At 38.1% G+C, this 72,089-nt stretch overlaps 2 protein-coding genes and 2 long non-coding RNA genes across 21 annotated transcripts; 1 reads left to right on the forward strand and 3 right to left on the reverse strand.

The window, feature by feature from the left end:
* Positions 1-19,248: 19,248 nt before the first annotated feature.
* LOC149067405 (uncharacterized) lies at positions 19,249-27,610 on the reverse strand. 3 transcript variants are annotated; one of them, XR_016195351.1, is made up of 4 exons: positions 27,542-27,610; positions 26,907-27,292; positions 23,479-23,586; positions 19,249-19,943 (listed from the first exon to the last, which is right to left on the reverse strand). It is a non-coding gene; the product is annotated as an uncharacterized LOC149067405 (long non-coding RNA). The 3 variants fall into 3 exon arrangements; XR_016195352.1 differs by lacking the exons at positions 26,907-27,292; positions 27,542-27,610 and adding an exon at positions 23,800-24,035; XR_016195350.1 differs by lacking the exons at positions 19,249-19,943; positions 23,479-23,586 and adding an exon at positions 26,056-26,676 and having other exon boundaries at positions 26,907-26,973; positions 27,542-27,582.
* A 1,345-nt stretch (positions 27,611-28,955) lies between these two features.
* Positions 28,956-31,529, reverse strand: LOC149067406 (uncharacterized). 4 transcript variants are annotated; one of them, XM_089252771.1, is made up of 6 exons: positions 31,489-31,523; positions 30,753-30,815; positions 30,067-30,185; positions 29,699-29,761; positions 29,331-29,449; positions 28,956-29,025 (listed from the first exon to the last, which is right to left on the reverse strand). In XM_089252771.1, exons 1-5 carry the CDS (start codon positions 31,517-31,519, stop codon positions 29,342-29,344), a joined length of 384 nt encoding a protein of 127 aa, XP_089108897.1. In that variant the 5' UTR covers positions 31,520-31,523; the 3' UTR covers positions 28,956-29,025; positions 29,331-29,341. The 4 variants fall into 4 exon arrangements, with proteins under 4 accessions (XP_089108897.1, XP_089108896.1, XP_089108898.1 ...); XM_089252770.1 differs by having other exon boundaries at positions 28,969-29,081; XM_089252772.1 differs by lacking the exons at positions 30,753-30,815; positions 31,489-31,523 and adding an exon at positions 30,436-30,498 and having other exon boundaries at positions 28,969-29,081.
* On the forward strand, positions 31,458-32,605 carry LOC149067407 (uncharacterized). Its single transcript, XR_016195360.1, has 2 exons — positions 31,458-31,528; positions 32,266-32,605. It is a non-coding gene; the product is annotated as an uncharacterized LOC149067407 (long non-coding RNA).
* Positions 32,211-54,801, reverse strand: LOC149067408 (uncharacterized). 13 transcript variants are annotated; one of them, XR_016195358.1, is made up of 10 exons: positions 54,473-54,801; positions 44,807-45,002; positions 36,491-36,554; positions 36,120-36,186; positions 35,804-35,871; positions 35,435-35,497; positions 34,754-34,817; positions 34,383-34,449; positions 32,542-32,660; positions 32,211-32,292 (listed from the first exon to the last, which is right to left on the reverse strand). XR_016195358.1 is itself a non-coding variant. In XM_089252777.1 (9 exons), exons 3-8 carry the CDS (start codon positions 36,516-36,518, stop codon positions 34,419-34,421), a joined length of 321 nt encoding a protein of 106 aa, XP_089108903.1. In that variant the 5' UTR covers positions 36,519-36,554; positions 44,807-45,002; positions 54,473-54,801; the 3' UTR covers positions 33,361-33,396; positions 34,383-34,418. The 13 variants fall into 13 exon arrangements, 10 of the variants coding, with proteins under 10 accessions (XP_089108903.1, XP_089108901.1, XP_089108900.1 ...); XR_016195359.1 differs by lacking the exon at positions 35,435-35,497; XR_016195357.1 differs by lacking the exon at positions 34,754-34,817.
* Between the last annotated feature and the right edge of the window lie 17,288 nt (positions 54,802-72,089).

Genomic DNA, 72,089 nt, shown 5'->3' on the forward strand with positions numbered 1-72,089 from the left:
ATTTCCCGCTAAATTTTTGGTATTTTCCAAGAATCCTTCGTTTCAGACAGCGCATGCGCGATAGCCCGATCTACCGTGGCAACGACAGTTGTCTCGGACAGCTCAAAGTCCCGCTAGAGGGCGATGGTATAGAGAAAACGGCTTCAGGACGCCCTTTAATCGATGGTAAATCGATTCCGACCGATGCATCGGTAGTAGTTCGCGATCCCGCCGATAGGTGGCGCTGCGAACGCTAACGGGACACCTCCTAGTCCCGGCAGAGGGCGCTGGTAGTACGGGGAAATGGCTTGGAGACGACGTTAGGCGATGGGGAATGCGTTCGTTACGGGTATGTGGTGGTTTCTGTTTGCTTTCTGACGCCATAGAACAAGACCAGTTGCTCCATTGTCCAGAGGAACTAAGGTCTAGTCTTTATGGGATGTTTTCTCGTTGGAGACCAAGGTCAGTTGCTCCATATGATCCGCCATTAGTGCGCAGAGCAACTAAGACCCAGTCTTTATAGGGTTGGCGAGAGCAGCTCCCCTCAGCCTGGGTTAAGCCTCCTATCATCAGGAGGTGCTTACAAACCCGAATGACGGTCGAGGACGCTCCTATTTATACCTTCCGGAGACCCGATTCCAAAAATTTCCTGGAAAATATTGGAATTTCCCGCTAAATTTTTGGTATTTTCCAAGAATCCTTCGTTTCAGACAGCGCATGCGCGATAGCCCGATCTACCGTGGCAACGACAGTTGTCTCGGACAGCTCAAAGTCCCGCTAGAGGGCGATGGTATAGAGAAAACGGCTTCAGGACGCCCTTTAATCGATGGTAAATCGATTCCGACCGATGCATCTAGTAGTTCGCGATCCCGCCGATAGGTGGCGCTGCGAACGCTAACGGGACACCTCCTAGTCCCGGCAGAGGGCGCTGGTAGTACGGGGAAATGGCTTGGAGACGACGTTAGGCGATGGGGAATGCGTTCGTTACGGGTATGTGGTGGTTTCTGTTTGCTTTCTGACGCCATAGAACAAGACCAGTTGCTCCATTGTCCAGAGGAACTAAGGTCTAGTCTTTATGGGATGTTTTCTCGTTGGAGACCAAGGTCAGTTGCTCCATATGATCCGCCATTAGTGCGCAGAGCAACTAAGACCCAGTCTTTATAGGGTTGGCGAGAGCAGCTCCCCTCAGCCTGGGTTAAGCCTCCTATCATCAGGAGGTGCTTACAAACCCGAATGACGGTCGAGGACGCTCCTATTTATACCTTCCGGAGACCCGATTCCAAAAATTTCCTGGAAAATATTGGAATTTCCCGCTAAATTTTTGGTATTTTCCAAGAATCCTTCGTTTCAGACAGCGCATGCGCGATAGCCCGATCTACCGTGGCAACGACAGTTGTCTCGGACAGCTCAAAGTCCCGCTAGAGGGCGATGGTATAGAGAAAACGGCTTCAGGACGCCCTTTAATCGATGGTAAATCGATTCCGACCGATGCATCGGTAGTAGTTCGCGATCCCGCCGATAGGTGGCGCTGCGAACGCTAACGGGACACCTCCTAGTCCCGGCAGAGGGCGCTGGTAGTACGGGGAAATGGCTTGGAGACGACGTTAGGCGATGGGGAATGCGTTCGTTACGGGTATGTGGTGGTTTCTGTTTGCTTTCTGACGCCATAGAACAAGACCAGTTGCTCCATTGTCCAGAGGAACTAAGGTCTAGTCTTTATGGGATGTTTTCTCGTTGGAGACCAAGGTCAGTTGCTCCATATGATCCGCCATTAGTGCGCAGAGCAACTAAGACCCAGTCTTTATAGGGTTGGCGAGAGCAGCTCCCCTCAGCCTGGGTTAAGCCTCCTATCATCAGGAGGTGCTTACAAACCCGAATGACGGTCGAGGACGCTCCTATTTATACCTTCCGGAGACCCGATTCCAAAAATTTCCTGGAAAATATTGGAATTTCCCGCTAAATTTTTGGTATTTTCCAAGAATCCTTCGTTTCAGACAGCGCATGCGCGATAGCCCGATCTACCGTGGCAACGACAGTTGTCTCGGACAGCTCAAAGTCCCGCTAGAGGGCGATGGTATAGAGAAAACGGCTTCAGGACGCCCTTTAATCGATGGTAAATCGATTCCGACCGATGCATCGGTAGTAGTTCGCGATCCCGCCGATAGGTGGCGCTGCGAACGCTAACGGGACACCTCCTAGTCCCGGCAGAGGGCGCTGGTAGTACGGGGAAATGGCTTGGAGACGACGTTAGGCGATGGGGAATGCGTTCGTTACGGGTATGTGGTGGTTTCTGTTTGCTTTCTGACGCCATAGAACAAGACCAGTTGCTCCATTGTCCAGAGGAACTAAGGTCTAGTCTTTATGGGATGTTTTCTCGTTGGAGACCAAGGTCAGTTGCTCCATATGATCCGCCATTAGTGCGCAGAGCAACTAAGACCCAGTCTTTATAGGGTTGGCGAGAGCAGCTCCCCTCAGCCTGGGTTAAGCCTCCTATCATCAGGAGGTGCTTACAAACCCGAATGACGGTCGAGGACGCTCCTATTTATACCTTCCGGAGACCCGATTCCAAAAATTTCCTGGAAAATATTGGAATTTCCCGCTAAATTTTTGGTATTTTCCAAGAATCCTTCGTTTCAGACAGCGCATGCGCGATAGCCCGATCTACCGTGGCAACGACAGTTGTCTCGGACAGCTCAAAGTCCCGCTAGAGGGCGATGGTATAGAGAAAACGGCTTCAGGACGCCCTTTAATCGATGGTAAATCGATTCCGACCGATGCATCGGTAGTAGTTCGCGATCCCGCCGATAGGTGGCGCTGCGAACGCTAACGGGACACCTCCTAGTCCCGGCAGAGGGCGCTGGTAGTACGGGGAAATGGCTTGGAGACGACGTTAGGCGATGGGGAATGCGTTCGTTACGGGTATGTGGTGGTTTCTGTTTGCTTTCTGACGCCATAGAACAAGACCAGTTGCTCCATTGTCCAGAGGAACTAAGGTCTAGTCTTTATGGGATGTTTTCTCGTTGGAGACCAAGGTCAGTTGCTCCATATGATCCGCCATTAGTGCGCAGAGCAACTAAGACCCAGTCTTTATAGGGTTGGCGAGAGCAGCTCCCCTCAGCCTGGGTTAAGCCTCCTATCATCAGGAGGTGCTTACAAACCCGAATGACGGTCGAGGACGCTCCTATTTATACCTTCCGGAGACCCGATTCCAAAAATTTCCTGGAAAATATTGGAATTTCCCGCTAAATTTTTGGTATTTTCCAAGAATCCTTCGTTTCAGACAGCGCATGCGCGATAGCCCGATCTACCGTGGCAACGACAGTTGTCTCGGACAGCTCAAAGTCCCGCTAGAGGGCGATGGTATAGAGAAAACGGCTTCAGGACGCCCTTTAATCGATGGTAAATCGATTCCGACCGATGCATCGGTAGTAGTTCGCGATCCCGCCGATAGGTGGCGCTGCGAACGCTAACGGGACACCTCCTAGTCCCGGCAGAGGGCGCTGGTAGTACGGGGAAATGGCTTGGAGACGACGTTAGGCGATGGGGAATGCGTTCGTTACGGGTATGTGGTGGTTTCTGTTTGCTTTCTGACGCCATAGAACAAGACCAGTTGCTCCATTGTCCAGAGGAACTAAGGTCTAGTCTTTATGGGATGTTTTCTCGTTGGAGACCAAGGTCAGTTGCTCCATATGATCCGCCATTAGTGCGCAGAGCAACTAAGACCCAGTCTTTATAGGGTTGGCGAGAGCAGCTCCCCTCAGCCTGGGTTAAGCCTCCTATCATCAGGAGGTGCTTACAAACCCGAATGACGGTCGAGGACGCTCCTATTTATACCTTCCGGAGACCCGATTCCAAAAATTTCCTGGAAAATATTGGAATTTCCCGCTAAATTTTTGGTATTTTCCAAGAATCCTTCGTTTCAGACAGCGCATGCGCGATAGCCCGATCTACCGTGGCAACGACAGTTGTCTCGGACAGCTCAAAGTCCCGCTAGAGGGCGATGGTATAGAGAAAACGGCTTCAGGACGCCCTTTAATCGATGGTAAATCGATTCCGACCGATGCATCGGTAGTAGTTCGCGATCCCGCCGATAGGTGGCGCTGCGAACGCTAACGGGACACCTCCTAGTCCCGGCAGAGGGCGCTGGTAGTACGGGGAAATGGCTTGGAGACGACGTTAGGCGATGGGGAATGCGTTCGTTACGGGTATGTGGTGGTTTCTGTTTGCTTTCTGACGCCATAGAACAAGACCAGTTGCTCCATTGTCCAGAGGAACTAAGGTCTAGTCTTTATGGGATGTTTTCTCGTTGGAGACCAAGGTCAGTTGCTCCATATGATCCGCCATTAGTGCGCAGAGCAACTAAGACCCAGTCTTTATAGGGTTGGCGAGAGCAGCTCCCCTCAGCCTGGGTTAAGCCTCCTATCATCAGGAGGTGCTTACAAACCCGAATGACGGTCGAGGACGCTCCTATTTATACCTTCCGGAGACCCGATTCCAAAAATTTCCTGGAAAATATTGGAATTTCCCGCTAAATTTTTGGTATTTTCCAAGAATCCTTCGTTTCAGACAGCGCATGCGCGATAGCCCGATCTACCGTGGCAACGACAGTTGTCTCGGACAGCTCAAAGTCCCGCTAGAGGGCGATGGTATAGAGAAAACGGCTTCAGGACGCCCTTTAATCGATGGTAAATCGATTCCGACCGATGCATCGGTAGTAGTTCGCGATCCCGCCGATAGGTGGCGCTGCGAACGCTAACGGGACACCTCCTAGTCCCGGCAGAGGGCGCTGGTAGTACGGGGAAATGGCTTGGAGACGACGTTAGGCGATGGGGAATGCGTTCGTTACGGGTATGTGGTGGTTTCTGTTTGCTTTCTGACGCCATAGAACAAGACCAGTTGCTCCATTGTCCAGAGGAACTAAGGTCTAGTCTTTATGGGATGTTTTCTCGTTGGAGACCAAGGTCAGTTGCTCCATATGATCCGCCATTAGTGCGCAGAGCAACTAAGACCCAGTCTTTATAGGGTTGGCGAGAGCAGCTCCCCTCAGCCTGGGTTAAGCCTCCTATCATCAGGAGGTGCTTACAAACCCGAATGACGGTCGAGGACGCTCCTATTTATACCTTCCGGAGACCCGATTCCAAAAATTTCCTGGAAAATATTGGAATTTCCCGCTAAATTTTTGGTATTTTCCAAGAATCCTTCGTTTCAGACAGCGCATGCGCGATAGCCCGATCTACCGTGGCAACGACAGTTGTCTCGGACAGCTCAAAGTCCCGCTAGAGGGCGATGGTATAGAGAAAACGGCTTCAGGACGCCCTTTAATCGATGGTAAATCGATTCCGACCGATGCATCGGTAGTAGTTCGCGATCCCGCCGATAGGTGGCGCTGCGAACGCTAACGGGACACCTCCTAGTCCCGGCAGAGGGCGCTGGTAGTACGGGGAAATGGCTTGGAGACGACGTTAGGCGATGGGGAATGCGTTCGTTACGGGTATGTGGTGGTTTCTGTTTGCTTTCTGACGCCATAGAACAAGACCAGTTGCTCCATTGTCCAGAGGAACTAAGGTCTAGTCTTTATGGGATGTTTTCTCGTTGGAGACCAAGGTCAGTTGCTCCATATGATCCGCCATTAGTGCGCAGAGCAACTAAGACCCAGTCTTTATAGGGTTGGCGAGAGCAGCTCCCCTCAGCCTGGGTTAAGCCTCCTATCATCAGGAGGTGCTTACAAACCCGAATGACGGTCGAGGACGCTCCTATTTATACCTTCCGGAGACCCGATTCCAAAAATTTCCTGGAAAATATTGGAATTTCCCGCTAAATTTTTGGTATTTTCCAAGAATCCTTCGTTTCAGACAGCGCATGCGCGATAGCCCGATCTACCGTGGCAACGACAGTTGTCTCGGACAGCTCAAAGTCCCGCTAGAGGGCGATGGTATAGAGAAAACGGCTTCAGGACGCCCTTTAATCGATGGTAAATCGATTCCGACCGATGCATCGGTAGTAGTTCGCGATCCCGCCGATAGGTGGCGCTGCGAACGCTAACGGGACACCTCCTAGTCCCGGCAGAGGGCGCTGGTAGTACGGGGAAATGGCTTGGAGACGACGTTAGGCGATGGGGAATGCGTTCGTTACGGGTATGTGGTGGTTTCTGTTTGCTTTCTGACGCCATAGAACAAGACCAGTTGCTCCATTGTCCAGAGGAACTAAGGTCTAGTCTTTATGGGATGTTTTCTCGTTGGAGACCAAGGTCAGTTGCTCCATATGATCCGCCATTAGTGCGCAGAGCAACTAAGACCCAGTCTTTATAGGGTTGGCGAGAGCAGCTCCCCTCAGCCTGGGTTAAGCCTCCTATCATCAGGAGGTGCTTACAAACCCGAATGACGGTCGAGGACGCTCCTATTTATACCTTCCGGAGACCCGATTCCAAAAATTTCCTGGAAAATATTGGAATTTCCCGCTAAATTTTTGGTATTTTCCAAGAATCCTTCGTTTCAGACAGCGCATGCGCGATAGCCCGATCTACCGTGGCAACGACAGTTGTCTCGGACAGCTCAAAGTCCCGCTAGAGGGCGATGGTATAGAGAAAACGGCTTCAGGACGCCCTTTAATCGATGGTAAATCGATTCCGACCGATGCATCGGTAGTAGTTCGCGATCCCGCCGATAGGTGGCGCTGCGAACGCTAACGGGACACCTCCTAGTCCCGGCAGAGGGCGCTGGTAGTACGGGGAAATGGCTTGGAGACGACGTTAGGCGATGGGGAATGCGTTCGTTACGGGTATGTGGTGGTTTCTGTTTGCTTTCTGACGCCATAGAACAAGACCAGTTGCTCCATTGTCCAGAGGAACTAAGGTCTAGTCTTTATGGGATGTTTTCTCGTTGGAGACCAAGGTCAGTTGCTCCATATGATCCGCCATTAGTGCGCAGAGCAACTAAGACCCAGTCTTTATAGGGTTGGCGAGAGCAGCTCCCCTCAGCCTGGGTTAAGCCTCCTATCATCAGGAGGTGCTTACAAACCCGAATGACGGTCGAGGACGCTCCTATTTATACCTTCCGGAGACCCGATTCCAAAAATTTCCTGGAAAATATTGGAATTTCCCGCTAAATTTTTGGTATTTTCCAAGAATCCTTCGTTTCAGACAGCGCATGCGCGATAGCCCGATCTACCGTGGCAACGACAGTTGTCTCGGACAGCTCAAAGTCCCGCTAGAGGGCGATGGTATAGAGAAAACGGCTTCAGGACGCCCTTTAATCGATGGTAAATCGATTCCGACCGATGCATCGGTAGTAGTTCGCGATCCCGCCGATAGGTGGCGCTGCGAACGCTAACGGGACACCTCCTAGTCCCGGCAGAGGGCGCTGGTAGTACGGGGAAATGGCTTGGAGACGACGTTAGGCGATGGGGAATGCGTTCGTTACGGGTATGTGGTGGTTTCTGTTTGCTTTCTGACGCCATAGAACAAGACCAGTTGCTCCATTGTCCAGAGGAACTAAGGTCTAGTCTTTATGGGATGTTTTCTCGTTGGAGACCAAGGTCAGTTGCTCCATATGATCCGCCATTAGTGCGCAGAGCAACTAAGACCCAGTCTTTATAGGGTTGGCGAGAGCAGCTCCCCTCAGCCTGGGTTAAGCCTCCTATCATCAGGAGGTGCTTACAAACCCGAATGACGGTCGAGGACGCTCCTATTTATACCTTCCGGAGACCCGATTCCAAAAATTTCCTGGAAAATATTGGAATTTCCCGCTAAATTTTTGGTATTTTCCAAGAATCCTTCGTTTCAGACAGCGCATGCGCGATAGCCCGATCTACCGTGGCAACGACAGTTGTCTCGGACAGCTCAAAGTCCCGCTAGAGGGCGATGGTATAGAGAAAACGGCTTCAGGACGCCCTTTAATCGATGGTAAATCGATTCCGACCGATGCATCGGTAGTAGTTCGCGATCCCGCCGATAGGTGGCGCTGCGAACGCTAACGGGACACCTCCTAGTCCCGGCAGAGGGCGCTGGTAGTACGGGGAAATGGCTTGGAGACGACGTTAGGCGATGGGGAATGCGTTCGTTACGGGTATGTGGTGGTTTCTGTTTGCTTTCTGACGCCATAGAACAAGACCAGTTGCTCCATTGTCCAGAGGAACTAAGGTCTAGTCTTTATGGGATGTTTTCTCGTTGGAGACCAAGGTCAGTTGCTCCATATGATCCGCCATTAGTGCGCAGAGCAACTAAGACCCAGTCTTTATAGGGTTGGCGAGAGCAGCTCCCCTCAGCCTGGGTTAAGCCTCCTATCATCAGGAGGTGCTTACAAACCCGAATGACGGTCGAGGACGCTCCTATTTATACCTTCCGGAGACCCGATTCCAAAAATTTCCTGGAAAATATTGGAATTTCCCGCTAAATTTTTGGTATTTTCCAAGAATCCTTCGTTTCAGACAGCGCATGCGCGATAGCCCGATCTACCGTGGCAACGACAGTTGTCTCGGACAGCTCAAAGTCCCGCTAGAGGGCGATGGTATAGAGAAAACGGCTTCAGGACGCCCTTTAATCGATGGTAAATCGATTCCGACCGATGCATCGGTAGTAGTTCGCGATCCCGCCGATAGGTGGCGCTGCGAACGCTAACGGGACACCTCCTAGTCCCGGCAGAGGGCGCTGGTAGTACGGGGAAATGGCTTGGAGACGACGTTAGGCGATGGGGAATGCGTTCGTTACGGGTATGTGGTGGTTTCTGTTTGCTTTCTGACGCCATAGAACAAGACCAGTTGCTCCATTGTCCAGAGGAACTAAGGTCTAGTCTTTATGGGATGTTTTCTCGTTGGAGACCAAGGTCAGTTGCTCCATATGATCCGCCATTAGTGCGCAGAGCAACTAAGACCCAGTCTTTATAGGGTTGGCGAGAGCAGCTCCCCTCAGCCTGGGTTAAGCCTCCTATCATCAGGAGGTGCTTACAAACCCGAATGACGGTCGAGGACGCTCCTATTTATACCTTCCGGAGACCCGATTCCAAAAATTTCCTGGAAAATATTGGAATTTCCCGCTAAATTTTTGGTATTTTCCAAGAATCCTTCGTTTCAGACAGCGCATGCGCGATAGCCCGATCTACCGTGGCAACGACAGTTGTCTCGGACAGCTCAAAGTCCCGCTAGAGGGCGATGGTATAGAGAAAACGGCTTCAGGACGCCCTTTAATCGATGGTAAATCGATTCCGACCGATGCATCGGTAGTAGTTCGCGATCCCGCCGATAGGTGGCGCTGCGAACGCTAACGGGACACCTCCTAGTCCCGGCAGAGGGCGCTGGTAGTACGGGGAAATGGCTTGGAGACGACGTTAGGCGATGGGGAATGCGTTCGTTACGGGTATGTGGTGGTTTCTGTTTGCTTTCTGACGCCATAGAACAAGACCAGTTGCTCCATTGTCCAGAGGAACTAAGGTCTAGTCTTTATGGGATGTTTTCTCGTTGGAGACCAAGGTCAGTTGCTCCATATGATCCGCCATTAGTGCGCAGAGCAACTAAGACCCAGTCTTTATAGGGTTGGCGAGAGCAGCTCCCCTCAGCCTGGGTTAAGCCTCCTATCATCAGGAGGTGCTTACAAACCCGAATGACGGTCGAGGACGCTCCTATTTATACCTTCCGGAGACCCGATTCCAAAAATTTCCTGGAAAATATTGGAATTTCCCGCTAAATTTTTGGTATTTTCCAAGAATCCTTCGTTTCAGACAGCGCATGCGCGATAGCCCGATCTACCGTGGCAACGACAGTTGTCTCGGACAGCTCAAAGTCCCGCTAGAGGGCGATGGTATAGAGAAAACGGCTTCAGGACGCCCTTTAATCGATGGTAAATCGATTCCGACCGATGCATCGGTAGTAGTTCGCGATCCCGCCGATAGGTGGCGCTGCGAACGCTAACGGGACACCTCCTAGTCCCGGCAGAGGGCGCTGGTAGTACGGGGAAATGGCTTGGAGACGACGTTAGGCGATGGGGAATGCGTTCGTTACGGGTATGTGGTGGTTTCTGTTTGCTTTCTGACGCCATAGAACAAGACCAGTTGCTCCATTGTCCAGAGGAACTAAGGTCTAGTCTTTATGGGATGTTTTCTCGTTGGAGACCAAGGTCAGTTGCTCCATATGATCCGCCATTAGTGCGCAGAGCAACTAAGACCCAGTCTTTATAGGGTTGGCGAGAGCAGCTCCCCTCAGCCTGGGTTAAGCCTCCTATCATCAGGAGGTGCTTACAAACCCGAATGACGGTCGAGGACGCTCCTATTTATACCTTCCGGAGACCCGATTCCAAAAATTTCCTGGAAAATATTGGAATTTCCCGCTAAATTTTTGGTATTTTCCAAGAATCCTTCGTTTCAGACAGCGCATGCGCGATAGCCCGATCTACCGTGGCAACGACAGTTGTCTCGGACAGCTCAAAGTCCCGCTAGAGGGCGATGGTATAGAGAAAACGGCTTCAGGACGCCCTTTAATCGATGGTAAATCGATTCCGACCGATGCATCGGTAGTAGTTCGCGATCCCGCCGATAGGTGGCGCTGCGAACGCTAACGGGACACCTCCTAGTCCCGGCAGAGGGCGCTGGTAGTACGGGGAAATGGCTTGGAGACGACGTTAGGCGATGGGGAATGCGTTCGTTACGGGTATGTGGTGGTTTCTGTTTGCTTTCTGACGCCATAGAACAAGACCAGTTGCTCCATTGTCCAGAGGAACTAAGGTCTAGTCTTTATGGGATGTTTTCTCGTTGGAGACCAAGGTCAGTTGCTCCATATGATCCGCCATTAGTGCGCAGAGCAACTAAGACCCAGTCTTTATAGGGTTGGCGAGAGCAGCTCCCCTCAGCCTGGGTTAAGCCTCCTATCATCAGGAGGTGCTTACAAACCCGAATGACGGTCGAGGACGCTCCTATTTATACCTTCCGGAGACCCGATTCCAAAAATTTCCTGGAAAATATTGGAATTTCCCGCTAAATTTTTGGTATTTTCCAAGAATCCTTCGTTTCAGACAGCGCATGCGCGATAGCCCGATCTACCGTGGCAACGACAGTTGTCTCGGACAGCTCAAAGTCCCGCTAGAGGGCGATGGTATAGAGAAAACGGCTTCAGGACGCCCTTTAATCGATGGTAAATCGATTCCGACCGATGCATCGGTAGTAGTTCGCGATCCCGCCGATAGGTGGCGCTGCGAACGCTAACGGGACACCTCCTAGTCCCGGCAGAGGGCGCTGGTAGTACGGGGAAATGGCTTGGAGACGACGTTAGGCGATGGGGAATGCGTTCGTTACGGGTATGTGGTGGTTTCTGTTTGCTTTCTGACGCCATAGAACAAGACCAGTTGCTCCATTGTCCAGAGGAACTAAGGTCTAGTCTTTATGGGATGTTTTCTCGTTGGAGACCAAGGTCAGTTGCTCCATATGATCCGCCATTAGTGCGCAGAGCAACTAAGACCCAGTCTTTATAGGGTTGGCGAGAGCAGCTCCCCTCAGCCTGGGTTAAGCCTCCTATCATCAGGAGGTGCTTACAAACCCGAATGACGGTCGAGGACGCTCCTATTTATACCTTCCGGAGACCCGATTCCAAAAATTTCCTGGAAAATATTGGAATTTCCCGCTAAATTTTTGGTATTTTCCAAGAATCCTTCGTTTCAGACAGCGCATGCGCGATAGCCCGATCTACCGTGGCAACGACAGTTGTCTCGGACAGCTCAAAGTCCCGCTAGAGGGCGATGGTATAGAGAAAACGGCTTCAGGACGCCCTTTAATCGATGGTAAATCGATTCCGACCGATGCATCGGTAGTAGTTCGCGATCCCGCCGATAGGTGGCGCTGCGAACGCTAACGGGACACCTCCTAGTCCCGGCAGAGGGCGCTGGTAGTACGGGGAAATGGCTTGGAGACGACGTTAGGCGATGGGGAATGCGTTCGTTACGGGTATGTGGTGGTTTCTGTTTGCTTTCTGACGCCATAGAACAAGACCAGTTGCTCCATTGTCCAGAGGAACTAAGGTCTAGTCTTTATGGGATGTTTTCTCGTTGGAGACCAAGGTCAGTTGCTCCATATGATCCGCCATTAGTGCGCAGAGCAACTAAGACCCAGTCTTTATAGGGTTGGCGAGAGCAGCTCCCCTCAGCCTGGGTTAAGCCTCCTATCATCAGGAGGTGCTTACAAACCCGAATGACGGTCGAGGACGCTCCTATTTATACCTTCCGGAGACCCGATTCCAAAAATTTCCTGGAAAATATTGGAATTTCCCGCTAAATTTTTGGTATTTTCCAAGAATCCTTCGTTTCAGACAGCGCATGCGCGATAGCCCGATCTACCGTGGCAACGACAGTTGTCTCGGACAGCTCAAAGTCCCGCTAGAGGGCGATGGTATAGAGAAAACGGCTTCAGGACGCCCTTTAATCGATGGTAAATCGATTCCGACCGATGCATCGGTAGTAGTTCGCGATCCCGCCGATAGGTGGCGCTGCGAACGCTAACGGGACACCTCCTAGTCCCGGCAGAGGGCGCTGGTAGTACGGGGAAATGGCTTGGAGACGACGTTAGGCGATGGGGAATGCGTTCGTTACGGGTATGTGGTGGTTTCTGTTTGCTTTCTGACGCCATAGAACAAGACCAGTTGCTCCATTGTCCAGAGGAACTAAGGTCTAGTCTTTATGGGATGTTTTCTCGTTGGAGACCAAGGTCAGTTGCTCCATATGATCCGCCATTAGTGCGCAGAGCAACTAAGACCCAGTCTTTATAGGGTTGGCGAGAGCAGCTCCCCTCAGCCTGGGTTAAGCCTCCTATCATCAGGAGGTGCTTACAAACCCGAATGACGGTCGAGGACGCTCCTATTTATACCTTCCGGAGACCCGATTCCAAAAATTTCCTGGAAAATATTGGAATTTCCCGCTAAATTTTTGGTATTTTCCAAGAATCCTTCGTTTCAGACAGCGCATGCGCGATAGCCCGATCTACCGTGGCAACGACAGTTGTCTCGGACAGCTCAAAGTCCCGCTAGAGGGCGATGGTATAGAGAAAACGGCTTCAGGACGCCCTTTAATCGATGGTAAATCGATTCCGACCGATGCATCGGTAGTAGTTCGCGATCCCGCCGATAGGTGGCGCTGCGAACGCTAACGGGACACCTCCTAGTCCCGGCAGAGGGCGCTGGTAGTACGGGGAAATGGCTTGGAGACGACGTTAGGCGATGGGGAATGCGTTCGTTACGGGTATGTGGTGGTTTCTGTTTGCTTTCTGACGCCATAGAACAAGACCAGTTGCTCCATTGTCCAGAGGAACTAAGGTCTAGTCTTTATGGGATGTTTTCTCGTTGGAGACCAAGGTCAGTTGCTCCATATGATCCGCCATTAGTGCGCAGAGCAACTAAGACCCAGTCTTTATAGGGTTGGCGAGAGCAGCTCCCCTCAGCCTGGGTTAAGCCTCCTATCATCAGGAGGTGCTTACAAACCCGAATGACGGTCGAGGACGCTCCTATTTATACCTTCCGGAGACCCGATTCCAAAAATTTCCTGGAAAATATTGGAATTTCCCGCTAAATTTTTGGTATTTTCCAAGAATCCTTCGTTTCAGACAGCGCATGCGCGATAGCCCGATCTACCGTGGCAACGACAGTTGTCTCGGACAGCTCAAAGTCCCGCTAGAGGGCGATGGTATAGAGAAAACGGCTTCAGGACGCCCTTTAATCGATGGTAAATCGATTCCGACCGATGCATCGGTAGTAGTTCGCGATCCCGCCGATAGGTGGCGCTGCGAACGCTAACGGGACACCTCCTAGTCCCGGCAGAGGGCGCTGGTAGTACGGGGAAATGGCTTGGAGACGACGTTAGGCGATGGGGAATGCGTTCGTTACGGGTATGTGGTGGTTTCTGTTTGCTTTCTGACGCCATAGAACAAGACCAGTTGCTCCATTGTCCAGAGGAACTAAGGTCTAGTCTTTATGGGATGTTTTCTCGTTGGAGACCAAGGTCAGTTGCTCCATATGATCCGCCATTAGTGCGCAGAGCAACTAAGACCCAGTCTTTATAGGGTTGGCGAGAGCAGCTCCCCTCAGCCTGGGTTAAGCCTCCTATCATCAGGAGGTGCTTACAAACCCGAATGACGGTCGAGGACGCTCCTATTTATACCTTCCGGAGACCCGATTCCAAAAATTTCCTGGAAAATATTGGAATTTCCCGCTAAATTTTTGGTATTTTCCAAGAATCCTTCGTTTCAGACAGCGCATGCGCGATAGCCCGATCTACCGTGGCAACGACAGTTGTCTCGGACAGCTCAAAGTCCCGCTAGAGGGCGATGGTATAGAGAAAACGGCTTCAGGACGCCCTTTAATCGATGGTAAATCGATTCCGACCGATGCATCGGTAGTAGTTCGCGATCCCGCCGATAGGTGGCGCTGCGAACGCTAACGGGACACCTCCTAGTCCCGGCAGAGGGCGCTGGTAGTACGGGGAAATGGCTTGGAGACGACGTTAGGCGATGGGGAATGCGTTCGTTACGGGTATGTGGTGGTTTCTGTTTGCTTTCTGACGCCATAGAACAAGACCAGTTGCTCCATTGTCCAGAGGAACTAAGGTCTAGTCTTTATGGGATGTTTTCTCGTTGGAGACCAAGGTCAGTTGCTCCATATGATCCGCCATTAGTGCGCAGAGCAACTAAGACCCAGTCTTTATAGGGTTGGCGAGAGCAGCTCCCCTCAGCCTGGGTTAAGCCTCCTATCATCAGGAGGTGCTTACAAACCCGAATGACGGTCGAGGACGCTCCTATTTATACCTTCCGGAGACCCGATTCCAAAAATTTCCTGGAAAATATTGGAATTTCCCGCTAAATTTTTGGTATTTTCCAAGAATCCTTCGTTTCAGACAGCGCATGCGCGATAGCCCGATCTACCGTGGCAACGACAGTTGTCTCGGACAGCTCAAAGTCCCGCTAGAGGGCGATGGTATAGAGAAAACGGCTTCAGGACGCCCTTTAATCGATGGTAAATCGATTCCGACCGATGCATCGGTAGTAGTTCGCGATCCCGCCGATAGGTGGCGCTGCGAACGCTAACGGGACACCTCCTAGTCCCGGCAGAGGGCGCTGGTAGTACGGGGAAATGGCTTGGAGACGACGTTAGGCGATGGGGAATGCGTTCGTTACGGGTATGTGGTGGTTTCTGTTTGCTTTCTGACGCCATAGAACAAGACCAGTTGCTCCATTGTCCAGAGGAACTAAGGTCTAGTCTTTATGGGATGTTTTCTCGTTGGAGACCAAGGTCAGTTGCTCCATATGATCCGCCATTAGTGCGCAGAGCAACTAAGACCCAGTCTTTATAGGGTTGGCGAGAGCAGCTCCCCTCAGCCTGGGTTAAGCCTCCTATCATCAGGAGGTGCTTACAAACCCGAATGACGGTCGAGGACGCTCCTATTTATACCTTCCGGAGACCCGATTCCAAAAATTTCCTGGAAAATATTGGAATTTCCCGCTAAATTTTTGGTATTTTCCAAGAATCCTTCGTTTCAGACAGCGCATGCGCGATAGCCCGATCTACCGTGGCAACGACAGTTGTCTCGGACAGCTCAAAGTCCCGCTAGAGGGCGATGGTATAGAGAAAACGGCTTCAGGACGCCCTTTAATCGATGGTAAATCGATTCCGACCGATGCATCGGTAGTAGTTCGCGATCCCGCCGATAGGTGGCGCTGCGAACGCTAACGGGACACCTCCTAGTCCCGGCAGAGGGCGCTGGTAGTACGGGGAAATGGCTTGGAGACGACGTTAGGCGATGGGGAATGCGTTCGTTACGGGTATGTGGTGGTTTCTGTTTGCTTTCTGACGCCATAGAACAAGACCAGTTGCTCCATCCGCTCATCGGGATTATGGTGGTTCCGGTAGAGGGCGGTGGTGCTAGAGATTGCTCTGAGTACGTCATTATATACAAGATACCGGTGTTACAGATAGATGGCGCTGTGATTTATACGTGAGCAGAGTAATAGATTTCTTGTGAAGAAAAAAAATCTGTGAAACCACCGAATAATCGATACAATGCGGTAGAAGGTAATCGGTTGATGTTGCAGGGGGAACTGATTCAAATTGGAGATATCGATGAGCTTTCACAAACAATCGATATGAATTTACGGCGGGGAAGACGAGAAATTCGGAGAAGATTGAGCACAAAGTGAGAAATCGATAAAAGTGCAGAAGTTAATCGATTGAGCGTGTTGGCGGAAACGATGGAAAGTAGAGATATCGATGAGTTGGAAGAAATAATTGATATGAATTTACGCAGGAGGAAAGGTGATAAATTTGGAAAAAATTAATAAAAATCATTGGCGCAAAGGTTAAAAAAAAGGTTAAAAAAAAGGTTAAAAAAAAGGTTAAAAAAAAGGTTAAAAAAAAGGTTAAAAAAAAGGTTAAAAAAAAGGTTAAAAAAAAGGTTAAAAAAAAGGTTAAAAAAAAGGTTAAAAAAAAGGTTAAAAAAAAGGTTAAAAAAAAGGTTAAAGGTTAAAAAAAAGGTTAAAAAAAAGGTTAAAAAAAAGGTTAAAAAAAAGGTTAAAAAAAAGGTTAAAAAAAAGGTTAAAAAAAAGGTTAAAAAAAAGGTTAAAAAAAAGGTTAAAAAAAAGGTTAAAAAAAAGGTTAAAAAAAAGGTTAAAAAAAAGGTTAAAAAAAAGGTTAAAAAAAAGGTTAAAAAAAAGGTTAAAAAAAAGGTTAAAAAAAAGGTTAAAAAAAAGGTTAAAAAAAAGGTTAAAAAAAAGGTTAAAGGTTAAAAAAAAGGTTAAAAAAAAGGTTAAAAAAAAGGTTAAAAAAAAGGTTAAAAAAAAGGTTAAAAAAAAGGTTAAAAAAAAGGTTAAAAAAAAGGTTAAAAAAAAGGTTAAAAAAAAGGTTAAAAAAAAGGTTAAAAAAAAGGTTAAAAAAAAGGTTAAAAAAAAGGTTAAAAAAAAGGTTAAAAAAAAGGTTAAAAAAAAGGTTAAAAAAAAGGTTAAAAAAAAGGTTAAAAAAAAGGTTAAAAAAAAGGTTAAAAAAAAGGTTAAAAAAAAGGTTAAAAAAAAGGTTAAAAAAAAGTCCAGGGTTCCCGGCCCGGGGCACGCGAACCACGGACGTCGGGCTCCCAACCTTCAACTGATTTTCACAAGGCGGGAGCCCGGGGTCTGCGGTTCGCGTACCCCGGGTCGGTTGTAAAGGGATAAACAACTCTGCAGGTCGAGAGCATACGGGAAAAATAAAGGACTTCCAACCCGGACAACCTTTCGTCGAACCTTAAGATAAAAATTAGGACAGTTCACTGCCAGCGTGGTGTATCGAGACCGTACGACTCTTTTGAATATGAAGCAATTTAAAAAAAAATTAATGAGCACTAATCAAATTAAATGATTGCTATAGATAATATGAGGTCTTGATACATCGCACTGACAAACATAAGAGCTTACATTTGATGGTTTCCTTTTCATCCTATTGTGTTTTATTTCACTGCTGCAGCAGCAAGATGAAACTGACATAAAGAGAAAAGTCAGATGCAAACGAACCATTACATAACCAAATACACAGCAAATAAATGATTAGAAAAATACTCATTAGGCATCATGCTTGTTTTTTTTTTTTTAATGTTTTATTAAGAGTGTATAATTTAACAAATATTTAATTAAAAGTTGTAAACAAATAATAATGGTATCAAAAATTAATCAAGCTAAATAAGAACCAAGGAGGAAAGAAAGAAAATTTTGTTTGTAATGTTAAGCAATGAATCATGGAAATTGGATTGAACCAATCTGCTTTATTTTCTTCATTATTTTAGATTAATATATTAAACTCAAATTAAATTGAAATTAAAATAACTAGAATGAAACATTTCATAATTCTAAATAATAATAAAATAATTAATTTCAACTTTAAAAATTAGAACATTCATGTTTGGATAATTTTACTTTTTTAAAATTAAAATGTCCCAGGTCAAATAATTTTAAAGATCTATAACTGAAATAAAACACTCATACTTTAATTATTTTACACTTTCAAAATTAAAACGTCCATGTTTAAACAGTTTTTTCCAACCATCAAATTGATCATTCACATTTTAATTATTTCAAACTTTTAAAATTAAATGTGTGAGCAAATAATTTCAATCTCAAACCTTACATAATAATTTCAAGAGACCTTTCAATGCAAAATACTTGCTCAGGTATGGAAGTTCTCCTGCCTTTTTTTTTCTTCCTTGCATGTCTGTACCTACATATTTTTAATATTTATTTGAGGAACTTTATTGTTTGTATTATTCTTTGCCTTTCTGTATTACAACATATAGCTGTTTATATTCTTATTCTCACTCAAGTTTTTAATGCCTACTTTACTTGTTGAACCCTCAAACTAAGTAAAAGAAAAATTTATAAACAAAATAATCCACATACATAATACATCCGCCCCCAAATAACCTTAAAAACTATATAATTTCTACTTTAACAGAATTATTACTTGCAACCTACAACATTTATAATATTTGGCTATATATACCAATGATTCCCTCCTCAATAAAAATCAATTACACAAATTTTGGTAAAAAAAGTAGAATAAAATCTAGAAAGTAGAACATTTCAAAAAAATTAGAACAATTGGGAGACCTGTATATGCTATGGTTCATTTTGCCATAATTGTTTGAAAGCCATTCAGAATTTTTTTTTTCCCCAATCTCAGAAACAATATAAAAAGAACCTCAAAAAAACCAACAAATGATAGATAAGATACAAGACAAAATAAGCAAAAAAAACCACAATTTTCATGATGAAAGGGAAAAAAAGAACGAAACAAAAAGAAACTAATCCTGTGAAAAACACCACAAACTAACTTTATATTTAAAAAAAACTCAAATCATTACTAGAAACTTGGTATGAAACTCATGAAAAAAAGAAGCTAGACAACTTCGAAATAATGGACCCTCCACAACTGCATGGAACAAATAGAAAATCAAAAAAATTCTGAATAGCTACAAACACTCGTGTTCAAGTCTAAAAGAATGCACTGCAATTTTTGAAAGGTTTGATAATCCAATTATGAATTATTGCTTTATGATTATCTTTCGTTAAAATTGATTATATCCAAGTACTTATATTGCATTATGTTATCACTGGAGCTGAAAAAGTAATGAAAAATACATTTATCATGTAGGGGGTGAGAATGTTTGTGCAATTATGTGAAAAAATGCTCCAAAAGAAAAATAATCAATCATTTTCATGAAGCATACCTAACTGAAGCAAAATTGGCCAGACAGCTGATTTACAGTCTGTATTCACTTGAATAAATACAAAATGAAAGCTAAAAAATTTATTTGGGAGCAAACCATCAGTTTTCAACCAACAAAGTATTAAGCAAAACTTACCTGTCATCACATCTTAGCTAACTATTTGCTGCATAAGTATTTCAATTGAATGAGTATTCACTTAATGCAAAGTCTCATAACTTCACAGAAACATAAAACAGAAAAATTCATAGCATAACATACACACTGCAGCTAACTGAGCTGAGCAACTGGAGTAATTGCAGCCAGCTAAAATAGGTAACACACAAATTGCAGAAAACTTAAGATGAAGATCTCACACATTGTAGCCAACTGAGATGAGCAATTCAAGTAACTGCAATCAACTAAGATGGGAACACACAAATTGCAGAAAACTTAAGATGAAGATCTCACACATTGTAGCCAACTGAGATGAGCAATTCAAATAACTGCAATCAACTAAGATGGGAACACACAAATTGCAGAAAACTTAAGATGAAGATCTCACACATTGTAGCCAACTGAGATGAGCAATTCAAGTAACTGCAATCAACTAAGATGGGTAACACAGAAATTGCAGAAAACTTAGATGAGGAACTTGTACATTGTTGCCAACTTACATGAGCAACACACTCCAGCCAGCTGCGATTTCAACCTTCATCCTCAGTCCCAATAAGGGTTCTGTAGAAGATAGTAAAACCAAGAGATACGCCCAACACTCTTCTTCCTAAAAAGATGAAAAGAAATTAGTTCATCTGCTGATTAGTTCATATTAGGATATACTGCACAGAACATTAAATTGCAAAGAGGTGATCACCCCGTTCCAAAAGTTTTATTATTGGCATAGGAAGAATGGTACAAGTGGACACCCCCTCCTTCACCATTTGCTATACATAACCTCTGTGATACCCCCTTTCCTGAAACATCAAAACACAATTGTCAAGTTCAAATAATATTAAAAGTGATGAACACACCGTCATAAAAAAATAGCTTTCAAATGATACTATGAAAATTACAATAACAAATTTCCTTGGAATTTCGTCATCACATACACTGGGGACAGTAAAAGTAATTTTGCATTTGTAAACAATAGGAGTGAGCAGAATTAGGTGCCACAATCGATGACATGAAACTGACTAGAGATTGAAAACACAAATTAGATCTGTAAAAAGTTCAAACTATTTACCTCCATTCTTTTGGAAGTAAAGCCACTCACAAAAATTTAAAAATGATCACATGCATTACACAGTCTGTAATTACTTCTACAGACCTGAACAGTTAGTTCGTAAAATCAAAATTCATGAATGGCAAAGACATTCAAAGGAATGACATTGTTCAGGACCAAAGGAGAGTTTGTAAAATGTGTGGGTGTACAAAACCAAGCAGCAACTTTAATAGTAAGTTCAATCGCATATCTATACACTTTTATCAATATAGTGATCTGTTAATCTCATTCAATCATGCATCTGTTTCAGAGACAAGATAATTTAATTAATCATGGTCAAAATTATTTTGATATTTAAAGAAAAAAAGACTCAGTAATTACTTCAAACTTGTATTAATAAGACAATATATTATTAGTCTCTCCCATTCTTACTTATGACAGATTCCATTTCCTTTTTTATTCATGTACAGTATAAATATCTTAAATACCAATTGAATGACTGAGCACACCCTGCTTCACATCTCATTAGAAATAGGCATATGAAAAAAATATATGGATTGGGGATGGGACGAATAATAATTTCGCCGGATATTAATCTTCTTGAAATTCATCATAATTATAAATAAAGTTGCAGAAAATAAAATTATTGGTAATTTGAATTGATATTGAATTTTAATTATTCAATCTATCTAAATAAATATTAAAAAACTGGTAATTGAAATATTTTTATTACATTATAAAGACAATATTTTATTCGTTTATTTTACTTTTTTTTTACCAAATTACTTTACACACACACACCCTCCACATTACTTTTTTTTACCAAAAGAGTTGACGCCTCTTCCTTTCCCCCATTCCTACAATCTGGCCCTTTCGTGCACAGCATTTCGTGAACATCTGAAAGAAATGCAAGATTTTTCAAGAGCAGATTAGGTGGTCTCTTATTGTTATTCGAAGGAGAGATGTAGAACAGTTAAAGGTTAAGCTCAGCTTTGTATGAAAATAGATGGAAGTATTTTTTCGAAACTGATCACATTTAGGGCTGTGCCATAGTCGACAAAACTGCCTTTCCTTCAAGAGTGGGGTAGGTTGATAACTATCACTTTAGAACAAAACAATAGAAAGCCTGATACAGCTATGTTGGTGGTCAAAATCAAAAATCGATTGTAGTGCCCCGTTTTTTATGACTTTAATGAGGGTGGTCTATTGGCCGCTGTTTAAATGCCAAAAAAGTGTTAAGTATCGGTGAGAGAATAATTTCGTTACTGTTGATACAAATTCCTAAACGGGGAGTGGGGGTAACACTTTCGAGAGGATATTTTGTGACAGCCCTGCTTTGGAGTGGTCAGCCAATGAATAATGGAATTTCAAGATGCAAGGTCACAATCACAAATCAACACAGAAAAATTTCTTCATCAAGAATTGGAATTACTTGACAAGACCCGCCAACCACCTTTCAGGAGAGGCCAAAAAATTCAATACAAGTTTGATGGTGAAGAAAATCTGGTGTGATCCTAGTGAAACTTTCAATTTTATTTTCGATACATCATTAGTTTTCAAGTTGTAAGATTTTTTCAGCATCTAAAAATTAGTAATTTCTAGCTGTTTTTCTGTTACCTCGATGTGAATCTTAAATAAGAATTAAACAAAACAAACGTATTTTCCTTTGTGTAATCTGCAGATGCTATTTTCACTAGTTTCAGAGAAAAAAGGGACATCGTATAGGCTGCAGCGATGTAAAAATATGATGAGAAAATTTGAATCCCTTTTTTGAAAAATACAGAAGACTGCCCGAAAAATACAGAATGCTATTGGATATCATCAGAATCACCAAATTTAGAAAAGGCCTATGTATCCAACTGCTTTGTTAAGCAAACTGTTGTTTCACTTATACACAAAATGTGCACCATAATTTTAAATGATGAATGTTAGTTACCATCAAGACCATGAAGTAGTAAAGACAATTTTTTTTTTCTACCAAGCAGAATTTTTTAATGACTACTCTACTTGTTGAATCCTAAAACTAAGCAAATTAAAGATTAATAAACCTATAAATGGCCCACATACATCCCCAAATAATCTTAAAAACAATATAATTTCTGCTTCGGCAGAATAATTAATTGCAATCTACTACATATGTATTATTTGGTATCATATAGATGATTTCCTCCTCAATTAAAATCAATTATATGAATTTTGTCAAGTCTTAGTTGTGTAGTCTATACGATTGGTTTGCTTCAGCAAAAAAAAAAAACCAAGAATTCACCTGTTTCCGATCCGATTCAAAATAAAAATCTCGAGAAGCTGCAGAACAACTCAGTCTCATCAGTTTCAGATGGCTGGTTGGATTGTTTTTGTGCGCATCTCAAAGTTGCATTTAAGAAATTGTGCGGTGAATATGCTGATGACAATGATGAAGTGTGCGAAGAATGGAGTAAAAATTTCCAAAAATTATGGCAATTTTTGGCAAATGATATATACCGGTGGAGTCAACAGCTGGCCCATGGGTAGCATGTGGGCAAAGTTAGAAAGAATTGGAAAGCAAAACATAGATTGACCCAGCAAAACATAGATTGATCAGTTTTTCCAAAAGATGTAAATTAGGTATTATATAGACTGTGTAATAGTTCTTTTGTAATTTTAATTTTGTATCTTTGTAATAATTATGTATTTTAATGTTGAAACGCATTTTATATTGTCAGAATTCCGTTTATTTACAAACAAAGAAAAATTTAAGTTATTGACATTACTGTATAATTATGGTTTCAACAGAAACCCCCTCTTATGTGGTTACCCCTTTTTTGCGATCGACTTTTTTGTCTCGCGAGTGTGTTAAAAAAAAGGGTTTTACTGTATTTGTCCCATAAAAATCCTTTGGAAAATTGAATGGATATTTTTACAACAATAGAATTTTTTTTTTGGTATAAAAATTCAAATTAATTAAGATTCAAATTGAAAATAAGAAACTTTTATTATCTGCATAATAGCTGGAAGGACAGACATGAATAACTCCTTCAACCATTCACTATACACCTCTGTGATCCCCACCCGAAACACAATTCTTAAATTAAAATAATATTAAAAGTAATGAACACACCTTCTTCTTTGGAAACAATAGGCATAAGCATCAGAATTAGGTACTGCAATCGATGACATGGAACTGACTAGAAATAACATCCTCGACCCAGCTACTCAATTTCAATTACTGAAAACACAAATTATATCATTGAAAAGTTCTAACAATTCGCCTCCATTCTTTTGGAAGCAACTAACAAAAAATTTAAAAAAAACCTTACTCAAAAGTTTAAAAATTATCACATACATTAATGCAGTTGATGCTCATTTCTAGACTTATAATAAATTCGTAAAATCAAAATTCATGAATTATTATTTTTTTGAATTACTGAACCTGTCATACCTACAGAGTGTAAAGCCAGCTCTCGATCCAGTGGTTCCAGAGCCTCCTATAGTGACTGTGTCAAGTGAAAGAAAAGTAGTGGGGGAGAAAATCAAAACACAGCAAGATCATGCTGGTAACTGACTACAATTTATTACATGTTTAAATTAGATGAAAACGGTAACAAGTGTATAAGTAGACTACATAGCAAGGTTGGTAAAAAAACCTGTTTTTTTTTAAATAAACAAAAATCTGGGTTTTTTTGTTTAAACCAGTTTTTTTTATTTTAAATAGTATTAACATTAAAAACAATAAAATTTCTGAAAAATCATTCAAACTTCTAACAATTATTATTACATTAAAATAAAATGTTTATTAATTAATGCAATTAACACTATTCCCCTATTAATTAAATCAATAAATATTTCTTACATTTTAACAAAAACCAACTTTTGCAATTTAATTATTTTTTGCTTTACTCAATGGATTACTTTGTTTGTGTTTGAAAATTCTTTTAATGTTAATCATATAATATAAAGATGTTTTCTCTAGTTACTTTCAGTATGTTTAATTAGGAAGCTATTTTACAAAACTATAATAAAAATTAGGTGAACATAATGTATTTAATGAAGCATAAATAATGCAGATTAATTAACGATGATTTATGATATACAGGGTGATTATAACTAAGGTTCTGATTTCAAAACACTGTAAAAAAGAACGATTGTCAGAATGACTTGAAAATTGACATGAATATTCCTGTAATATTCCTCCATGAATATTAAGTAAAGGGGAAAAATTACTTAAAAATGTAAAATTAATGACATCATCTAACATGTGGGAAATTTGCACGCAGAATGGGAACGATAGCCAGCCATGACAAAATGATAACTTAATTATAACATTACACGATTTCATAATTCATGGAAACATCACAAGAAACGAAGTAATTGAACAAATAACTACAACGTACTTAAGAATTGTTAAATATGTTGTTCACCGTGTTCTGGCTATGAGGTTGAAAGCACAAGAATTTCTGTTCAACAACAGATCACAGTATGCCACAGCCATGATGTGGATGCACTTGCAATTCAGCTTTATTAAATTACAACGTGCCCCCAGGTTAATATTCCTAAGGAACTTCTAAGATATAGGGGATGTGCGGGAGAATGCAATTCACCAAAGTTTGCAATCTGACCACTGTTTATGACATTTTCAGGTACCCCCACAGCCAGAAGTTGCAAGGGTTAAGGTGCATCCTATAAAATGGGTCTTCAGCAGCTGCTTTGCTGGTATTGCTATGTGAATCTTGATAGAAGTTGTTCTATCCACACACTGATGCTGTGGGAGTGCCGAAATGATGTGGTTGCACAAAATAGATTATACTGCTGGCCAAGTACAGCACCATCTACTTGCACATTTTTTTCCTTTTGCGAAAGAAACTTCCATTGTTTCAGGAGTATGTATGCAAATTTTCAAGTCATTCTGACCAGTAGTTCTTTTTGAATAGTTTTGGAATCAAAACTTCAAATTATAATCACCCTGTATATAGCTGATTATTTTTCATAAATCTGTTATTATTATACAGTAGAACCTTGATTAACTGGGCTTACAACATGTGAAAGTGTAAAAAAACAACTATCCAATATTAAGACTGGAAGATATACAGTAGGAGATGTGCTACTTCTTATGGGAAAGAAAATTAAAATGTATATGTGAGGTAATGTAACTACTAGTACACTAGTCTTTGTCCTTTATGGACAGCTGATGTCTATTGGATTATAGGACCACCTGCCCCTGCATGATGGTGTCACTACTGTTGCTGCTTCTTTGTGAAGGGGAAAAGAAACATGTGAGATAATACACCACTACATTTAGATGTGTGATGCAATCCTTATTCATGAATTTGCTAAAGATAGAGCATCAGAATGCAGCTAAAAGGTTAGAAAATGTAAGAATGAAAAATTTTGGGTTTTGTATATAACTTTAAATAACTAAGAAACTTCATATGAAAAAATATATATATTCTGGCCACTTTTATGAGACTTTTTGAAAACAAAACACTTATTAATCTTATGTCATTTAAACAAATACCATCAGAATGTAGCCCAAACATATAAAATGTGGTAAAAATGAAAAGTTTTGGCTAATAATGAATCAATATGATATTTTCAAGGAAAAAATTATATTTAGGCTACTTTTATTTTATTTTTTGAAAAAAACCAAATTGTTAAAACCAAGGTTTAAACCAACATGGCAAAAATGTCTCATGTGAATTTTGTGTCAAGTTACAAAAAGTTAGTAACTTTTACAAAGGGAAAAAATACCATTAAATACTCAAAGTATTTTGCTTTGCTTACATTTATACCGCCTGTTATTGTCATGCTTGAGAAAAAATTTAATCACGTGTCAAACAAAAATATGTTTATCGTTGTTCTGGCTGGAATCAATAAGTTTGGAACAATGAATCTTTTGCATTCAAGTTTCGTGACGTTAAAAAATATTTTTAGTTTAGCAATGAAGTAATTTTTAAAGAGGAGAAGAAACCAAATTGAACTATTAACAATGCCAAAAAGGAACTAAATTATATGTACATATGTAAAAAACTGATAAAAATTAATTAATGAATGATTAATGTAACTACAAAAAATTAAATTTTATAACCAATTGAAAATTCATTATCCAAGTGGGTGCGGGATGGAAAAAAAAGTTAAGAACCACTGATGTAGATCACAGGAAATCGTTTCATCACCAGAACTTAACCTGTTTCACGAGTCACCTTTACATGGATCTATTCTATCTATTCTTTGAATTCACCAAATCACATCAACGGAATCTGTATCCAATAAGCCCAACTGGAGAGAGAGACAACCAAGAGATGCATCCAACACTCTTCTTCTTAAAAAGACGAAAGGAAATTGGTTTATCTTAAAATTACGATATACTTTAAACGATAAACATTAAATTACAAAGGTAATCTCACCCCCTTCAAAAAGTTTTATTATTAGCATAGTAGGTGGACAAATCTTCCCCCCCCCTCCATTTGCTGTACATAACCTGTGATAATCCCCCTCTTCAAAAATTGAAACACAATTATTAAATTGAAATAATAAAAGTGATGAACATACCCTCTCCTCTGGAAACAACAGGAATGAGCATTAGAATTAGTTACCCCAATCAATGACACAGACCTGACTGCAGATTGAAAACACAAATTAGATCATTAAATAGTTCAAACTATTTACCTCCATTCTTTTGGAAGCAACAAACAAAAATTAAAAAATGATTACATGCATTACACAGCCGTTAATCACTTCTACAGACCTGAACAATTAGTTCATAAAATCAAAATTTCAGGAATAGCAAAGACATTCAAAGGAATGGCATTCTTTGAGACCAAAGAATGAGTTTGTAATTGAAATAATAAAAAAAGTGATGAACATACCCTCTCCTATGGAAAAAAACAGGAATGAGAATTAGAATTAGGTTCCCCCAATCGATGACATAGAACTGACTGCAGATTGAAAACACAAATTAGATCTTTAAAAAGTTCAAACTATTTACCTCCATTCTTTAGGAAGCAACAAACAAAAATTTAAAAATGATTACATGCATTACACAGCCGTTAATCACTTCTACAGACCTGAGCAATTAGTTCATAAAACCAAAATTCAAGAATAGCAAAGACATTCAAAGGAATGGCATTGTTTGAGACCAAAGAATGAGTTTGTAATTGAAATAATAAAAAAAGTGATGAACATACCCTCTCCTCTGGAAAAAACAGGAATGAGCATTAGAATTAGGTCCCCCCAATCGATGACATAGAACTGACTGCAGATTGAAAACACAAATTAGATCTGTAAAAAGTTCAAACTATTTACCTCCATTCTTTTGGAAGCAACAAACAAAAATTTAAAAATGATTACATGAATTACACAGCCGTTAATCACTTCTACAGACCTGAGCAATTAGTTTATAAAATCAAAATTCAAGAATAGCAAAGACATTCAAAGGAATGGTACTGTTTGAGACCAAAGGATGAGTTTGTAATTGAAATAATAAAAAAAGTGATGAACATACCAACAAACCAGTCACGGAACAGGCTCTGTCCCTTCAGGGATAATGATGAACATACCCTCTCCTCTGGAAACAGGAATGAGCATTAGAATTAGGTCCCCCAATCGATGACATAGAACTGACTGCAGATTGAAAACACAAATTAGATCTTTAAAAAGTTGAAAATATTTACCTCCATTCTTTTGGAAGCAACAAACAAAAATTTAAAAATGATTACATGAATTACACAGCCGTTAATCACTTCTACAGACCTGAGCAATTAGTTTATAAAATCAAAATTCAAGAATAGCAAAGACATTCAAAGGAATGGCATTGTTTGACACCAAAGGATGAGTTTGTAATTGAAATAATAAAAAAAGTGATGAACATACCAACAAACCAGTCACGGAACCGGCTCTGTCCCTTCAGGGATAATGATGAACATACCCTCTCCTCTGGAAACAGGAATGAAAATTAGAATTAGGTCCCCCAATCGATGACATAGAACTGACTGCAGATTGAAAACACAAATTAGATCTTTAAAAAGTTCAAACTATTTACCTCCATTCTTTTGGAAGCAACAAACAAAAATTTAAAAATGATTACATGAATTAAACAGCCGTTAATCACTTCTACAGACCTGAGCAATTAGTTTATAAAATCAAAATTCAAGAATAGCAAAGACATTCAAAGGAATGGCATTGTTTGACACCAAAGGATGAGTTTGTAATTGAAATAATAAAAAAAGTGATGAACATACCAACAAACCAGTCACAGCCCAGGCTCTGTCCCTCCAGGGATAATGATGAACATACCCTCTCCTCTGGAAACAGGAATGAAAATTAGAATTAGGTCCCCCAATCGATGACATAGAACTGACTGCAGATTGAAAACACAAATTAGATCTTTAAAAAGTTCAAACTATTTACCTCCATTCTTTTGGAAGCAACAAACAAAAATTTAAAAATGATTACATGCATTACACGGCCGTTAATCATTTCTACAGATCTGAACAATTAGTTTATAAAATCAAAATTCAAGAATAGCAAAGACATTCAAAGGAATGGCATTGTTTGACACCAAAGGATGAGTTTGTAATTGAAATAATAAAAAAAGTGATGAACATACCAACAAACCAGTCACAGCCCAGGCTCTGTCCCTCCAGGGATAATGATGAACATACCCTCTCCTCTGGAAACAGGAATGAGCATTAGAATTAGGTCCCCCAATCGATGACATAGAACTGACTGCAGATTGAAAACACAAATTAGATCTTTAAAAAGTTGAAAATATTTACCTCCATTCTTTTGGAAGCAACAAACAAAAATTTAAAAATGATTACATGAATTACACAGCCGTTAATCACTTCTACAGACCTGAGCAATTAGTTTATAAAATCAAAATTCAAGAATAGCAAAGACATTCAAAGGAATGGCATTGTTTGACACCAAAGGATGAGTTTGTAATTGAAATAATAAAAAAAGTGATGAACATACCAACAAACCAGTCACGGAACAGGCTCTGTCCCTTCAGGGATAATGATGAACATACCCTCTCCTCTGGAAACAGGAATGAGCATTAGAATTAGGTCCCCCAATCGATGACATAGAACTGACTGCAGATTGAAAACACAAATTAGATCTTTAAAAAGTTCAAACTATTTACCTCCATTCTTTTGGAAGCAACAAACAAAAATTTAAAAATGATTACATGAATTACACAGCCGTTAATCACTTCTACAGACCTGAGCAATTAGTTTATAAAATCAAAATTCAAGAATAGCAAAGACATTCAAAGGAATGGCATTGTTTGACACCAAAGGATGAGTTTGTAATTGAAATAATAAAAAAAGTGATGAACATACCAACAAACCAGTCACAGCCCAGGCTCTGTCCCTCCAGGGATAATGATGAACATACCCTCTCCTCTGGAAACAGGAATGAAAATTAGAATTAGGTCCCCCAATCGATGACATAGAACTGACTGCAGATTGAAAACACAAATTAGATCTTTAAAAAGTTCAAACTATTTACCTCCATTCTTTTGGAAGCAACAAACAAAAATTTAAAAATGATTACATGCATTACACGGCCGTTAATCATTTCTACAGATCTGAACAATTAGTTTATAAAATCAAAATTCAAGAATAGCAAAGACATTCAAAGGAATGGCATTGTTTGACACCAAAGGATGAGTTTGTAATTGAAATAATAAAAAAAGTGATGAACATACCAACAAACCAGTCACAGCCCAGGCTCTGTCCCTCCAGGGATAATGATGAACATACCCTCTCCTCCGGAAACAGGAATGAAAATTAGAATTAGGTCCCCCAATCGATGACATAGAACTGACTGCAGATTGAAAACACAAATTAGATCTTTAAAAAGTTCAAACTATTTACCTCCATTCTTTTGGAAGCAACAAACAAAAATTTAAAAATGATTACATGCATTACACGGCCGTTAATCACTTCTACAGATCTGAACAATTAGTTTATAAAATCAAAATTTCAGGAATAGCAAAGACATTCAAAGGAATGGCATTCTTTGAGACCAAAGAATGAGTTTGTAATTGAAATAATAAAAAAAGTGATGAACATACCCTCTCCTCTGGAAAAAACAGGAATGAGCATTAGAATTAGGTCCCCCCAATCGATGACATAGAACTGACTGCAGATTGAAAACACAAATTAGATCTGTAAAAAGTTCAAACTATTTACCTCCATTCTTTTGGAAGCAACAAACAAAAATTTAAAAATGATTACATGCATTACACAGCCGTTAATCACTTCTACAGACCTGAGCAATTAGTTTATAAAATCAAAATTCAAGAATAGCAAAGACATTCAAAGGAATGGTACTGTTTGAGACCAAAGGATGAGTTTGTAATTGAAATAATAAAAAAAGTGATGAACATACCAACAAACCAGTCACAGCCCAGGCTCTGTCCCTCCAGGGATAATGATGAACATACCCTCTCCTCTGGAAACAGGAATGAGCATTAGAATTAGGTCCCCCAATCGATGACATAGAACTGACTGCAGATTGAAAACACAAATTAGATCTTTAAAAAGTTCAAACTATTTACCTCCATTCTTTTGGAAGCAACAAACAAAAATTTAAAAATGATTACATGCATTACACGGCCGTTAATCATTTCTACAGATCTGAACAATTAGTTTATAAAATGAAAATTCAAGAATAGCAAAGACATTCAAAGGAATGGCATTGTTTGACACCAAAGGATGAGTTTGTAATTGAAATAATAAAAAAAGTGATGAACATACCAACAAACCAGTCACGGAACAGGCTCTGTCCCTTCAGGGATAATGATGAACATACCCTCTCCTCTGGAAACAGGAATGAGCATTAGAATTAGGTCCCCCAATCGATGACATAGACCTGACTGCAGATTGAAAACACAAATTAGATCTTTAAAAAGTTCAAACTATTTACCTCCATTCTTTTGGAAGCAACAAACAAAAATTTAAAAATGATTACATGCATTACACAGCCGTTAATCACTTCTACAGATTTGAACAATTAGTTCATAAAATGAAAATTCAAGAATAGCAAAGACATTCAAAGGAATGGCATTGTTTGAGACCAAAGAATGAGTTTGTAATTGAAATAATAAAAAAAGTGATGAACATACCCTCTCCTCTGGAAAAAACAGGAATGAGCATTAGAATTAGGTCCCCCCAATCGATGACATAGAACTGACTGCAGATTGAAAACACAAATTAGATCTGTAAAAAGTTCAAACTATTTACCTCCATTCTTTTGGAAGCAACAAACAAAAATTTAAAAATGATTACATGCATTACACAGCCGTTAATCACTTCTACAGACCTGAGCAATTAGTTTATAAAATCAAAATTCAAGAATAGCAAAGACATTCAAAGGAATGGTACTGTTTGAGACCAAAGGATGAGTTTGTAATTGAAATAATAAAAAAAGTGATGAACATACCAACAAACCAGTCACAGCCCAGGCTCTGTCCCTCCAGGGATAATGATGAACATACCCTCTCCTCTGGAAACAGGAATGAGCATTAGAATTAGGTCCCCCAATCGATGACATAGACCTGACTGCAGATTGAAAACACAAATTAGATCTTTAAAAAGTTCAAACTATTTACCTCCATTCTTTTGGAAGCAACAAACAAAAATTTAAAAATGATTACATGCATTACACAGCCGTTAATCACTTCTACAGATTTGAACAATTAGTTCATAAAATGAAAATTCAAGAATAGCAAAGACATTCAAAGGAATGGCATTGTTTGACACCAAAGGATGAGTTTGTAATTGAAATAATAAAAAAAGTGATGAACATACCAACAAACCAGTCACGGAACAGGCTCTGTCCCTTCAGGGATAATGATGAACATACCCTCTCCTCTGGAAACAGGAATGAGCATTAGAATTAGGTCCCCCAATCGATGACATAGAACTGACTGCAGATTGAAAACACAAATTAGATCTTTAAAAAGTTCAAACTATTTACCTCCATTCTTTTGGAAGCAACAAACAAAAATTTAAAAATGATTACATGAATTACACAGCCGTTAATCACTTCTACAGACCTGAGCAATTAGTTTATAAAATCAAAATTCAAGAATAGCAAAGACATTCAAAGGAATGGCATTGTTTGACACCAAAGGATGAGTTTGTAATTGAAATAATAAAAAAAGTGATGAACATACCAACAAACCAGTCACGGAACAGGCTCTGTCCCTTCAGGGATAATGATGAACATACCCTCTCCTCTGGAAACAGGAATGAGCATTAGAATTAGGTCCCCCAATCGATGACATAGAACTGACTGCAGATTGAAAACACAAATTAGATCTTTAAAAAGTTCAAACTATTTACCTCCATTCTTTTGCAAGCAACAAACAAAAATTTAAAAATGATTACATGAATTACACAGCCGTTAATCACTTCTACAGACCTGAGCAATTAGTTTATAAAATCAAAATTCAAGAATAGCAAAGACATTCAAAGGAATGGCATTGTTTGACACCAAAGGATGAGTTTGTAATTGAAATAATAAAAAAAGTGATGAACATACCAACAAACCAGTCACAGCCCAGGCTCTGTCCCTCCAGGGATAATGATGAACATACCCTCTCCTCTGGAAACAGGAATGAAAATTAGAATTAGGTCCCCCAATCGATGACATAGAACTGACTGCAGATTGAAAACACAAATTAGATCTTTAAAAAGTTCAAACTATTTACCTCCATTCTTTTGGAAGCAACAAACAAAAATTTAAAAATGATTACATGCATTACACGGCCGTTAATCATTTCTACAGATCTGAACAATTAGTTTATAAAATCAAAATTCAAGAATAGCAAAGACATTCAAAGGAATGGCATTGTTTCACACCAAAGGATGAGTTTGTAATTGAAATAATAAAAAAAGTGATGAACATACCAACAAACCAGTCACAGCCCAGGCTCTGTCCCTCCAGGGATAATGATGAACATACCCTCTCCTCCGGAAACAGGAATGAAAATTAGAATTAGGTCCCCCAATCGATGACATAGAACTGACTGCAGATTGAAAACACAAATTAGATCTTTAAAAAGTTCAAACTATTTACCTCCTTTTTTTTTGGAAGCAACAAACAAAAATTTAAAAATGATTACATGCATTACACAGCCGTTAATCACTTCTACAGACCTGAGCAATTAGTTTATAAAATCAAAATTCAAGAATAGCAAAGACATTCAAAGGAATGGTACTGTTTGAGACCAAAGGATGAGTTTGTAATTGAAATAATAAAAAAAGTGATGAACATACCAACAAACCAGTCACAGCCCAGGCTCTGTCCCTCCAGGGATAATGATGAACATACCCTCTCCTCTGGAAACAGGAATGAGCATTAGAATTAGGTCCCCCAATCGATGACATAGACCTGACTGCAGATTGAAAACACAAATTAGATCTTTAAAAAGTTCAAACTATTTACCTCCATTCTTTTGGAAGCAACAAACAAAAATTTAAAAATGATTACATGCATTACACGGCCGTTAATCATTTCTACAGATCTGAACAATTAGTTTATAAAATGAAAATTCAAGAATAGCAAAGACATTCAAAGGAATGGCATTGTTTGACACCAAAGGATGAGTTTGTAATTGAAATAATAAAAAAAGTGATGAACATACCAACAAACCAGTCACAGCCCAGGCTCTGTCCCTCCAGGGATAATGATGAACATACCCTCTCCTCTGGAAACAGGAATGAAAATTAGAATTAGGTCCCCCAATCAATGACATAGAACTGACTGCAGATTGAAAACACAAATTAGATCTTTAAAAAGTTCAAACTATTTACCTCCATTCTTTTGGAAGCAACAAACAAAAATTTAAAAATGATTACATGCATTACACGGCCGTTAATCATTTCTACAGATCTGAACAATTAGTTTATAAAATCAAAATTCAAGAATAGCAAAGACATTCAAAGGAATGGCATTGTTTGAGACCAAAGAATGAGTTTGTAATTGAAATAATAAAAAAAGTGATGAACATACCCTCTCCTCTGGAAAAAACAGGAATGAGCATTAGAATTAGGTCCCCCAATCGATGACATAGAACTGACTGCAGATTGAAAACACAAATTAGATCTGTAAAAAGTTCAAACTATTTACCTCCATTCTTTTGGAAGCAACAAACAAAAATTTAAAAATGATTACATGCATTACACGGCCGTTAATCATTTCTACAGATCTGAACAATTAGTTTATAAAATCAAAATTCAAGAATAGCAAAGACATTCAAAGGAATGGCATTGTTTGACACCAAAGGATGAGTTTGTAATTGAAATAATAAAAAAAGTGATGAACATACCAACAAACCAGTCACGGAACAGGCTCTGTCCCTTCAGGGATAATGATGAACATACCCTCTCCTCTGGAAACAGGAATGAGCATTAGAATTAGGTCCCCCAATCGATGACATAGAACTGACTGCAGATTGAAAACACAAATTAGATCTTTAAAAAGTTCAAACTATTTACCTCCATTCTTTTGGAAGCAACAAACAAAAATTTAAAAATGATTACATGCATTACACGGCCGTTAATCATTTCTACAGATCTGAACAATTAGTTTATAAAATGAAAATTCAAGAATAGCAAAGACATTCAAAGGAATGGCATTGTTTGACACCAAAGGATGAGTTTGTAATTGAAATAATAAAAAAAGTGATGAACATACCAACAAACCAGTCACGGAACAGGCTCTGTCCCTTCAGGGATAATGATGAACATACCCTCTCCTCTGGAAACAGGAATGAAAATTAGAATTAGGTCCCCCAATCGATGACATAGAACTGACTGCAGATTGAAAACACAAATTAGATCTTTAAAAAGTTCAAACTATTTACCTCCATTCTTTTGGAAGCAACAAACAAAAATTTAAAAATGATTACATGCATTACACGGCCGTTAATCACTTCTACAGATTTGAACAATTAGTTCATAAAATGAAAATTCAAGAATAGCAAAGACATTCAAAGGAATGGCATTGTTTGACACCAAAGGATGAGTTTGTAATTGAAATAATAAAAAAAGTGATGAACATACCAACAAACCAGTCACAGCCCAGGCTCTGTCCCTCCAGGGATAATGATGAACATACCCTCTCCTCTGGAAACAGGAATGAAAATTAGAATTAGGTCCCCCAATCGATGACATAGAACTGACTGCAGATTGAAAACACAAATTATATCTGTAAAAAGTTCAAACTATTTATCTCCATTCTTTTGGAAGCAACAAACAAAAATTAAAAAATGATTACATGCATTGCACAGCCGTTAATCACTTCTACAGACCTGAACAATTAGTTCATAAAATCAAAATTTCAGGAATAGCAAAGACATTCAAAGGAATGGCATTCTTTGAGACCAAAGAATGAGTTTGTAATTGAAATAATAAAAAAAGTGATGAACATACCCTCTCCTCTGGAAAAAACAGGAATGAGCATTAGAATTAGGTCCCCCCAATCGATGACATAGAACTGACTGCAGATTGAAAACACAAATTAGATCTTTAAAATGTCAAACTATTTACCTCCATTCTTTTGGAAGCAACAAACAAAAATTTAAAAATGATTACATGCATTACACGGCCGTTAATCACTTCTACAGATCTGAACAATTAGTTTATAAAATCAAAATTCAAGAATAGCAAAGACATTCAAAGGAATGGCATTGTTTGAGACCAAAGAATGAGTTTGTAATTGAAATAATAAAAAAAGTGATGAACATACCCTCTCCTCTGGAAAAAACAGGAATGAGCATTAGAATTAGGTCCCCCAATCGATGACATAGAACTGACTGCAGATTGAAAACACAAATTAGATCTGTAAAAAGTTCAAACTATTTACCTCCATTCTTTTGGAAGCAACAAACAAAAATTTAAAAATGATTACATGCATTACACAGCCGTTAATCACTTCTACAGACCTGAGCAATTAGTTTATAAAATGAAAATTCAAGAATAGCAATGACATTCAAAGGAATGGCATTGTTTGACACCAAAGGATGAGTTTGTAATTGAAATAATAAAAAAAGTGATGAACATACCAACAAACCAGTCACGGAACAGGCTCTGTCCCTTCAGGGATAATGATGAACATACCCTCTCCTCTGGAAACAGGAATGAGCATTAGAATTAGGTCCCCCAATCGATGACATAGAATTGACTGCAGATTGAAAACACAAATTAGATCTTTAAAAAGTTCAAACTATTTACCTCCATTCTTTTGGAAGCAACAAACAAAAATTTAAAAATGATTACATGCATTACACGGCCGTGAATCACTTCTACAGATCTGAACAATTAGTTTATAAAATCAAAATTCAAGAATAGCAAAGACATTCAAAGGAATGGCATTGTTTGAGACCAAAGAATGAGTTTGTAATTGAAATAATAAGTCGCCTGGCAGTCTAGTGGTTAGGTAGGCTATCCTCTGATTGTGCAAGTCTGGGTTCAAATCCCAAGTTCTTCGATGTGTACTAAAACAAATTTCCTGGACAGATGTAATGGATGTCTTTGGAGTGCGTGCGGATCACGTTTTAAAAAAATTAAGAGTTTCTCTGTCAATCATTCAGTCCAGTATGCTCATAGATTTCAATTTTGCATAAAAACATTTAAAAAAAATATTTTTTTTTTTTGTTTCCGCATAGGCTCTAGAACCACCCTTTAGTGATTCCCTCTAGAACTTCTAAATATAGGTATGAAGACCCTTTAGTTCCATTTACCGTAGAAATAAATTAAATACTAACAGATGACAACTCAAAAATGCATCTGAAAGAACAGGTAAACAACGATTATGGTTCACCAAAAATAACATAATATCAGCTGTTAGAGGTCCTTGTCTACAACAAGCACACATATCTATAAACAGACAGAGTAAAAGGAGAAAAAAAGAGAGGAACTGAAACTAAAGAGTGTGGGTGACCTCTTCTTGGAACGTCATTGGGGAGAGGCCCCTTCTGGGTGGTTTACCCTTCATCCTCCCTGGTGTTTTGCAGCGAAGTCTTCAGCTTTGACCTAGTTCAAGACCAATCTTTCGGGAACTTTGAGTGCCCCACCCTATCTGGATGTTGGTCCTGTGTCAATGGTGTTGTCCATAGGAAAATCAAGATCTGAAAAAGATTTGTCACTACAAGAGAACAAATTAGAAGGTGCATTATCATGCATTTCCAATGGACAAATTCCCTGTGTTGGAAGTTCGGGATTGAGACTTCACTATGGCAGTTCTTATTTTTCTATCTGTCCCCCGGAATCAGCTGAGTGATTCTCACCAAAGGCCAATCCATTCTTTTTTGGAATCCTCCCCAACAAGGACCACATCCCCAACTTTCAACTAGGTTGATGAAAGTTTCTTCTTTCTTTGAATTAGTAGACCTAAATATTCTTTAGGGAACCACTGTCGTAAATCCTTTGACACTTTCTGTTGGTATGGGACTCTCACATAAGTAAGGGGTCTTGAATTGATGACTGACTCACAGTCAAGCAACACTGTTGACAGCTCTTCTAGATGGATGAGTGTGCATACTAGCCTTTCCCACCAGCCACCCCACCATGCTTCCATGTGGGAGGATTGAATTTCCAGCTAATAGATTGTGTGGAAGAGTATTTAGCTATTTTCTCCCAGTCTATAGCACTGAAACTATTGTCAGCACCCCTGAAGTTAGTACCATTATAGGAATATATTACCGGCGGTCTTCCCCTTCTTCCTATGAATCGTGGCAGTGACAGAAGGGAAGCATCGGTGGATAGAGCAGAAACTAACTTCAGATGTATAGCTCTATATATTGCGCATGTAAACAAAACTATCCAGGCTTTTTCCCCCTTCTTAACATGCAAGGGTCCTGCCAAATCTACACCCACAACTTCGAATACTGAAGCATCCTGTACCCTATCCAATCGAAGTGATAGGGGATCACTGTTAACGCAATCTTTCAAGACACTTCTTATGAACCTATGACCTCTGAATATCCAGAATTTTTCTCTTAAGAATTTGGGTCCCTGCATGACAGTTTTCTCTATGGTAATATTCAATTAGTCGACGAGTAAATGGACATTTACCAGGTAAAAAGACAGGCGATATGAATGAGGGTTTATCTATGCATTCAGTTATTCGAGTTCTAACTCGTATGATACCTTCCTCATCTGTGAATGTATTAAGAACAGGAATATCCTGAGGAACAGGAAAGTATATTGTGTCTGTACAATTCTTATCAGTCTTTTTTCTGCCGTTTCAATTTCCTCAACAGAGAGTTCTCCTCTCAACTTGGATGAGCTTTCCCTCCTGACATTGAAAATGAAACGCAGAATCCAAGCTATCAAACGGATAATCGATTGATAACTTGAAAATCTCACAGAAAATACAATGGAACTTCCTTCCTTCTCTTTGAGTCTACTTGTGTCATTTGACAAGCTATTTCATTTGCTGGCCAGATCTCGGGAGACTCCAGCAGCCAAGAGGGGCCCCTTCCACCATAATGAGCTTTTTAATTGAGCAGGGGAACAACCTCGTGACAACAGATCAGCAGGATTTAACTCTCCTGGAATATGACTCCAACACCATCTGTCAGTTCATGAATTTCCTTAACTCAATTGGCCACAAAAATCGACCAATTTTCATGTTCTTTTATCCACCCTAGTCCATCGAATCACACCAGAAAGTAATTCTAAGATCAGGCATGTCTAAAGCTTCTCTAATGGAACTTGCTAAACGAGCACCAATGCAACATGCCATCAATTCCAGACAGTAACTTTAATGCCCATTGTTGATTCCGATCATACGAAAACGCATGCTGCGCAAGCAGTTTTAAAGGCATCGACAAAAACATGAAATTCGGAATTTTCTCTGATATCTATATAACGAGGTATTTAAATATCTTTCAAGCACGCAAGCCCGTTCGACCTCATCAAGGGAGCATCCCAGTTCAATTTCAATTTCCAGGTATCTTGCAACAAAATTTTGGGATTTATTGTGGTAAGACACAAAAGAACAATCGGATCGAAAATCTTGTGTACCAATGCCAATATGGTACATTTCGTTTGTCTATCATTTTCAAGAGCATTTATATTACACTTCAACGTGTCTCTATCCAGGTCTCACAAAATACAGACGCAAAATACCCACAACCGACGTGATTCTTGAACACTTAGATACTTATTTATTGGGAATGTTGCTCTCCCAACCTCTCAAATTGAAACAGCCTCGCGACATTAATTGTGAAGCCCGTTCAATGAATTTTTCTTGCTACTCTAGGCTATTCACTCCAGTTATACATTTATCAACATAAAACGAATGTTTTATGCTGCAACATCTGCACAACAATTTATGCGCAACATCTGCAAATTTTGATTGCGTATCATTCAGATGTTTTATTTTATTTATATATATAAATATTTTTTGATATTTATATATATATATATATATATATATATAAATCATACATATATTGTTGCCAAATACAACTCCACGATGTCTGTAAATTATTTCTTCATTGCTAGAAGGAAAGAAAAAACGTAAATAAAATCCCGGTTTCGCGGAGAAACACTCAATTGAAGGAACGCTTTCTCTATATCGGCAGACAACCCTATGGGATAAAATCTTAACCGATCCAAAATGTCTGTTATGAATTCAATCATGTTAGGGCCAGTATACAAACAATCATTTAATCATAATTGCCCTTTCTGTCTGGACGATGCATCAAACACCGGTCTAATTTTCATCGTTTCGCTTTCTGCTCTCACAACAGGTCTATGAGGCAAATTTTCATTCTAAATCTCGTTTACTGGAACCTTTTCTATAAATTTCATTTTTCCCATTCTTGGAAAACGGATTGGTATTCCATTAACATATTATGTTTCTCGGCGAATCTACACATACTTATTAATCTGTTACGCGTCAAATCTTTGTTATTTGATAATTGCGAAACATAAATTTTGAATGGCAAATCCACATTTCTAATTTGCCACCGGCAAGTGTTTTCAAAGTAGATTTGAAATTTTCAACAATTTTTTTTAATCTACCTCCTCATTTTCCTTCATTTTTTTCTACAGGGTTTCGAATGCCTAACGTTTCAAGATTCCACAATTCATTTACATCCAAGTTCATTGAAAGTAACGATGTTGTCACTCTATAACTAAAACGATTTTCTGCAAGGTTTTACTTTCCAATTCGAGTACGACCTAACTTTGTTTCAATTACCGTTAAACCACTATTTAATTTAACAGAATTTCCCGTTACAATATTTCCGATTGCATCAGCTCCCAATAATCAATTTCATACTCGGCCATCTACAAATCTGATACGTTTATTTCTTGCAAAGTGGCGAGATTATTAACTTTAGGAATAAATCCACATATTTTATTCTCAGATAGAGCTTCTATTGATGCATGAAAAATTGTTTTGCATATTCATTATTTCCAAACTATACACCGTGTGCATACTTTTTTGGAGCTCCTTTCCCCTTCGAACAAACAGTGAACTTATGGTTTGTTTTGATGCCCATTGCAACTTCAAAAATCCGGAGAGCAGGAGGAAGGATAAAAAATCCGGAGAGTTGGCAGGTCTGTGATACTATGAAAATTTCAATAACATAATTTTAAGGAATTTAGTCATCACATAGTTGGGGACAGCAAAAGTTATTTTTCATTTGTCAATCATTGATGATGAGAAACAGGGAAAGATATTTCTCCCATGTCCAACACAGAAGATGGTAAAAATGGTGAGGGGCATGGTTAATCTCCCTAACCTAACTATAATACAATGGGAGACATATAAAAACTTTTTATTTTTATTTTACCAATTTAACTCTTTAAGTGGTACAGCAAAAATCAGTAAACTCCCTTTAAAAATTACCGTACCTTTTTTTAAATGAAGTAAGCTTTCTTCCGATTTTCAGCAGGTGCAAACGAAGGGGTACAGGGAAAAATGTTCCATTGAGAAATCAATTTTACAAAATATCTCGCGTCGTCAATGCTAAAATAAGAACCTTTTAAGGAGGCAAGATATTTCATCAACGCCGCTCAAAGGGTTAGCATAATAATGTAATGAGGAAAACGATATATCTCATTCTGAAACATCAACGTTCATATCAAAAACATGCAGCAACTGAGGATTGATGGGATTTTACCAGGGTTGTTTGGTTTAAACCATGGTTAAAAAACCACTTTAACCAAGTGGTTTTTTTCAAAAAATCAAATAAAAGTTGCCTAAATATCATTTTTTTCCTTGAAAAATATCATATTGGTTCATTATTAGCAAAAATGTTTCACTTTTACCACATTTTATACCCTTGGGGTACATTCTGATGGTATATCTTTAAATGACATAAGATTTTATAAGTGGTTTTTTTTAAAAAGTCTCATAAAAGTGGCCAGAATATATATATTTTTCATATGAAGTTTCTTAATTATTTAACCCTACCTACAGAGGGAATTAATAAACCTACAGAGGGACATAGACTTGGTTGAAGGGGTGCAGAGAAGAGCTACGCGTGTCCTTATTGGCACACAGGGCTTGAGTTATGAAGAAAGACTTCATTTTTTGAATATGTTTACATTGGATGAACGCAGGTGTCGAGGAGATATGATCGAAGTGTTCAAAATTTTCAATGGGATGGATAGGATGGACCATGAACTTTTAGTACACCGCCAATCGACTGCTTTTACAAGGGGACACCAGTATCGATTGGTGAGGGACAATGCAAGGTTATGGTGTCGCAGGGAATTTTTCTCCAATAGGGTTGTTAATAAATGGAATAGCTTACCCCCGGAGGTAGTAAATTGTAACACAATTGACACGTTTAAAAAGAAATACGATAAACATGTTGGGGTAAATCGAGAAGCTATCCATTCTTAGAATAAGACAACCATAAGTATTCTTTATGGGCATTGTATAATATTTTATCATGTGTATATATTGTTTGTAATTTGTGTTAATTGCATTTTTAATTGGGTTGCTGTATTTTTGAAACATATGACAACCATATTTTTATGGGCATCTTTTTATCAGCCACCTCGTTGGGCATTTTGCCTGTTGTGGTGTTGTATTTGTATTTGTATTTGTATTAAAGTTATATACAAAACCCAAAATTTCTGATTCTTACAACATTTTTTAACCTTTTGCTACATACGGATGCTCTATCTTTAGCAAATTCATGAATAAGGATTGCATCACACATCTAAATGTAGTGGTGTATAATCTCACAGGTTTCTTTTCCCCCTAACAAAGAAGCAGCAACAATAGTGACACTATCATGCTAGCGGAGGTGGTCCTATAGTCCAATAGGCACCAGCTGTCCTTAAAGGACAAAGACTACTAGTAGTTACATTACCTCACATACATTTTCATTTTCTTTCCCATAAGAAGTAGCACATCTCCTACTGTATATCTCCCAGTCTTAATATTCAATAGTTGTTTTTTTTATACTTTCACACACACACTGTTAAGCCCAGTTAATCAAGGTTCTACTGTATAGTAGTAACAGATATGAAAAATAATCAGCTATATACGGGGTGATTATAATTTAAGATTTGATTCCAAAACTATACAATAAGTACTGATCAGAATGACTTGAAAATTTTTATGGATACTCCTGAAGCAATGGAAGTTTCTTTCGCAAAAGAGAAAAGTGCAAAATGTGCAAGTAGGTGATGCTGTACTTTGCCAGCAGTATAAATCTATTTTGTGCAACCACATCATTTCGGCACTTCCACAGCATCAGTGTGTGGATAGAACTTCTATCGAGATGCACATTGCAATACCAGCAAAGCAGCTGCTGAAGACCCATTTTGACAGGATGCACCTTAACCCTTGCAACTTCTGGCTATGGGGGTACTTCAAAATGTTATAAACAGTGGTCAGATTGCAAACTTTGGTGAATTGCAATCTCCAGCACATCCCCTATATGTTAGAAGTTCCTTAGGAATATTAACAGGGGGGGGGGGCGTGTTTGGTTTAATAAAGCTGAATTGCAAGCACATCCACATTATGACCATGGCATACTCCGATTCTGTTGTCGAACAAGAATTTTTGTGCTTTCAACCTCATAGCCAGAACACGCGGTGGACAACATATTTAACATTTCTCAAGTAAGTTGTTATTTGTTCAATCACTTCGTTTTTTGTGATGTTTCCATGAATTATGAAATCGTGAAATGCTATAATTAAGGTATCATTTTGCCATGACTGGCTATCGTTTCCATTCTGCGAGCAAATTTCCCACATGTTGGATGATGTGTCATTAATTTTACATTTTTAAGTATTTTTTCCCCTTTATCAAATAAAATTGAATTTTTTCAGGAGTATTCATGTCAATTTTCGTCATTCTGACAATTGTTCTTTTTTTACAGTGTTTTGAAATCAGAACCTTAGTTATAATCACCCTGTATATCGTAAATCATTGCTAACTAATCTGCATTATTTATGCTTCATTAAATACATTATATTCACCTAATTTTTATTACTTTTTGCAAAATAGCTTCCTAATTAAGTATACTGAAAGTAACTGGAGAAAAACCTTTATATATTATATGATTAATAATAACATTAAAAGAATTTTCAAACACACAATAATCCATTGAGTTAAGCAAAAAATAATTAAATTTGAAAAGGTGGTTTTTGTTAAAATGTAATAAATATTTATTGATTAATTAGCATGGGAATAGTGTTAATTACATTAATAAACATTTTATTTTAGTTAATTATTGGAAGTTTGAATGATTTTTCAGAAATTTCATTGTTTTTAATGTTAATACCATTTAAACCCAAAAAAACCTGGTTTAAACAAAAAAAAACCCGTTTTTTTACCAACCCTGGATTTTACACACCATCATACAGTGCGTTAGCAGCCACAGAAAAATATGTCCAAGATTGAACTTTGACCAAATATGTGTTCTAAGTATGTGGGGGGGGGGGGGGGGGGGGAATTTCCAAAAAATGATGGGAATACAGCAAAAATCTCATGTTATGACGACGCTCAAGGGACAGCAGAAAAATATCATTATCGTTATACAGTAAAACCTCCTCTTTTGCGGACACCGCCGGGACAAAAAGATTCGTTGGTAAAAGATGGGTGACCTCTGATGAGGGGTTTGAAATGCATACTTTTATTATACGAGGGGAAATTGTTATCTGGCCGTAAAAAGGGGTGACCGCATTAGAGGGGAGTCTGTTAAAGAGGGATTTTATTTAGGAATTGGACGGATAGTGATTTTGCTGAAACGCTGATTATTCGGCGGCCGAATATAAATTTTCTAGATGGAATACTTCAACACTATAGGAAACGTACCGGGACCAAAGAGTTAATATTGTTATAAGGGCAATCATCCATCTCACACAGGTCACTGTGTTTACAAATGATTGACATAAAATATAGCAAGAATAATAAATAGACCACGAGAAACCGTTTTTATCAATAGAACTTACCTGTTTCTAGAAAGCCATCTTGATCTGCTTCAAATCTTTATTTCCTTCTTTTTTTGAATTGATTATCCAATCGCCCAACTGGAATATCAAGTGCCAAGATCCACTTTCAACTCTCTTCATGCCACACACCAACTGTCATTACAGTACCAGACCTAGAACATCGCCCCCTCAGTCCCACACCACTTGTCAGAAAGGGCTGCAAAGATAATGCTTCAACCAAATGAATACAATAATATTTGTGGACATACTTCAAAAATAACATATAAAATAGAGCAACGTTCATGAAACCACATCAAAATACTGTGTAAATGTGAAGTCATACAAATGAAACAAGTTTAGAATCAGAGCAAAAAACCCCATAACCCCCCCCCCCCCATCACCTTGCGTATGCCAATAATTATATCATCGCGTTGTATGAAACGAAATCTCCATAAAACGATACTCTTTGACTAAGAAAAAATATCGTTGTAGAGAGATTATCGTTATAAAGAGCAGTTTAACATTATAGTATATATAAAGCATTTCCAAACAAGACTTGAAAAAATATAGTTGTAGAGGGATTTATCGTTATATCGAGTATCGTTGTAGCGAGGTTTCACTGTATACTATACTTGGTAACGAGTAGATTTCGAATTGATTCTAATCAATCAGAGCATGAAAAAAAAATAACGATTATATATTGTTTATAATTTTTATTAATTGCATTTTTAATTGGGTGCTGTATTTTTGAAATATATGACATTCATATTCTTATGGGCATCTTTTTCTTAGCCCCCTCGTTGGGCATTTTGCCTGTTGTGGCGTTGTATTTGTATTAAAAAAAAAAAAAAAATCTGAATTTTTGTGGTGTATATCCGTTTCTGTGAAAGAAGTTATGTCAGGGTGGATTTCTAGGATAAGAAAAACATAAAACTGAAAATATAATCCTACTTCAATAAAGTAGAAGTGAGCATGAATTACACAAGTTTAGTAACTCAAGGATGTACCCAGACAAGATATGTATTGAGTTACTGAAAGGGGCAAAGAGCATCTAAAGGGGAAAAAATGTGAAAATAAGTAGTAAATTTTATGATGCCTTACTAGTTGCGAGTGAATAATGGTTGACATTCACTTAATTGGATGTAAAAGGTAAAAAGTGCTGAAAAAAAATATATTTCGTAAGTAATATTAAAACAATATATGATAGTTAAATTTTATTGTCAGTATCATGGCAATGAAAGTCATTCAACTGCTATTTTCTGATATTTATTCAAATAATAAATTGCATAATTAAAATTCAATAATTTAAAATTACCAATAATTTTATTTTTAATTAAAAACATCACTTTTATTCATAATTGTGATGAATTTTAAGGAAATTTATATTCGGCCAAATCACTATTTGTCTCATCCCTAGTGCTTATGTAACATGAAAGGTTGTTGAGCCGGAATTAACTTCATTGATTAACTTTTTTCTTGTATAGATTTGTATAGATAAGTGTTTTATTCGTGAGGGCACCCCCCTCCGCCTGGTGGCAACTCATCATTACCACACATGGTACATGTACCAAATCGTTAGAAGTTCCGCAGAACAATATGGACGAGGTGTATGTCTGGTTTAGTAGTACAGTCAAACCTCGTTAATAAATCACTCTTGCGAAACCAAAAATATGACCTCGTAAGCAGTATGCCATGGCTGCGCCGATTCCTGTCTCCCTATTCTCCGCATTCATGCAGAAAAAAACATATTTTAGTTATTCAAACGAGTTCTGTCATAAAAATTGATTACTAGTTTTTCTTAATCAATTAATATTTATTTGCTACATCATTAACACAAAATATTACTTTTCCGATTCTTAAAAAAAAAATTTCAGCACGTTTATGGACCAGACCAAAGAATTGTCCAGCTACATTACAATTCAGCTAAGATTTGTTAAATATTTTAACGACCAATGTTCCCAATTGGCGTTGTATTTGTTTTATTAATAAGAACATCGGGTTTACAATATAATTGGTTTGTTGTTCTTATTAATAAGAGCAACAAACCAATATTGAACATCAGTTTTATTAATAAGAAAAAAATATTATGTTAATTGTTTTAAATTTTAATGTTGCGTTTATGTACATAAGCAAATCCAGAAAACGAACTGGAAATGTTTTTCTAATGAATTTTATGGTTGATATCTCGAAATTAAGGATCAGAAGGGAAAATAATAGAAAAAAAAATTAAAAGTAGGTAGAGCTCACATCTTATTTCGACCAGTAGAAGGTTAAAACGTCAAAATGGTGATAAAAACGTTGAGCGGCTTAAACTAAACGGTTTTTCCCCCCTAAAAAAACGAAAACAACAACAAGGAGGAAATTTCTGCCATGGACACTTTCTCAGCTAAAGCTGGCCAAGAACCACAACTCGCCAAGAAAAAATAAATTCCAACTGAACCATTCTAAAACAAGAAATAGCCCAATGTTGAAAGAATCTGTCAAAAAGCCTGCAGTGATAGATGGGTATAACAAGCATTACACAGAAATAACGTTAGGGTCACAACACGGACACGCACATTCCAACATGTACTAATTCGTTAGAAGTTCAGCAGAGGAATGTGGACGAGGTACATGTGTGGTTTAGTAGTAGTGACAGATGGGTGGCCTTAGTTGGACGCATCGTGTATATCGTACGAAGTTCTTTGTATGGCAATTTTCCAAAGAGTGCTTTCACAAAAAGTGACTTCTTAAGCGGAGTGGGGTGACGCATTATCAGGAGTTTACTAACATTAGAACCCCATTGAGGATAATTGGGATCCAAAAAAAACTGACCCGAGCGACGCACTAAAGAAGTTTGACACTGTAGTAGTATCATCACATAAGGAGCAGGGTTTCTCAATTCACTCAATGAATAATCAAAAGGTTATTCAGAATCAAATAAATGAAAAACATATTCTATTGACAACATTCTTTTTCCTGCCCAATTGATGGATGCATTTATTGTGATGTCTTTCTGACTTGCATGATGCGATGGTGCTTAAATAATTTAGGCATACACACACACTTTCATTTTTTTCAGAGTTATTAAGTTTCGGTTAAAAGAAACGAGCATAAGTTTTGATTCACGACTTTATACAAAAATAATTTCTCTGTTAATTAATAAAACTTATTGCTGTTTTTTAAATTGGAGGAACCCTAGTGCCCTAATTGTCATACATTCCAAATGCTTGGTGCAGTTATATCTAAGTTTAGCTGCAATTTTTCTCAAGCACAAAATCTAGAAATAAAACAGCTATCTTTCTGCACTGTATCTAGGAATTAGAGGTTCAAGTCAAAATTTATCAGATCTTCTATATTTATGGCTAAAAGTTTACCACATTTCAATAAAATGCACACTACACTAGGGTATTTTTTACCTGGTTATCATTGAAGTTTAAATAAAGAAATAATTAAATTTCGTGATTTAAGTCAATCATTTTTGAAAAAAATTCAAATAATCGACGTACCCTGCAATCAATTGTAAAAGGCCGAAGAAAATGCGTCGTTTTTTTCAAGGAAAAACACTACTTAAGTTACCGTAATAAATTTTCAAGTCAAAGAAATAAATTTTTCACTAAACCGGCGCCATCGCGAGTAGAAAAATGTTATCATCGGATGCTGAAGGAGTGGGGTCTCCCCCAGTGTGTGTGGCATAGCAAGGTCTGGTGGTACCCAGTGCGGAGTTTTAACTTGTCACACCCCCCCCCCCCCCATATCCACCAAAATATAAAATGAAATTTATCGAGGAAGTAATTTTTCAATAAGACAACAAATAAAAGGCAAATACCAGGAAATACTAAAAAATTGCTTATGCATTTCGACACGCTATTAGCAGGGGCGGCTCGAGCTTACCTGCCGTCCGTGTGCGAAGCCTCATATGTCGCCCCTAATGGCGACCCTGGCAGGAGACTGATAGGGCTTCAGTGAAGGGGACCTCGAGATAAACCTGATTTTTTTTTTTTTCCAGAAGAATGCCGCACATCATGATTGTTTACTGTGCACAATGTTCGTGACCATACGTCCCGCTTTTGAAGTAGATTTTTGTTTAATATACTTACCATTCTTAATAATGCCAGATAACTTAATCTTTGAAACAGCACTTCTTTTTGTGAGCCATCATCATTTATCCCGTAAAAATATGTGTAACGAGATTATTTCTACTCGGAAATTTTTTTTGCAAAGGTGTTTCTGGTACTCCAGGGACCGGCCAAGTGAGATGCCGAATTGTTCCTTTGCTTTCATTTGACTATTCTGGAACGAAGTCTGGACGAGGATATGGCACCCCCCCTTCATCCTAGAGCAGGGCCCCCTAGGCTGGGATCTTTTGTGAGCTCCCTCAGTCAGACTTCTCACGGGATTTTCTATAGTAAATTTATGGCGTGAATAAGGGGCCGTTCAAGTATTACGTCATCAACGATAGGGGGGGGGGGAAGGGGGTTTCCGATTTGCTGACTTTTGATGACAAGGGGGGGAGGGGGGTTTTGGATAATGCTTGCGTCATCAACCACCCTTTATGAAAATATTAAATTTTCTTAATGACATCTTATTCGGTGAGCCAAAAACGAGAAAACCTTTCGATAGTTTGTGGGCACTTGAAGTAACATTCCCCCCCCCCCCCACTATTGATAAGTGCCCTACAGAGCCACTTTAGTGATCTCTAAATTTTTCGCGGATCCAAGTGATCTGAAAATGTGTCCGGGCCACTTAAGTGATCTGGAACTGTGCCACGCATCACTCAAGTGATCCGTAGTTATATGCCGCGGATCACTTAAATAATCTGAGAATGTGCCGCGGGTAACTTGAGTGATGTAGAACTGTACTGGGGACCACTTAAGTGCTCTAAAACTACGTCACATGTCACTCAATGGATCTCTAAATATGTCACGGATCGCTTAAGTGTTCTGGAACTGTGTCGCGGGTCATTCAAGTGATCTGAAAATGTGCCACGGGCCACTTAAATGTTCTGGAATTGTACCACGGGACACAAGCGATCCGTAAATGTACCACTTAGTTCATTTTTACAAAATTTGGTTTGAGGAGGGCAGGCCGCATCAGATAACCCCCAGGGCCATATTTGCTTCGCGGGCCAAGTGCCTTTATGCGATTTGTAATTATACAAATACAACACCACAACAGGCAAATTGCCCAACGAGGTGGCTGACTTAAGAGCATCATGTATCCCCGAGCCCTTTTTTACCCTACCTACTACTGCTACACCACACATGCACCCCGCCCACAACCCCCCGCGGAACCCCCAACGAATCGGTACATGCGGGAATGTGCGTGTACGTGTAGTGAAACCTGACGTGGAGTTTTTTTGTTTCTCTGTAATGCTTGTTATGTGTTGTGCTGCCATCTGCCACCAGTTTTTCAAACTATGAGTGAAGTGTTATGATTGAATGATTTTTTTTTTTTTTCGTTGTAGGACTGTTGCTCTCTGTGGCGAGACTTTTTAACGGGGAGATCGGCTCGCATTTGCGCCTTGAAGTTGGGAACCACAGAAAACCAACTTCAGCCGACCACCACTGTGGGGTTCGAACCCGGATCCTCGCATCTCGAGTCCGTCACTATAACCACTCGACCACCACAGCCACCATATGGCTTAAAGGGTGAGTCGCAATGAATTTATTAAAGATAAATCTTTTGAGTTCATAGCCTTTTTAAATAACATTGAAATTAACAGAAATTGATTATAATAGCAATAAAGGTATTTTCTTCCGAAATTTCAATTAAAAAAATATTTTTTTGCATTAAAAAAACAAATTTTTGATCGTGGGAGTGGGCACGAGCCGCCTATACCCCCCCCCCCCCGTGTGTGTACGTCTGATCCTACCAATATGCGTTAGGATTCAGACTGGCAGAGCTGATGACGAAATTTTGCTGACAAGTGGGGGGGGGGGGGAGAGTCAGGGTTTTGCTTACTTTTGCTGATAAGATGGGGGGGGGGGAGTCCAAAATGGTTAAAAATTTGCTTACGTAATATTTGAACGGCCCCTAAGCCAAAAAATTGAGAATTGTTCCGGGCTCCATGGGTAGAGCTCCGTCAGTTTCGCCCTTGTGGGGGGGCCATGGGTGACGAAACCAAAATGCACACTTGACCATTGTGATAAGAATACAGGGGCGGCGTTTGGCCATGCGATCCATTGCAGCTACACGGGGCCTCGTTCAAGAGGAGCGCTAAATTCGAGATGAATAAGTAAAAAAAAAGTTTCATTGGCCGAAAAAAACCAAAGAAAATTTTCTGTCTTCTTTGGAGGGGCGCAAAATCCGAGATGAAACGGCGTAGGAATTGTTCTGATAAGTCGGGGGCAGGACCCCCCCCCCCCCAAGGGTTGGAGAACTGGAGAAACCACGAGACACCCAGACTCTGTCACACCCAGACTCTGTCGCAAGAAGCAACGTAAACACTTCCCCCCCCCTCGGGGGGGGGATCCAGGGCATCTCCGGTAAAACCCAAAATTTATTGATGTGTCAAAGATTACATATAGTGCAAGGAAATCAAAAAAAAAAAAAAAAAAATTATGTAAATCGAAAAATCAAATTAATCAAGTTAAAATCAAAGTGCAACGAGCACGGATAAAAAATAATCATAGAAAGTTATAAAAAAATCATTTCGCAAAAGGCGCAATCAGAAATTTGATTGATCAAGGATTGTATGACGGAAGGGCAGAGCACCCCATTGCGCTCGGGCAGTTCAATACACTCAGTCTAATTCAACGTTAGGGCTGACAGGGCACCAGCTTGGGAGTGCGGGACTAAATCCTTATAATTCTTGCTTTTTTTTCACACTATAAATTAACTGTAGAAGCCGCCCCCCCCCCGCCCCATGGAAAATCTGCCTTGGGTTAAGTGAAATATTCCAGCCTGAGGGCTCTGACGCACGATGTAGGAGCTATGGGGTGGGAGCAAGAGGCACACAAAATAGGTCCCGCACAGGGATTTTATCTCGAGCGGCTTCGATTGCTTACATTCTTGTTTCTGGTATTACAGGCCCTGTCTATTTTCTCAACGTTTCCGTTGTCGAGGTATGACTCAAAAGCGTGATGCATGGTAAATTTTTACTGTGTTAAATTTTGGGGTCTTAACTAAAGGCTGCGCTGCCGCCCGGGTGCGCCGCACCCCTTACATCTTCGCTTGAGCCGCCCCTGGCTATGGGTGTCGTCTTCAGTGGATAAGAATATCACGCTGACCGAGTTTACTTATACGCAGGCGCTTCGACGCTTCATTTTTGTCACGACGTTTGACTTGGACAGGCGTATAGTTTTTTTATTTCTGCTGAGCAACCGAGATTGAAGATTTCGAAATCAATGAAGTAGGAAACTCGGTCAGCGTGATATTCTTATCCTCTGAAGACGACACCCACAGCGTGTCAAAATGCATAAGAAATTTTTTAATATTTCCTGGTATTTGCCTTATTCGTTGACGATTTTTTGAATATTATTATGATGCTCGGGTTAAAAATATGATCTTCTTGCACAGAACGACTTGGGGCGAATGACATTCATGGGAAGGATGAGATGATGGGTCACCAGGACCGGCTGTTTGTTTACTTGAGCACCAACACAGTTCAAACGAAACGATACAGAACACTCCCCTCAGAGCTGATACCCGGTGAGGGGCTGCACCCCCTTCTTACGCCACTTGTCTCCCCATCCGCATCTTCCTCTAAATATTCGAAGAAAAACGATGCCTGTTTTCGGATGAGGGAATACCGATACAGTAGAGCATCAATTATCTGAAACAATTAAGGACCAGTTGCTCAGATAACTGATTTTTTGGGATAACCGATTATTTACGGGAAAAAATAATACCAGTATCATAGATGCAATATTAAACAAAGAAACAGTGATATTAAACAAAGAAACAGTGATATTAAACAAAGAAACAGTGATATTAAACACAAAACTGTACATATTTTGTATCACTTTGGGGAATATATCATCTGGGAGAAAGCATTTACGGCCGCTAGCTAAACTTCTACATAGCGCACAAATTGGAATTTCCCGACTGAAACGCTTTCGATTAGCCTATGTTATTACCGGTAATCGGATAATTGATACTCTGCTGTAGTACCAAAATTTACCTTTTATCCTTATATTGTCATAATCAGTGCGGACACGGATCGGATTCCTGATAAACATGAGGAGATGGAATGACCCTACACCAAAAAACGGGACAGTTCCTCTGAAGTGGACGGATCAAAAATCCAGTTTATTCTCGAGTCCTTTTGCGTCTCCCGACAGGGTCGTCTTTAGGAGCAGCACACGAGGGTTTGCAACCGGGAAGTAGGAGAGCTCGAGACGCCTCTGAAACTAGTTATCTGTAGGTTATTGAATATTAATAAAGAAAGTGTCAGAATGTGATCACATTAAGCGGCATGCACTGCATATTATCTCTTAAATTGCATGAGCCTGTATTGCAGTCGTAGAAAATATAATCCGGAAAAAAGCATTATGATGTATAGAGAGTAGTTCCAAAATTTTAGAACTAGTAGAACAAAGCCGACCCAGCTCAGAATTTTGAATATTCTTTTTTGAATTGAAATTGAGGCAGCAAAAATAAGTTTTATAACAGCCACCTCATTTAATTGTATCGTAATTGATTATTGACTAAAACCGTGCTGTCTACATTTAACCACACGTACTTAATTCCTTGCACTTTTTGAATAATTCCAATTGTGGTCTGTACATATAAATACATTTAACTCATAAGTACACGATTCTGTACACTTCTTCAGTAATTCCAATTTCACAAATCATTAATGAAGATCAGAAAAACAAATTTTATATAAAACATTGAATACCTGCCAATTTAAGTTTTTGAATAGAGTATATAATGGTTTACACACCAAAAATCTTTAAAATACCTAAAAATAAGAGAATAGTAAATTTGCTCATGTCAACATCACTACAAATGAATTTAGTAAAGGTTGAAAAAACATTTTCCCATAGCACCTAGGCTGGGATGTTTTGGGGGCCCTTCTATAATTAAATTAACTAATGAGAAAAATCAACAAAAAAAACTTGAGAATTGTCCCGGGCCCTGTCAGCCCCGCCCTTGTGAGGCCAATAAAAGCATTTTCAAAAAAATTTTAAACACAAATTCAGAGAACTTTTATAATAAGCAATAAGTTTTGAAAAAAAAAAAGCAAAATTCAGAGAAATTTACTAAATTATAGACCTATCATCATGTACAAAACAGCAGTAATAACAGCACGTATTAGTGACTCAGGCAATTTGCACTCAACATTCCCGCAACTATAGTGGTTAGCGTTATCAGGAGATGCATTTATCTCCTTTCAACTGCTGTTCCCTCTAAACTACTCGGGAGGGACAACGTACACAGTGAAACTTTTTTTTTTTTTACTCACGAAACATATCACAGAGGTGGATATGGCATATTCCCATTCCCTGCATATGAAACAAAACTTGAAAGAACGTTCATACCAACCACTGGAGTTTCACGCCCAAATTGTTTTTTTTTACTCAACGAATAACGAAATAAGGGCAGCAAAAAATCGAATCAAACATATTTACTCTTTATATAATTAACTAATTGATCCGCCTACATCCTCCTTCGGAATTCTAATCGCCCCCTTCGGAAAGAAATTCCTGGCGACCGCCCTGGAATATATTGGAACACAGGCACTTAAAAATTGGGACTTACCAATTTCCAAATTGACTGGAATCTGTTTCTCATCAACGACTTCGGAGGTGTTAAATTTCTTCATAACGTTGAAGCAAACGCAATTCATGACATCAACTAATTGGCTCACCAAGAGCTCAGGCAATAAACCACTGGAGACCAGCTAGGACTACTGAATAACTGTTCTCGCACAATGGTGATCAGCTCAACAAAGCGGTCCGAATGATGACGCTCTCGCAAGTAGTAGAGATAGGTTGGAATTAACACTGTTCAAACGAATAGAGTATCAGTCTAAACAAACGCGTCCTATCTCGCAATTATTTCCATTAATTACACGAAATTAAAACTCACTTTTACACTTTTTTTGAAAGAAATGGTTAGCGAAACTAAGTCGGTGAACTACACACAACCACACTCGACGGTAATCACCTGCCAAATGGCGAATTTCCCGCGTAAACGGGGGTCACGGGGTTCCAAAATATGTCACAAGGTGCTTCCCCGAATGCTATTGGCCAGGCTACACGGAACCCGTCACATTCCGACGCGCCTTTCTTTGGCGGGAAAAAAACTGCTGTACCTCAAAAATAGAAAAATAGCGAATCTCATCGATGCTGACGCGTCCGTTGGATTGCGCAGGATTTTTATGGTGAGTTACTTTAGCAATGTAGTAATTACTGTTGATTTTGTTGCTTTTTGTTTTGTCTTCTCTTTTCTTATTCAGATAATATCATCCATCTAATCCATCTAATATTGGTCTCACATGTCAAAGACATGAGACTCAACCACACATGAAGAATATTTCAGTCAGTGTCAATCACTTTTATTTTCTATATTTTTCGCGGGTTATTTGTATTATTTGCGATCAACACATTTATAGTATCTTCGACTTATTGCTGGTGCTCACAGAAGCACGAAAGAGTACTCGATTTCGAACTCGCGAGCTGTTGATCGACTTTCTAGTTCAGAGGCCTCCTACAGTGGTCCGCCTTTCAGCAATGGCCCGCCGACAAAAATGTTAGTTATATATTGTTATATAGTTAGTTAAATATAGTTAAACATTTTATAGAGAAATGCTGAAAAAAAAACCAAAGAAAAACCCTCAATGAAAAAATGTATTCGAGAATTTGTGAATGAAGTAATTTCAAATTTGTTTTTAGAAACCATTTCAGAACTAATGAGGGAAATAATTTCAAATTTGTTTTTAGAAACCATTTCAGAACTAATGAGGGAAATAATTGCAGAATTATTGAAAGAAATAATTTTAGAATTGTTGGAAGAATTACAGAATTAATGAAGAGAATGATTTCATAAAAGAAATTATTTTTGAGAATGAATCAAGATTCATGCTTGATAAAAAAAATAATTTCAGAATTGATGAAAAATTCTGTGTTATTTCCCAAAATATATTTCTATATATATATATATAATTTTGAATCTATCGTTCACATACCTACTTTTTAATACTCGTATACTATGATATTGTGTCTGTGAAGCAGCGACTTGCTTCTTTCAGCAACATTTCTTTCTTATATAACTATCAATTACAAAATGTGTCCAATTAACGTGGAGCACTCAGATATGTCATTCATGTTGCAAGGGGTTGTATAGTTATTACTTATTAAAATAAAAATTATGACTTTTTATACGGACACCCCCTGTGTTCAAGAACCCAATTACACAACGTTGTTGCCCTGTCCCTCCTGGTACTAACAAAAAAAGGTTCTACGTTTCTGAGTGCAATATTCGCTAAGATATTCGAATTCGAAGAACGGGGGAAACTTGGGAAAAAGCGTTAAATGCAGGTAAAAACCATTACCTCCTAGAGCATAGTTTGCTTCAAAATTTTTTGTTCCACCGCTCCCTTCTTCAGAAATTTTTTCTCTCTGATCGCCCCCAACTCAAGTGAATCCATAGGATACTATGTTACACCCGTAGCTTCTATCGCCCCGCCCCCATCCGGACCATTCCATCGTCCAACAGGGAGCAATATTGCCTAACAGTAAATATTGCATTTTTCAAGTGCAATATTTACTGAGATATATTCGAATTCGTGCAATTTTTTTGTTGGCATCAGGAGAGACATTGAACATTGAAGGACCGGACACACCCCGCTTCCCATCTCAGAGAGATATCGAAGCTTTCCCGGGGGATGGGTGTATCCGGAAATTTATTAATTTATGTGAAAATAACAATGATATACATATATACAATAAATAATCTGGAATAAATAATCGTACAAATTATGATCATATAGCATCATCCACAGATCTCCTGGCATCAGGAGAGACAGGACAACAGATTTTAATTAAGTTCTTGAGCACAGGGTATCTGTATAAAAAGTTAACATTTTACATTTAATAACTATACAACACACCTCTTGCAACATGAGTGATATATCTCAGCACTGCACCTTATCTGGATACTTTTTCTAATTGATATTATACCTCTAGGATCAACGGTTCGCCAGTAAAATACCGCACGCCCTGTTACCTGTGCACCCTGTATATCATGGATATTAAATGCTCCACCATAAACTGAAAAAATGAAGAACCTAAAATCAACCGGGCGGAGGGGGGAAGGTCCACACTTATTGAAGTCGTTCCCCAATTCCCGAAATTATTTCATTTATAAATTTTTAATTTCCATAAATTCTAGGAATTGATGGGTATGCTCTTCTGTAATTTTTTTCATAAATTCTGAAATTTATTCCTAAAAGAAAAATTTTAAAATTTTCAAAGTTCTTAATTTCTTTCATTAATTTCAAATTTTTATTTTATTTATTTCGGAATTTTCATATATATATATATATATATATATATATTTATATATTATTATTATTTTATTATTTTTTACCATTATTTATATCATTTTCAATTCTAAATTTTCATTAGTTTTCAGGATATCTCTTTAATAAATTCCGGAAATTTCATTAGTTTTGCAAGGATTTTATTCATTAATTTAATTTTTTATTCAGTTCTGAATTTTCATTGATTCGAAATCTATATATATAAAATTGATTTTCTGTGTGTGTGTCTGTATATTCTCTATACAAATCTTCAATTTTGGACCGATATTCGCCAAATGTTTCATATATGCCAAACAGGACCCGACTTGAACGATAGGCTACTTTAAAAGTTTGTCAGAGATGGGCAAATGCCCGGAATGGGCGAAAAACTATGGGGCAACAATGGTTTCTGAGCCACAAAGACTTTCGGAATATTTACTTTGGTTACCGTGGTCCCTTAACAATGCGTTGAAGAAAACCCGGGCAGCGCTGGGTATTATAGCTAGTTTTCAATCATTTTTGTGTTAACTTACAATTAAGTTATGTGTATTTGTTATATGAATATTTTTCAGCATTTCTGTGCATATAAAATTCATGCGCAAATATATTGCACATGAATTTTTGGATGCCGATTCGCCCCTCAAAAATACATAAAATCGGGCTGAAGGGGCCCAAAAATGTTGGAGGCTCGAAAATTGTAAAACGTCACTGGTATCGCTATTATTTTCGCACTGGACGCGGCGTTTAGTAAGGGCAGCCCTGATTATGCGTGAAAAACTTTTAATGTATTCATGTATAAAATACGTGGTTTTTGTGATAATGACAATGTTTGAATGACAATCACTGATTATAGAATTATTAGTTAGATCTTTAATGTTTATGTCAGATCTATTCTAGAGTATAGATGCGTTGTGTTAAATCCCGAATATAAAATTATTATACACATTGATAAAAAGTAGGGAAGTGCAAAATAAATTTTTAAAACACTTTTTTTTCAAGCATATAATTTTGATACGTATTTTTCTACACCCATTACATGTTTTACTTTTAATGTTTTTATGCTAGGATACAGAAGAAATTTTTCAACTTTTAAAATTTTCAACAAAACTTTGTATAATGATATCGATTGCGATCAATCATTAAAAGAAATCACCTTCCATGAACCGAATCTTAGCATCAGAAATACACATCTATATACTTCCCATTCCCTTTTTTATTTAACGAATATTTCCAACAGTCAGTGCTTAAATTTCGAAAATGTGCAGTAATATTAACTTGGATATTATTTTGAATGAAACCAATTCGTTCAAAACATGTTTTTTAACTTGTTTTTAACTTTTCTATTTCTTTTTTTTTTTCGCCTATTTTTTACTCTTTTTTTAATTCAGTTTGTGTGTCTTATCTTGAAGATATTTTCGCGTTTGTTTGGTTTATATTTTAAATACTATTTCAAATACTGTGCTATTATTGGAATTCGCTTCTGAAAATACGTTATTCAAAATAAAAATTGTGTAGCTTCTCGGGTGGGTGCGTTATGGTTATAAAGAAGGTACTTCAGCCAATTTTTGAAAATAAACAGTCATGAGAAGGAGTTTGCATTTGCATTTAAATATTATTCAATGTTAGCATTATTAACATCAATACCAGTGTTATCAATTATTTATTTTGTTAATTCCGGAGTTACAGTAAAACCTCGATAAGTCGTCACCTCAAGTTATCGAAAAATAAAGCTGCTTAAGCGGAGTTCCGTCAGTTTTAATGTGCGATGTTATATAGATCGTATAAATTTTAAGTAATATGACATTTATTAAAGTATGAATCAAAATATCAATATTAACGAAATTTATAGATTGCAAAAGAAAAAATAATAGCACTTTTTACCTTTTTTGATCTCTTATTACTTATTGTGGTAAAATGTACTGGTACACTTTGATTTATATTAGTAATTTTTAATTTAGACTAACAGAGCAACAGTTAGAGTAGGTAGCTTTTCTTCATAACAGAACTCTATATTGCACATTAATGTTACATGTACATCAAATTTAATTTTAGTGTTTTAATTCTTTATCAGTAGTTCATAATACAACTACAGGGTAATCTCTAACACTTTTGACGTGAGGGGGGTATCCTTTGCAGAGAAAAGTAAACAGAAGACCTGTGAAAGAATGTCTGATTTTTTTCAACAAAGATATATTTTGTTTAAATTTGAAGCTCTAAATTAGTAGAGCCCATGCTTTCTATGATTATTTATTATCCGTGCCCGTTGCACTTTGACTTCAACTTGATTGATTTGATTCTCCGATTTACATAATTTTTGATTTCCTTGCACTATATGTAATCTTTGACATGTCAATAAATTTTGGTTTTGCTGGAGATGCCCTCCCCCCGGGGGGGGGGGGCGAAGTGCTTACGTTACTTCTTGCGACAGAGCTTGGGTGTCTCGCGGTTTGCCCAGTTTCTCCAATGGAGCCCATGCAGAAATGAGATCTAGCTTGAACAGTCCTCAACGTTCCAAAAACCTTAGTCGGCGGCAAATGAACTTCCCCAGCGTAACTTTCGTTACTTAAACTGTTCCGTTTGGGTATACAGTCGAATACCGTTATAGCCAAAATCTCGTTTTAACGAGCACTTTTCTAATCCCCCAAATAAGTTTACATAGGAACAATGATAGGTAACCTGGAATTCCTTTATAACGAAATTCCGTTTTAACGAAGTGATTCCTCCGGTCTCTTGGCGTTCGTTATAGCGGGTTCGACTGTATAGGATTTTATGGGGACTTTTAAGCATATGGCGATGTTGTTAACAAGCTCTTTTTTTCATGGGAGCCATAAAAATAGTCTGTTCCTCTTTCTCAAACTTTTTCATAGTGACGACTTAACCGAAATTAGCGACGAGTAAACGAGGGTTTAATAAGATTGTGGTCTATGAGAGCTGGAAGGGTCTGAAGAAAAATGACGACTTAACCGGAGTGACGACTTATCAGGGTGACGACTTAACGAGGTTTTACTGTATTTTCAATTGGTTTTGAATTTTTATCAGTGGTCTATTGAAATTGTTTCATTTGTTTTGAATTTTCATAAGTTATAAATTTTCATTTATTCCGTGATTATTTGGCATTAATTATGGAATTATTTTTCGTTTATACTGGATATTCAATAATTCTGTGATTATTTCTGTTACTTCTTTAATTCTGAATGATCATTAGTTTTTCGAATTTTTTAGAATTTCCATCAATTCTAAATTTTCATTTACTCTGGAAATATTTTCATTTATTCTGAATTTTCATTGGTTATGTATTATTTGAGTTATTCTATATTTTTTGGATCTGTATTTCAATTTAATGTGGAATTATTTTCATTTACTCTGGAATTCAAAATATCCGTGGTTGGTGCAGTGGACGGCGCATGAAACTCGCATTACAAAGGTTGACGGTTCTATTTTATCTCAAGCATCTGAAGTTTATTTTTATGGGCAATGCATTATATTTCATAGCTTTGAGTTTTTATAATTGCACTTTTAAATGAATTGGTGCATTTTAGAAATACATGGCATCCATAGTTATGGGTATTTTTTTTTCCCAGCTGCCACGTTGGGTATTTTGCCCGTTGTAGCCTTGTGTTTGTATTTTTCGACTGGAATTACTTTCATTTATTCTGTGAATTTTCATTAGTTCTATATTATTTGGATCTACCATTTTTTTAATTATCTCGTTTTTTCAACGGCGGTTATTTGAACTTGAAATTTTTCTTAAATCTTGAATACAAATACACAAGGCCACAACAGGCAAAAAGCCCAAACAGGTAGCTGAAAAACAAAAGCCAAAAAAAGTCCATAGTTGAATTTTTTGGCATAATTAGCGATATCCCGTAATTATTTATCATTATCCGCTTAATTTCTTTCACAAATCCTTGAAATGAGCAAAAGATGAAACAAAATGCAGGACGTTAAAGATTTATTGACAGAACAGCTATTTCACTCGTATTTACACGCAGCGATTTCGCGGATTACCTTGACGATATTTTGAGGAGTTTACAAAAAAAATGCGTTATTGATTATTTACAGGTGGAAAAAAACACATAATCACTATTTACATAATTTTCGTAACAATATCTATTTTTTTCGATGGGATATTAATACGCTAAGCTATGAGAGTCTGATTTTTATTATATCTTTATGAGTATATATTTAGGTGCCATAGGTCGAATATACAGTAAAACCTCGTTAAGTCGTCACCCTGATAAGTCGTCGCTCCGGTTAAGTCGTCATTTTTCTTCAGACCCTTCCAGCTCTCATAGACCACAATCTTATTAAACCCTCGTTTACTCGTCGCTAATTTCGGTTAAGTCGTCACTATGAAAAAGTTTGAGAAAGAGGAACAGACTATTTTTATGGTTCCCATTAAAAAGAGAGCTTGTAAACAGCTTTGCCATATGCTTAAAAGTCACCATAAAATCCTATATACCCAAACGGAACAGTTTAAAAAGTTACGCTGGGGAAGTTCATTTGCCAACTAAGGTTTTTGGAACGTTGGGGACTGTTCAAGCTGGATCTCATTTCTGCCTGGGCTCCATTGGAGAAACCGTGAGACACCTAAGCTCTGTCGCAAGAAGCACTTCGCAGGGCATTTCCGGCAAAACCAAAATTTGTTGATACAAGATATACAGGAACTGGATGTTGTGAAAATATTATTATTTGAGATGTTAATTTTTTTAAGGAAGGAAAAACTCATCTCTGCCGGGAGTCGAACCCGGGTCCCTCGATTGCCGGACGAGTGCTCTGACCACTAAGCTACAGAGGACATAGCGATTTTCCTTCGCTAGAGCGTATATATGTGCCGAACGGAACCGTGCAATGGACGGTGAACCGATCAGCTAATAGCTCATGGACGACGAGCCACCAGGTGGCTATATATATGACATGAATGTCACTCTCCACTTGTTAATACAAGATATACAGGAACTGGATGTTGTGAAGATATTGTTATTTGAGATGTTAATTTTATAATTAATATAATATAAGTTCCTGTATATCTTGTATTAACAAGTGAAGAGCGACATTCATGTCACAAAATTTGTTGATATGTCGAAGATTACGTATAGTGCAAGGAAATCAAAAATTATGTAAATCAAAGAATCAAATTAATCAAGTTTAAGTCAAAGTGCAACGGCCACGGACAATAAATAATCATAGAAAGCATAGACTACTAATTTAGGACTTGAAATTTAAACAAAATATCTTTGTTGAAAAAAATTAGACATTCTTTCCCAAGTTGAGGTCCTCTGTTTATTTTTCCCTGCCCAGGGCCCCTCCATCAAGTCAAAAGTGTTCGAGATTACTTTGTAGTTGCATCATGAACTACTGATGAAGAATTCAAACACAAAAATTAAATTTGATGTATATGTAAAACTAATGAGCAATAGAGAGTTCTGTTATGAAGAAAAGCTACTTATTCAAACAGTTGCTCTGTTAGTCAATAAATTAAAAATTACTAGTATAAATCAAAGTGTACAGTGAATTTCACCACAATAATTTAAGTAATAAGAGATAAAAAAGATAAAAAATTGCTATTATTTTTTCTTTCGCAATCTATAAATTTTATTAATATTGTTATTTTGTGATTCATACTTTAATAAATGTCATATTAATTTAAATTCATACGATTTTCATAACATTGCACATTAAATCTGACGGAACTCCGCTTAAGCCGTCATAATTTTTCGATAACTTGAGGTGACGAATTATCGAGGTTTTACTGTATTTCGCAATGTTGCCTGCAAAATGGCAGTAGCCTTCATGATGGAGATATACATCCTGTTGGTTGGGTGTTCCTTACTCCCGACTGTTGCTTACCTTAGACGGAAATATATCTTTCGTCTATGTTATTTATTTACTATACGAATGGTTTCCCTCCGTATGCTTCGTTTTAAGTGACACTTGTTTTGGTTCAATTTTCTCGTTTTCTCGACTGTTGCATCTCGAAACATGTAACATACACTCATCAGTGTCGGCCCTTCTAAAATTGGAGGCTATTTTTTATTTGACAGAAAGAAGCAGCAAAGAGTCTCCAGAGTCTCTGTGTGTGTTCCTTTATGGTCTCATAAATTGCATGTTGTTGCATACAAGAAACCCCCAAAAACTGATGAAACCACAACAGGGAAGATAGACTAATGGAATGTGTCCTAATATGTAAACAGAGCTAGCGAGGATAAACCACCCACAAGCGGCCTCTCCACCCCGACGACATTCCAAGGAGACACCGCCCAAATAGCTGGGCGGTCAAATTGTGTTTTAGTTTCAGTTAGGCATCCCTCGCTTTACCCGGTTTAAGCCATTTGAATGTATAATATGTAAAGGATTTAAGTGTATTGCATCAGCATCGAGGAAGGGGGGGGGGATTTGCTGTACCACTCCATTAATTAATGCTCAAAACTGACAGGACCAGCAAAAAATATGGTGTGTTCAGTCTGTAATCATGCAGATAATGATCCCGTGCATTCAAGTAAAGTTCATTACAGCAGTGTCAGACTCAGTGGCGTACGCAGGGGGGGGGGGGGTGCTCAGGGGATGCCTAGTCGACCAAAAAGTAAAAAAAAATTAATATTTAGATTAAGTGAAATATTGAAAGAAAATGCCCTTCATATATGTGCAAAATAAACTGATTTCTCTTAATTTAAATGCTTTTTGAAAGGTAACTCGGGAAAGTTTCTCGGGAAGAAAATTTTTGTATCTCCCCAAGCCTTTTGTATCCCCTCTAAAGGTCGATTTTGCGTACGCCCCTAGTCAGATTCTGTATGTATATTCGTTGGAGCAATCTCGATCAGAGGCGTACCAGGATCGACCTTTTGGGGATGCACAAGAAATTTCTTAAAGATAAATTCTGAGTTATTACTTTTCGAATAGCATTGAAATTAACAGAAATTAATTAAAATAACATATGTATGGAAAAATGTACATTATAAAAATTTAAAAAGTTTTATAAAGTTCCATTTTTTATATATGAAAAACTGAAAACAAATTAATTATGCGGACAGGAAAGAGAAAGCAAAATATATGAACATTGAAAATTTCAAAAAGAAATTAATCGTAGAATTCAAAAATGAAAAATTCAAATAAGAATTCAAAAATGAAAAATTCAAATAAGAATTCAAAAATGAAAAATTCAAATAAGAATTCAAAAATGAAAAATTAAAATAAGAATTCAAAAATGAAAAATTAAAATAAGAATTCAAAAATGAAAAATTAAAATAAGAATTCAAAAATGAAAAATTAAAATAAGAATTCAAAAATGAAAAATTAAAATAAGAATTCAAAAATGAAAAATTAAAATAAGAATTCAAAAATGAAAAATTCAAGTAAGAATTCAAAAATGAAAAATTCAAATAAGAATTCAAAAATGAAAAATTCAAATAAGAACTCAAAAATTAAAAAAGTCATAGCCAATGTCTAGGGCTCTCATCAGGGAGGAACACCCTGACATTGGCTTAACACAGAACGGTTCTGAGAGCAGTCCTTGGCCCCCACATAGCCTAAATAGATGCTCGATCCCCCGACGTTCTGGCTGTAGTACCATTGAATTAAAAAAAAAAAGAAGCTAAAAAGAATGTTTTTTGTAAAGTCGAAGATAAAAGCAAAGTTGCAGTCAATATAAAAATGTATAAAATAGATGCAGAAGGTATTGGACATTAACTATGACTTTTTAATTTCTGAATTCTTATTTGAATTTTTCATTTTTGAATTCTTATTTGAATTTTTCATTTTTGAATTCTTATTTGAATTTTTCATTTTTGAATTCTTATTTGAATTTTTCATTTTTGAATTCTTATTTGAATTTTTCATTTTTGAATTCTTATTTGAATTTTTCATTTTTGAATTCTTATTTGAATTTTTCATTTTTGAATTCTTATTTGAATTTTTCATTTTTGAATTCTTATTTGAATTTTTCATTTTTGAATTCTTATTTGAATTTTTCATTTTTGAATTCTTATTTGAATTTTTCATTTTTGAATTCTTTGATTAATTTCTTTTTGAAATTTTGAATGTTCATATATTTTGCTTTCTCTTTCCAGTTCACATAATTAATTTGTTTTCAGTTTTTCATATGTAAAAAATGGAACTTTAACATACATTCTAAAAGAAATACTGAATTAAAAACCAAATGTGCATTGAAAAATTCAAAATTAAAATATTTCAAAAAGCCAGAGTATAGCGCCAAATGCAGCTGTATACACATAACTAGAAATTATAGAATTAGAAGAAAAATGAAAAGATGAAAAAATACACAAATAAATGGAACAATGAGGAGGTCGTTCTCAAGGGGGAAAATCTCCCCCCCCCCATTGTTCTAAGCAGCAAATATGTTTCTAATAATGGTAAGCCAAGAAAAGGCATAGAATTACCATCAGTTCCCCCGACATTTTTGCGAAAAACAAGCTTTGGAAGAAAAATACTACAGAAATGAAGAAAAAAATGAAGAGGTAGTGAAAAAGTATCTTTTGAATGACAAAAAAAATTTGAATGACCTTTATTCTTAAAATAATTCTTTTTTGTACATATATATATATATATATATATTTGTATATACATACCATTTCAGTGTATTTTCAAAAGCTAGGGAGTAACGCTCCCTCCCGACCCCCCAAATGACGGGCCTGCTCTGATCCCAATATGTGGTGGAAGGGGGGTGGGGAGGGGGAAATCTACTGACGTAATACTTGTGATTTTAAAAAGGTAATTTTAGAAAAAATTGAAACCCACAAAATCTGGTCTGTAGTTTGATTTTTATCCTGAACATGAGTTTGCAAATTAGAGGTATAATTAAAATTACAAAATCCGTTGGATTTGTTGATATAGATGAGTCAAACAAAATTTACGCTCGATTTCTAGGACGAAGCTCCAATTTACGAACACGCTTTTTTTTATGTACTTGTTCCTCTGTCCCGAACAGCATGCCATAAGAGCGAATGTTAAAATTTGCTCTATTCTACAAACTTTCATTTCTTCTATTTTATTACCATTTATTTTATTCTTGCAGTCGCCTCTGAATTCATTGTAGTAAAAAGCAAACTTCAGTTCGAACGTTCTATGTGCCTGAAAACTGGTGTTTCCCGACTACTGCCAGGACGAGGATTCGATTGTTGCCGGGGGTGACCATGAAAATGTGTTGTAAACGTAATTCGCTCTTTGTGCATTATGATTGGTTGAATTGGTGATTTGAGAAATGTTATGATGCATTAGCTCAGGCGTTCTCGACCTTTGCTCCGCGGACCGTTTAGAGCCTCTCGAAGGGTTCCGTGTGCCCTTCCCAGAGGCTCCATGGACGCTCCAGGAAAATAAAATCAGTATTAATAAAAATCAGTAAATTTTGATTGATAAATTGTAAAAAAAGTTGTCTACGGGACTTTTTGCCATAGAAATCATAGACTAAGCATTGCTTTGCGATTCAGAAAAGTTTGAGACCCGCTGCATTAGCTTGTTGATTTGAAAGCCATTTCCGAGTCGATCGAACTCTATTTCGGCTGCCATTTGTCTACTTTTCTCTTCGCTGTCAACAAAACGGAAAAGATTGTGCATGTCAGAGGATGAAAAAAATATTTTGAAAGAAATTAAAATGTGCGAACTCTTAAAAAGACAGAAATCGCAAAAAGTGCGGGATTCAAAAAATTACATAGAGTTTCCAAATCAAAGATGAGCAAAAGATCGTTTCACTATCCCGAAGATTTCACAGAATCGAATTCGCGCAAAATTTTATCCCTTATAAATTCCATGGAATCACCAAAATTTTGCGATGAAGCAAACAAAACTAAATGATTTTTTTGAAAATCATCAATAAATATATAGGAAACTCATTCTTTTTTCCTTCACTTTTCGCGTCGTTTCTTCCATTTACGAAATAATTATCATGTACATGATTTTTTTCTTTCAATGGTTTAAAATTTTAATTAGTTGTGGAGTTTTTCGCTAATTGGTTCTGAACTTTGATTAATTCTGGAATTTTTTCTTTTATTTGGTGTGAAATTTTTCTTCCATTAATTCTGAGTTTTTTATTAATTCTCACATTTTTGAGATTTATATTACTTATAAATACAAATACAAGCCACAACAGGTAAAATGTCCAACGAGGTGGCTGAGAAAAAGATGCCCATAAAAATATGGATGTCATATATTTCAAAAATACAGCAACCCAATATTTCCAACCCAATTTTTCTTCTGAACTTTTATTATTTTTGAAATTTTTCCTCCTCTCAATTTTTGATTTTTATAAGTTCTGGAATTTTTCTCATATTTATTCTTAAACTTTTTCTTTCGTCAGAGTTCCGAATTTTGTATCTTCCTTGTTCTAAAAATTTTATTAGTTATGCAATTTTATCTTTTCCCTTATTTCTGAAATTTTAATTAATTCTGGATTTTTTCCCCCTAATGTTCTGAAAAAATTTTCCCCCATCCCTTAGGGTCCATTCAAGTATTACGTCAGCATCGAGGGGGTGAGGGGGTTTCGGATTTGCTGACTTTTGATGACAAGGGGTGAGGGGGGGTTTTGAAGGTTGCTTATGTCATAAAACACCCCTTTTTGAAGATATGAAATATTCTAAGCTGCTGACGAAATTTTGCTGACAGGGGGGGGGGGGGGAGTCAAAAATCGCTGAAAATCTGCTTACGTAATACTTAAATGGCCCCTTAGTTTGCAATTTTTTTTTCATTAGTTTTGAAATTTTGTCCTTCACTAGTTCTGAATTTTTATTAATTCCGAATTTTTTCTTTCATCAGTTTTGAAGTTTTTTATAGCTCTGAAGTTTTATTAACAAATTTTTCTTCTTTTTACTGAAACTTTTCTTCCATTAATTCTAAATTTCAATTCTGAATTTTATTTAATTTGGAATTTTTTTTCTATCAGTTCTGAATTTTATATAATTCTGGATTTTTCCCCCTTAGTTTTGGCGTAATGTCTTTCCATTTGTGCAGAAATTTTGTCGTCCATTAGTTCTGAAATTTTTATTACTTTTGATCTTTTATTGATTGTAAATTTTTTCTTCCATTAGTTCTTATCTTTTATAAGTTCTGAAATTTTTCTCTTATTTATTCCGAATTGGGGTGTCATGAAGTCAGTACCTACCACACGAGGCTGGTATGAAAACGTATTAACCCATTAACGCCGGTTGGTAAGAAAATTTGCCATTCTAAATTTCAAGTTTTTTCTTTGCGAATAAATGGTGGAAGTGGTTCCTCTTTGTTTTTTGTTTTAAAAAAAAATCGAAATTGTCGTTAATGGGTTAACGTCAAATTTGGAAGAGGTGTTTATGACACAGCCAACCCCAATTTTTTTTAATCTACTGTCAAGCACAACCTTTTCCGTTTTGTTGACATAACGAAGTGGAAAGTAGACTATCAGCATTTAGTCGAAAAGTTTGATCGACTCTCGACTCAGAAATGATCTCTTCAAAAAGCTAAAGCGGCATTTTTCAACTTTTTCATTTTTTTTTATGGTCCGCGACGTTGGCGTAGATGGTCCGCACAGGCAGACTTATGAAATTATTCATCCGTTGTAATTGATATTAGTAATATCCAAATCAGTTCAAATAATTTCCCTTCGTACTTAGGTTCATCATGCATCATCGTGGAAATGTAGAAAATTGATATCTTAAATACGGGATACCGTCAAACCGAAAGATACCCAGGCCACATCGCCATATGGCAATATCGGCTCATTGTCCACACGGACTGGATACCTCTGGCAAAAACGGGATACCAATAAATTCACCCAAAAATTAAAATTTTTGCTTTGAATGCAATTTGCTAATTACTGCTAAAATTGCGTAAGGATGTGGAAATAAAGGGCTGCTACACAAATCGCAGTTAACAAACATAAACTGTATTTCATGAAAAAATATTCCAATGATCTGATGACCATCGTATATTCGTATGTATGTATGTAGTACTATTGTATATTCGACTGTATGTTTGATTTCCAATAGCTACTAGTTCTCACCAGAGACAGAGGATTGAGTCATATAAGTTCGCACCAGTATAGAGTAACAATAACAACTATTTAATTCCTTAAACAACAGCTTACTAAACAACCATTTAGATGGGCGAACGGAGGCCCGTAAAATGAGTGCGTATCTCTCAAGGAGAGGATTCAAACTTCGTATTGAGAGAAGCGCGCTGTAAGGCCCCTTTCACACGGAGCGGATGCGGACGCGGGTCCGCATACCCTTTCAAACGAGCGCTGAAGATGCGGACGAATCGCCCGCATCTTTAGTTCGAAATTCGTGCATATAAACTGTTTTTTCGCAATTTTTGTAATTATTTTTCTCCTTCACCCCTGATTCAGTGGCCATAGGCAGCCTAGAGGCATTCTTTGGTGGTTTCTTCAAATATTTTCAAAATATTTTGAAAAAAAAAAATCCGTCTTTTCGGAAAAATATGGAAGAAAAATTCCAAAAACATCCAATGTTCGAAAAATCAAATCCAAAAACATCCAAAACGTTCGATGTTCCAAAAAAAAAATTCAGGAGATATCAAAGAATTTGCAAGTAGTAAAAAAGGGGAGGGTTAGAGACTCAAAATGCCTGTGCTTAGAAATATTCACATCACAATTCTGTCTTAGGCCGGGTTTACACTATAAAAGTTCGTTTATAAAACTTGAAAAATGCAACCAATAGGCGGATCAGTTAAGTTCTCTCGAATGTAACAGATGTGTTTATTGGTTACATTTTTCAAGTTTTATAAAATAACTTTCATAAACCTTTTAGAGTGAAATCCCATCCTTAGATTAGTCTCACTTCTGAAACATAAAATTTCATTTTTTCAGTTTATAGACTGAATATCGAGTAAAATAAACTTGTAGGTATCGGGGGAACCACCAAAAATATTCAAGTGCTAGGGTCTTCAAACGTCTTAATCCGGCCCTGAGTGAACACCGTACGTGGATAACGTTGTTTAATAAAAGTATTTTTTTTAAAGTTTAAAAAAATTAACAGATTAAAAATTTAAAAAAATAACTAATACTTAAAATAATATTTCAGATATTTATATTTTTAAATAATTTTAAAAATTTAAAAAGAAAAAAATTAAAATTTTTAAAATAAATTTAAAAGTTATTAAAGTATGTAGTCAATTAAATATTCGTAATGAACAGAACGGCTTATAATTTTGGTCCCGTCAGTGGCCATTGTTGACAGGTTTTTTTGTATAAAATTGTAACGTATGGACAAAAGGCAGTTGAAGTTGCTATATCTCCATCTCAGAAGGAAACGGAGGGATAGACGTATGTAGGTACATTATATTAATGAGCAGGGACCATCATATGGTGTTTTTAAGGGTATTTATGGCAAATAATTAAAAACATTCCGTGAAAAATCACCTTCAAAAAGTAGCCAAAGATGCGGACGAATTCGCTCCGCATCCGCATCGTGTGAATAGCTCCGAATAAACCTATTGTCAAAACTTCTATGTGCGGATGCGGAGCCCGCAAGGTTTTGACACATGCGGACGACGTCCGGACCCGCATGAACATTTCCTAGGTGCGGAGATTTTTCGGCTCGTCTGAAAGGCGCAGTATATTCCAATTGTTAAAACTTCTTCTGGACCCGCGTCCGCATCCGCTCCGTGTGAAAGGGCCCTAAGAGAGAGAAAAGACCGACAACTCCCCGGAGAGGTCGATCCTCCCAAAGCCGCTTGAAAGTTAATGCTCTTAGGGCCCTTTCACACGGAGCGGATGCGGGTCCGGAAGAAGTTTTAACAATTGGAATATACTGCGCCTTTCAGACGAGCCGAAAAATCTCCACACCTAGGAAATGTTCATGCGGGTCCGGACGTCGTCCGCATGTGTCAAAACCTAAGTGCGGGCTCCGCATCCGCACATAGAAGTTTTGACAATAGGTTTATTCGGAGCTATTCACACGATGCGGATGCGGAGCGAATTCGTCCGCATCTTTGGCTACTTTTTAAAGCTTATTTTGCACTGAATTTTTTTAATTATTTGCCATAAATACCCTTAAAAACACCATATGATGGTCCCTGCTCATTAATATAATGTACCTACATACGTCTATCCCTCCGTTTCCTTCTGAGATGGAGATATAGCAACTTTAACTGCCATTTGTCCAGATTTCACAAATTTATACAATAAAACCTGCCAACAACGGCCACTGACGGGACCAAAATTATAAGCCGTTCTGTTCATTACGAATATTTAATTGGCTACATACTTTAATAACTTTTAAATTTAATTTAAAAATGTTAATTTTTTTTTAAATTTTTAAAATTATTTAAAAAATATAAATATCTGAAATATTATTTTAAATATTTAAAAAATTTTTAAATTTTTATTCTTTTAATTTTTTTAAACTTTAAAAAAAATACTTTTATTAAACAATGTTATCCACGTACGGTGTTCACTCAGGGCCGGATTAAGACGTTTGAAGACCCTAGCACTTGAATATTTTTGGTGGTCTATAAACTTAAAAAAAAGGAATTTTATATTTCAGAAATGAGTAATCTAAGGATGGGATTTCACTCTAAAAGGTTTATGAAAGTTATTTTATAAAACTTGAAAAATGTAACCAATAAACACATCTGTTACATTCGAGAGAACTTAACTGATCCGCCTATTGGTTGCATGTTTCAAGTTTTATAACGAACCTTTATAAAACTTTTATAGCGTAATCCCGGCCTAAGACAGAATTGTGAATATTTCTAAGCACAGGCATTTTGAAAGGCTCTACCCCTCCCCTTTTTTACTACTTGCAAATTCTTTGATATCTCCTGAATTTTTTTTTTTTTTTTTTGGAACATCGAATGTTTTGGATGTTTTTGGAGAATTTTCTTCCATATTTTTCCGAAAAGACGGATTTT

This window comes from Pholcus phalangioides, unplaced genomic scaffold, assembly GCF_987345545.1.
Source record: "Pholcus phalangioides strain wild (caught in Gottingen) unplaced genomic scaffold, Ppha-v1.0 ptg000030l_1, whole genome shotgun sequence".
Lineage (NCBI taxonomy): Eukaryota > Metazoa > Arthropoda > Arachnida > Araneae > Pholcidae > Pholcus > Pholcus phalangioides.

Bases quoted from the DNA above. Each gene is read 5' to 3' on its own strand.
- LOC149067406 (XM_089252771.1), bottom strand. From the start codon at position 31,519: ATGCTCATTCCTGTTTTTTCCAGAGGAGAGG. The intron at 30,186-30,752 runs GTATGTTCATCA...TTCAATCTGCAG, and splicing joins GGGCTGTGACTGGTTTGTTG to TCAGTTCTATGTCATCGATT. The intron at 29,450-29,698 runs GTATGTTCATCA...TTCAATCTGCAG, and splicing joins GGGCTGTGACTGGTTTGTTG to TCAGTTCTATGTCATCGATT.
- LOC149067408 (XM_089252774.1), bottom strand. From the start codon at position 36,518: ATGCTCATTCCTGTTTCCAGAGGAGAGG. The intron at 36,187-36,490 runs GTATGTTCATCA...TTCAATCTGCAG, and splicing joins TCCTGTTTCCAGAGGAGAGG to TCAGTTCTATGTCATCGATT. The intron at 35,498-35,803 runs GTATGTTCATCA...TCCTGTTTCCAG, and splicing joins TGTTTTTTCCAGAGGAGAGG to AGGAGAGGGTATGTTCATCA.